The following is a 72,089-nucleotide window of genomic DNA, read 5'->3' on the forward strand; positions in this document are numbered from 1 at the left end:
GGTTGAAACAAGAGAGCAAAACAAATAAGAAAAGTGCATTTTCAGACAGAAAGCTTAAGTGTTTTTTGTTGTTGTTGTTGTTGGGATGTTGCTAAGTGGCTTACTATGGTGTGCCATGTGGTTGCCATGATGTTGCTTAGTGGTTGCTAGATTGTTGCTGGGTGGTTGCTAGGCAGTTGCTATAGGGTGAATAGGACATGAAGATGACTTCATGGTGGTGGAGTCGGTCTGAAGTCAATTTGGTTTAGCATCAACTTAGACAGAAGGGTGGTTTAGCTTGGCAAAAAGAAAAACACAGATGGTGGATTGAATGAGACATGCTGAAAGGTACAACAGAGTGAAGACAGGCTTCTAACGGCCTAGCTAAGGAACCCTAAGAACCCTAAGATTCCCTAAGACATTGTCCTAAGAGTAGCAGGACGGCAGCACCAATATTTAAGTCAAAATGTCAGCAAACCCCCTGCACATTTTATGTAACAGGAAAACTTAATTGCCAATATCTGGCATGTTTTCAGCCTAAAATTAAAGATTAAGTGTGCTTGCTTTTTTACTTGGGGTCATCTTTAGCTTGTAGGCTGGTTTTTAAATATACTTCTAACTAGATTCTGCTAACACTCTTGTCTTGAGGTTAACATAGAAGCTTGGTGCTCACTAGTTGACTGAGGTGCCGATTCAGGTGTAGTTTCAGGCCAGCTAGAAGTGTGAATTGCAGAGGAGGAGCCAAGTGCCTCCAGTCTTGATAAATTAGGTGTGGAGCCCGTGCACGTCTGTAGCGGTTTGTTAGACGTTATGACTCGTCACTAGAATATCTGCTGCAAAACTTTTTTTACTTAACTCTATTCTGTTGTACTTAAAGATGTGCTTTGCAATTCCTGTCCACACTTCTGACAGCAGCCGGAGGTGCAGACGCCGCAATTCCGGTAACCTCATTTACCCACCTTGTTCTAATACCAATGTGATAGTAACTGGGGGACTGTGGAATTGCCAGTCTACAGAGCAAAAGGCAGATTTCATTTCAGCTTTTGCTCCTGCTCGGTCTCCAAACTTCCTGGCACTGACAGACGTGGATCACCCCGGACAACTCTGCAACTCCAGCTGCCTTGAGAGCTAAGACTGGCTGAAAGGAAGTGACGGGAGTCACAACAGGACTCCAACCTCCACTCCTATCAGTCTCTTCTCTCCAGGTTTAGAACGGAAGTTGCTGCCGCTAATGCATATTACTACAGGGGGAAACTGGAATCATCTGCATCTGACCCACGCAAACTTTTCACCATCTTCTCCTCTCTCCTCAACCCTCTTACTCCCCCACCTCCCACTACCCTGTCTGCAGAAGATTTTGTCTCCTTCTTTGAAGAAAAGGTTGACAAGATCCGCCAATCTTTCCCCCCTGCCTCTACCCCCCTCTCTAGGCACTGCCCTCCTCCTCCCTCTTCTCTGACCTGCTTCTCTCCTCTTTCCACAGATGACCTCCTACATCTTCTCACCTCCAATAATCCTACCACCTGTCCACTAGACCCTGTTCCATCCCCTCTGTTCCAAACAATCGCTCCAAACCTCCTTCCTTTCATCTCCTTTGTCATAAACAGCTCTTTATTGTCAGGTCATGTACCATCGGCCTTCAAGTCTGCCAGAGTTGTGCCTATCCTAAAGAAACCAACTCTGGACAACTTGGACATCAGCAACTACAGACCTATTTCTCTTCTCTCTTTCCTCTCAAAGATTCTCGAACGTTCTGTCTACAACCAACTGTCTCCCTTTCTCTCTCTGAACAATCTTCAGAACCCTCACCAGTCTGGCTTCAAAGCTGCACACTCTACTGAAACTGTTCTCATTGCAGTTACAGAGAAGCTCCTTGCAGCTAAAGCTGCCAGACTGTCCTCGGTTCTGATCCTTCTTGACCTCTCTGCAGCTTTTGACACAGTGGACCACAAGATCCTCCTGTATATCCTTGCCAGCCTTGGAATTACTGGCTCTGCATGGTTACATCCTCTCATGGATTCTCTTACCACTGTTATGCTGATGACACTCAACTCATGCTCTTTTTCCCACTGTCTGACACAGGTTTCTGCCCGCATCTCAGCATGTCTCGCTGACGTCTCTTCTTGGATGGCGGCTCACCACCTCAAACTTAACCCCAGCAAGACAGTTGCTGTACATCCCGGGAACTGCTGGACCAAAAAACGATCTTGCCATCACCTTTGAGAACTCACTGGTCACTCCTTCTACAGAAGCTTGAAGCCTTGGTGTAGTCATGGATGATCAGTTATCGTTCTTAAGTCATGTTGCAAACGGAACTCGGTCCTGCAGATTTCTCCTATACAACATGCAGAGAATTCGACCCTTCCTCTCTAGAGAGGCCACCCAGGTGCGTGTTTAGTCTCTCGTCACTTTAAGACTTGACTACTGCAACTCTCTTCTGGCTGGTCTCCCTCTGCGCACCATCAAGCCCCTGCAACTCATCCAGAATGCAGCGGCACAGGTCGTCTTCAATGTCCCTAAATTCAGCCATGTCACTCCACTGCTGCGTTCTCTTCACTGGCTTCCTGTAGCTGCCCGCATCAGATTCAAAACCCTGACGCTGGCCTACAAAGCCAAGAGTGGACCAGCCCCTCCATACTTGATGGCAATGGTCAAAAGCCGATCCGCACCTAGAGCCCTTCAAACTTCAAGTACGGCTCGGCTCGACCCGCCATCCCTCAAAATCCACGGAAGACAAGCGTCCAGGCTTTTTTCTGTCCTGGCACCAAAGTGGTGGAACGAGCTTCCACTGGGTGTCCGAACGGCCGAGTCGCTCGCTGTCTTCAAACACAGACTGAAGACCCACCTCTTCAGAGAATACTTGGACGAATAGAGTACTATGGTCACCTTATTGTCTTGTATCTTTTGAATTATTAGTCTATTCTAACTAGCTAAGGTTTTTCTTTGGTAAATAGCAAAGCACTTTGTAAGTCGCTCTGGGTAAGAGCGTCTGCTAAATGCCATAAATGTAAATGTAAATTCCAAAATGAATGAGAAGGTCACACAAGAACTGAGGGACAAATCTTCTTGCGTCAACATTTTGTAATAATCAGAACTATTTCTATATTATTGAAAAAAGTCCCTGAAAAGTACCTGAAATAAAATAAAATACTGAAAAGTATTTTATTATATAACACTATCCTACCATATGTTTCATTGCTGGATTAGCTCTGGCAGTGAGCTGACAGCTACATTTATTTTTCCCTTTATGATTGACTGAAGCCTCGGAACAAATAATAAGCCATATACTATATACCACAAGTGGGCCAGCCCCTACAATGCCATGCGCACTGCCTCAATGCTGCTCACCTGGGCCTGATCAGGAAAAAGAACCTCAGGTGGAGCGTAAAGGTAGCTTAGTCCTTACAGGAGAGGAGGGGCAGAGGGGAGCAGAGTCTCTAAACAAGAGACTGGTGAGCGTTTGGCAGAGGTAAGAAGCCAGGAACAAGTTAACTTGGTCTGCATCACCCGGCTTGCTGCATAGCCGCAGACTCAGCCACCTGCTGCTGCTGTGTTTACCCCACTACAGCAGCAGTGTGACTGGATCCTCAAATGGCACAATGGGAGAGACAGCCCCTTCCAGAGTTGGGCTGGTGCGAATGGTGTCCAAGGCTAAGACACAGAGCATCCGGATGCACCTACTCTGGTCCGAGATTTTGCTACAGCTGCGTCTTCCCAGAGGATGAGAACGACATCCGGAGAGATCTCCAGCAGTGGGCCAGTACAGACTCTCCGCCCAGTGGGGAATCCCAAGTCGTTTGCCTCCAGAAAGACAATGATGCCAGGTTCCCACCTGCCTTCCCACTGTTTGCTCCTGATGCAGGGCCTAGTGGTGGGCTTACCCTGCTCTTCCCTCAACAGGGCCCGCTGCCCACCTCCCCTCCTTGAGTGTTTTTCCCCTTGTGTTTCCCCCTCCTTTCTCTTTTCTTTCTCTCTCTTTCCTATGTATTGAGACGCCCATTTTCAACTGGGTACCACCAGACCTGGCTCTCCACAACCCTGCTGCCTGCTGTCCTGCTCTGGGGCCTTACATTGATTCATCCCTACCTCACTGCATGACTATGCTTGTGACTGTTTATCTGCATGGACTTTAACATTTCATTCACGTCTTCTATGGTTTGATGGCACATTTGCTATATTCTCTTAATTTAGTATTGTTTAATTATTTTTATTCCTGTTTTCCTTTTTATTGTGCTATTCAGTTTCGAACAGTATTGTACAAAAGTGAGATATTATTATATTATATTATTATTTGAGGCACTATTTAGTACCCTTATTATTTACATTATACATGTTGGCATGCTTATCCCTAATTTTGTTTTGCCTGATTATTACTTTTATTCAAGAAATGTACAATTTAATGTGCACTAGTGAAATCTCTCTGCAATTCCTTGAAATACTACTAGATACTACTAGAAATCCTACCAGGTATAATCAAACCTCTTTTAACAACAGTAAACTCTTCCCTTAGCCTGAGGCATGTACCCTTTTGTAAGCTTTTAATTGAGCAGTTATTATTTTTGATCATTTGATCAAGAAACTAAATATTGATCCTAGTATACTGTCTACTTATATGCCTATACCTATTATATAGCATTCATATGCAAGATTTTAACTGTGGCCTAACAACTTTGCTCAGACTTGCATAAGAATGACATATATGATCAATTCCAATCTGGATTCAGACCTTGTCATAGCACATAACACAAATGATCTTGCCTCCAATAAAGTGTGTGTATCCTTGTTAGTACTATTTAACCTCGGTGTAGCTATTGATAATTCCTTCTAAAAAGATTAGAGAACATGGTTGGAATCACAACTGAATGTTATCAGTTTGTAAAGGTCAAATATGTCTTCAAATATCTTCAAATTATACAAAAGTAAGATATTATTCAAAGCTCTGTTTTAGTACCATTATTATTTACATTGTTGGCAAACATGGCATTAACTTCCATTGTTATGCAGATGACACAGAACTATACATATCAGTCAAACCGAAGTTTGTCATCAGGTTTTCTCAGGGGGTTCGTTTCATACCATTTTCTGCATTGCCCTCAGCGATGCAGACCGCTCAGGTCTTGGTAGAATTTCGGGATTCCGGAGGACATCGTATCTGATTGTGGGGGCCAATTCACATCTCGGGTCTGGGGGGAATTTTTGTGAACACCTGGGGGTGAGTGTAAGCCTCACCTCTGGGTATCACCCCCAGTCCAATGGCCAGTGTGCGCGCGCGCCAACCAGGAACTGGGGAAGTTCCTACGCGTATACTGTCACAAGTTTCCCAGTGACTGGTCCCATTATCTCGTCTGGGCAGAGATGGCGCAGAACTCTCTGCTGTGGGCGAGCACTGGCCTTTCCACATATCAGTATTATCTGGGCTATCAAACACCACTGGCCCCCTGCACTGCTGCAGAGACATCGATGCCCGCAGTTGACTCTTGAACGCGCTGCAGTGATGCGCGATCTACGGACGGGGATCAGGTTGGGCTTGCTCTGTATCTTGTTCAGGTAGCCGGTTTTCCGGTTATCGCCTTTGTATCGCCCAAGCTTGGCTTGTTGCTTTCTGTTCTCCCCGGTTTGAGTTTTGCCTTTATTCCCCAGTATCCCAAGCTAGGCTTGAGGTTTTCATTTCCCCCCTTCCCTTGTCCTTACCCCAGTACATCTCAGCTCATCCCCTGTTGCTGTGTTTTAATAAATATTGCTTAAATCCATCTCTGCAAGTGTTCACCCTGTCTCTGTCTCACTAGACACGCCATGACACTTTGTAACAATGTCAGTTGTAAAGAGGGCTATACAAATCAATTAGAATTTAACTGAATTGAAAAATCTTAGTTTCAGTTATCTAAAAATTAATGTTAAAATGGCTTGCCACAAAATGCAACAACTATATTAAGTGCCAGGGTGTTTTGTCAAATTGAGCATACTGTTATTCTTTATTTGAGTGTTACATGGCAAGTCAAATTAAATAACATTACACAATTTCTTATCACCTCTGTTTCCTTATCTTTACACTGATGCAGTGATTAAGGCTTTCTAACTATCCGGCCTGTACTTCTACTGGGAGCATTTTCAGATATGCATAGACACAGCTAACAAATTAGCACCTTTTGCACCAGTAGATAACTTAGAAAAGAAGATTTGAACCTAAACAAAGGAGTGGGAGACCAGTCCAACATATAGTTGTCCCACTAGTCAAACAGCTTTAGGTAAGGCAAACATTTAATTACTTTTATCATGTTGTCAGAATTAAATCTGTATATTTAAATCATTTCCAGTTCATGAAAAACCATTGCTGAATTTTTGTTGGTTTAAACCAATAAAAAAGGGCACTGTGGTTTCATTATCTTCTTGTCTATAGAAGTTTGAACGTTTTCCTCCATGTTGTCAAATTGGCAACCAAACTAGGACACCAAGTTTACCCTCTGATGCAAGCTGAGGAACAGGCTAGGGAGGAATATGTGCCTATTTAAGCCTATATAAGAGGCATTAGAACATTGTTTTATATGCTTATCTATGCCCGTCACCTGCAACTGTTGGCTTCTTTTTTGCAAAGAGGGATAGGGGCGGCTTTAGGCTCTGCATTGACTATCATGGTCTTAAGCAATTAAGTCATACTCCTATCCCTTGCCAGTGGTCTCTGTAGCATTAGAACAACTCCAGGGTGCTTCTGTTTTCACAACGTTGGATCTCAGAAGCGCTCTCAATTTGGTAAATAAAGGAGGGTGATGAGTGGAAGACAGTTCATTTCAATTCAGTTCAGTTCAATTTCATACCACCAGAGGTCACTATGACTACTTGGTAATGCCGTTTGGGTAGTACAAGCTTTTCTTACTTCAAGGCTAGATTATTGTAATGCACTATTTTCAAGGTGTTCCAGCAAGAACCTCAGTAAACTAATTCAAAATGCTGCAGCGAGGGTCCTAGAAAAACTAGAAAATTTGACTATATCAGTCCAGTTCTATCAGCACTGCATTGGCTCCCAGTTAAATTCCGTATTGACTAAAAAAGTCTTCTATTAACATACAAGGTCCTACATGGCCTCACGCCTGAGTACCTGCGAGATATTATTACATATTATAAACCATCAATATTACTTAGATTACAGGATGCTAGCTTCTTATTTGTTCCCAAAATTCAGAAAGCCTCAGCAGGGGGAAGAGCCTTTTCATACAAAGCCCTCCAACTCTGGAAATGTTAATGGACGTTCACTCATCCAGCCCGACATGCTGAAAGACTGACCGCTGGGGGTCCCATCTATCTGCGCCAGACCAGCTTCCACCTACCAGTCTGACCACCAGCTTGCTCAAGGGCCAAAAAGTGGCAGCTTGCCAAGCCTGGGTATCGAACCCACAACCCTGTCATCAGTTTTTCCTTGTCACTGTCGCCGTTGGCTTGCTCACTGGGGGTCTTAGATTTTACATGTCTTGTAATGTTGTTGATTTCTTGTCTTTTACTAAGTACTGATTGTGTAAAGCTGCTTTGTGACAAAAAACGCTAAACAAATAAATTTAATTTGATTTTGATTTGAATTACTGGAAACAGATTTTTTTGTGTCCTGTACGCTGTGTACTAGCTTAATAAGAAATAATTATGATAATACAGTTGTACATTGATCACACCCCGTCCTTGTGAGTTAGCTTATCTTGTAGTATTTTTCACTTCTTTCGAGCACCAGGGGGTGATAAAGAGGCAGTGAGAGAGTTGTGGTTTGGGTTAGACGGAGAGAGGGGGGTTGGGGAGGGTTGGAGGTTGTTTGTGTAAGATCTATTACGTATTATGGACAGTATATATATTGTTAGAGATATCATGGGTATGATATAACTACTATCACAAATAACAGACTATGTTATTTAAAAAAAAAAAAGAATAAAGAAAAATCCATCACTACAATGCTGCAGGGACTCACTTATGGATACCTACAGTTGTGCTTTTAAGTTGGTTGTACTTAGTTATTGACATAGTAATCATTGTCTTTAATTCCATAATGCCATATGTAGGCTGCAAACAGGAATGTGGTTATTGATGTATACAAATATCTTAAGACGACCACCCTCCTAACAAATGAACAGGCCTAAACCTAATCTTAACATACTTACACAATGGTTTTAATTTATTTCCCCAAATTGGAATTTATTTCCCCAAAACACAAAAAAATGTTTTCAATGTTGGCATTAACATGGTCATTGTCACAAATTTGCCAGAATTTGACGTAGTGACAGTGTAGTCTTGAATATTTCTTTTAAAAAACTGTTACTTGACATAGAGCAGTAGGTACCCCTGAGATGCTCTGACATGCCTTTAACATTATTATTGCAGATCGATTCAGTTGCCACATGGCCACCTTTCTGTTCTTCGTTAACTGCCTGCTTGGTTTATTATTGGTGGTCATGTGTAGCATAGCCAAAGTGCAGTCAGAAGGTCATTGTTTTCAATTACAGATCTATGCATCTATGATAGTCAGTATCAGATTGTTGATCATGACATCATGCCTGTCAGCAGGAAGAGGTAACCTTATGAAGTCTACTGGGCTGGAGAACTTTGTACTGTTTGCTGCTGTCACAACAGAGTTGGACCAAATATGTGACAATACCAGTAGAGTATTGGCTGGCATGCATTTGCAGTGAATGCAAATCCATGCAGTCCTTTTTGTTTTTTACCCAACCATTTTCCAAAACAACATGTAGGTGGTCACGTCTCTTTATTGCAGACTTCAGATTATAATATTATATTATTATATTCTAATCAGTCCACATATAGGTGTTCTGATACCCAGCAGTATTCCACATCCTCTTCCTCATCTGTTTGCATTCCATGAAGCACTACAGCAAGAGTAGCTTCTATTTGGATCTAACAAATAATCTGTTTGAGAAGGAGGACAGTTGTAACAATTTTCAAGAGTGTTCTTTAAAGATTGGTAGACTTAATTTCTGCTCCAGCCATCCAGGCAGTAAAGCTAATATCTCGATTTGCAGACTGGTTTCGCCATTAAACTGAGATTTCATCCACTAGTAATGTTTTGCCATCAAATCTATCTGCACAGAAACATGTCTTTTTAAATAGACAACCAGCCCCAGCACCACCCCCACCACCCTTCCTTTTTTTCTCCTCTCTCTCTGCAGAACGCTTGTTTTCAGTGCTTTGCTTTGCCTCTTTTTTTTCATCTCCCCTCCCTCTCGCTGTCCTTCTTTCTTCTTTTCCTTTCTTTCTGGCTGCTTTTCATTCCTGTTTTTCTTTTCATTGTCCCCCTACACCCCCCCCCCCCACCCCCCCACGTCTCTCTCTCTTTCTCCCACTCTTTGGGACCTCAATTTCTTCTCTTCCTCTATTCAGCTTTTCTTTATTCTCTTTTCTGAATAGTTGTGGTACTTAAAGGGAAAGGGGAAGAAGAAGGGGAGAGAGGTTAGTTTCAGTCACAGCACAAAACTTCCTCCTACTGCAGTCAGTAAGACGCTCTGCTGTGCAGTGCTGCTGCCTTCACAAGAAATGGCTAGGGCCACACAGGAAATTAAGAGTGGGAACCGCTTGTAGAGCCACACACTCAAAGCAGTAACTACATTTTGTTCAACATATAACATATAACATATGTTCTGTAGATGCTGTACCACACCACAGATGCGACGGCATAAACCTAGTGTTGAAGGCAACACTAAAGGAATAAACAGCCCAGAGCTGTGTTAAATGTGACCACTCTGTCTTGTGCACATGTAAATGAGCAGCGGCCGAAATGGGTGGAGGAAGTGGCTTGGACAGATGGAAAATGATAAAAAATGCAGAATTGATAGGGCAACAGATGAAACTTTTCTTTCTCTCTCTCTCTCTTTTTCTCTACTCCTTAAGTAAGAAACAAAAAAAAAACAGCATGATGGAATGGCAGGCTTGAAGGGGAGAGAAAGGTGAAAGACAGATGAAAGTGAAAAGAGATAAAAGCCGGAGTGAGGAGGGTGTGGGATAAAGCAGGAGGAAGGGAGGCAGAGATGAAAGCAAAATGAGAAAGATAAGAACAGAGTGAGAGAGACAGAGAGGGAAACGGAGGGAGAGATAGATAGTGTACAGCGCAGAGAGAGGGGTAACCATGGAAACAAGAAGAAGGTACAAAAGGAGAGAGAGAGACAAAGGGGTTTTGATTTAAAAGAATGAAACTTGGGAGAAAGAAAAAGTAATTCAGGTTGAAATTTGTTACTGCAAGGTGAGGGAGAAATACAAAAGAACAGAGAGTTGTATGGAGGGGACAGTGGCTCCTTCTAGACTATGTGGATCCCTCCTAATGAGACTCTGCACACAGCCAGGCACTATAGAGACCCCTAGTGTTAACAGGCCTCTCTACTCCAGTGTAGGGCCTTTGAACATGTTACTAACATTGCAGCCATATAGTGTAACTCTTAACTGTAAACTGACAAGAGCAACCTTCGTGGTAGCATAGGCCACCTCATGCCACTAGGCCATTTAACCACCATTATCTAGGATTAAGAGGCAGAGTGGCCGGAGGTAGGTGCTTTTTTGAGACTACAGTCGGCTGGGGGTTTGACCCTCTGACCCAGGACTACAGGGAGATTGATGAGGGGAGAGAAGTGGTACTATTGCACACTGCCAGAGCCACACAAACTGTGATGCCTGATACAATGAACTTGGGGCTTAGGAGATTCAGTTTTAAGTAGCTGCTGGGCAGCTAGCTCATTCAGATGCATGCACTATAGGCTATAGCTAAAAATTTACATTCATATTTGTCGATCTGTATGGAGTTGCAGGCAGACACTGGGTTCTTATTCTGTGGTTTTTGAGTCTCTTGTGGCTCTGTCTCTCTCCTTTTTCTCTCTCCTCCCTTCCCCCTCTGTTTTTCTCTCCTCTCTCGCTTTCTCTTTCTCTCTCACTCCCTTTTCTCTGTGTTTCTTTCTCTCTCGCTCACCCTCCCTCCCTCTTGATCTCTCTCCCTCTCTCCCTCTCTCTACTCTCTCATCTGCCCCCTCTCTCGCACGCTATCCTCTTTCTCTCTTCTCTCTTTCTCTCCCTCTTTCCATAGCTCTGTCTCTCCCTCCCTCATCCCCTCTCTGTTCCTTTTATATCCTCCTTGCTGAATGCTATTCTCCTCTCCTCCTTCAACTCTTTTCTCCTTTTTATTCAATCTTCTCTCTCCACACTCCTCTCTTAGCACAACCATTTCTTTCCCAATATTCAGTCTCTCCATTTTGTTTCCCCATGACAAATGAGAGAGATAATCTTTTATTTAGAATTTGGGGTGTGCCCATCTCTTTGCATCTTGTGTGAGTATGTATGTATGTTTTGCAGCAATGATCATTTCCAAGGAGCCTTGCTGAAAACACACAAACATAGAAATGATTGCAATTAAATCACAGGCTTCTGCAGGTGCCTCTCCACATGTTTCTGAGACGATCTGGAGAATCAGTGTAAAAGTGAAGAAAATTAGGACATCCAGGACGACAGCAAGACTTGAGTTGAGCCCACTAAAGACAGATGTGACAGCAGGCCATGCTCCCCCTGATTCCGACCCCCAGTGCTATAACTCAAACTACATGACAGGCCTGTTGTAAGGAAAGAAGACATTTATGTTTTGTAGTACTTAACATAGAGTGGTATTTTACACTATTCTTCCCTTCATCTGTTGCAGTGGAGCAACTGCAGGCTCAGTGAAAGTTTATAAAAAAGGATCATATTTGAAACCAACCAAATAGCAGGTAGCCTCTGATACGTATTTGAACATTTTGTAGAGAAGACAATCCCAGCACAGAGGATAAAATTACATTTAAGAAACATTGGATATTTTAGTTGTATTAAAGGGCCTATATCCTACATTTGTTGTCTTAAATAGTTTTTGACCACTATTTTTTGTCACCGGTTTTTGACCAGATTTGACCACTCATCAAGTGAGCACATGACAACCAAAAAAGTGGGATTTATCATTGTATTAGACCTAGTGATCAAACCTTACAAAAGAGTTGGCTTTTGAATGCTATCATTTTAAAAATGGCATGGAACACTTTAGAGTAATAGCATAAATATAAATTCTGTGCTGCAATACAAAGAAATGAAGTAAAAAAGAAAAATCGAAAATCCAAGTGTTAGCTGTTGGCTGTTTTTGTAGTTTTCTTTTTTTTTTATAATTTTATAATTAAAATTATTAAGGCCTTGTTGTTAAGAGATTCAAATACAGATGCAAAATAAAGTCATTAAAATCTACCAGTTTGGCAAAGCCAATGCTAAGGCACCAAGAGCACACCGATGACTTACCCGGGAGGTCACAGAAGAACCCAGATGGTCATCTAAAGAACTGCAGGCTTTACAGATCAGTGTACACAATTCCCCAATAAAAAAACACTACACAGAAGTATAATCCTTTGGAGAGTTGCAAGGCGCAAACCACTGCTGACCAAAATGAACTCAAAGGCTCTCACATTTGTTAATAAATCAATACTTTATAATAATAATAGAGATAATATTCTGTGAAGTGATGAGTCAAAGGTGTAACTTAGACATGGGTCCTGTTACATCTACTGTAAAGCTAACACCGCGTTCCACCAAAACAGTCAACATAGCCAAACATGGTGGTGGTTTGCTTCTGAGAACCTGGACAACTTGTCAGATGTTGAATTGGATTGAATTCTTCTCTCCATCAGAAAATCCTGATGGGAAATGTTGGGTCGTCATTCTGTAATCTAAAGCTCAAGTGCAGTTGGGACAATGACCTAAAGCACACAAGCAAGTCCACCTCTAAACGGCTTAAAAGAAACTTCATGTGGCCCAGGCCCTAATGAACATGGCTTGTGACTAACGCTGCAATAGCACTGAAAACACTTTAGTAATGAAAAAAAGTCTGGGGTCCATATTGTCACTGTCACACAAAAACCATGCTCATGTAAATTTTAAAAAACATTAGGAACAGTGTAAAAACTGTAAGGGCTGTTCCTGGGTCATATATAAAATAAAAAATATATTTAATTAGATTTGTTTACAAATAGTTAATATCTATTTATAAGAAAATTTATTTATTATGTTTGTACCAAACAATGTGAATTTTTGTATTAGGGGTGGGTGTTAGTTTCCAACCAAAAGTCTACAATAAGAACAAATTAAAAAGCTGATTTCTTCATTCATTGTTTCCTCACTGCAAACATTGTTATGTATGAAATACATAAACAAAAATGTTCAAAACCTTTTTCAAAACTTGGAATTCCATAAATGGAGTGAAGGCCCGCATTAAAATCTCAAGGTTAAGAAGGTCAAAGGTGTATATTTCTCTATGGAATAAAGGGTAAAACCATTTATACAGGTGTCATGTTGCTCCTCGTAGTAAACAAAAATGTTCAAACCCTACACTGTAATAGTGACTTGTCTGTTCAACCTAAAGAAAAAAAATACTGGTTTGAACTGGGTTTATTCAGCTATTTCCACTGTTGCTTCAGCATTAGGTGTATTATTACAGACGAACATCCTTGTTGGTTGAAATAGCAATGGATGTAGACTGCAGTGGGGTTCCAACCAGACCATCACTCAAAAGCCAGAACCGTGATGGTTTCTGTGCATGTTTGTTGTCGGGGCAATTTGCACTTGGGCCAAGTGAGTGCTGCATTGTTTTAGCCTTGTAGACAAGTGAAAGTGTATGTGTGTGTGTGTGTGCATTATCTCCGCTCTTATTCACTAGCAGCTCACAGTGTATGGTATGTGTTTGTGTGTGTGAGAGTAAGAGAGAGAGAGCATGGAAATCCTTGATCAGTGGTACTGAGTGTCAGTAACCTATCTAGCCCAGTTAAGGCCCACTTTCCCAAGTGTCTCTTTTTCTAAGCCTAGTGCAGAAACCTGTACATGTGCGCACACACACACACATACAATGCAGGCAGATATGTTCTCTCCTTCTTTCCCACTGCCCCCTCCTCCTCCTGTTGAGAGGTGTATGGAGACAGAGTACACACAGTAAAGGCAAAAGCACAGTCTTTCTCACTGCTGCAGAAAACTCTCACATACACAGAATACAGGTAATCTCTCTCTCTCTCTCTCTCTCTCTATCTCTCTCTCTTTCTGTAGAAGCTTGAAGAGAAGCTCACCACACACACATTTGCACAGCATAGTTTTCTGTTGCCCTCTCTGAAAATTTCCCTCTGCACTAACCTGTAGAAACAGCACAAGCTCTGAGAACACAGTTTGAGAGACTACTGAGCGTTCATTATTCTTTGAGTATGTTTCTGTGTGTGAGCGTGTATTTCAGGCTTGGTCTGCAGAAGCCCGCTGATACTTCTGGGCAAACAGGCAAGTGGACACATTTATGCTATTTTATTTATTATAATTCGTCTTTTTGTTTCTTCCTTCCTTTCTCTCTCCCTCTGTCTTTATGAAGATGTAGGCCTGGATTGCAGCCAGCATATTTTTCTTTTCCTCAACTTTTGTTGTGGATCCCCCTCTTCCCTTCTCCCCACAGGCAAAGGCTGTGTGTTGTTTTATGTACGCGTCCCCAGTCGTTTCTTCTTCCATGTGCTTTTCTTTGTCTTTTTTCCCCCTGCCTCTTATCTCTTTGTTTCTTCCCTTGCACTCTTTCTATTTTCTCTCCCATTCCCCCCAGCTCTCTCTCTCCCTCCAACTTCCTGCTATCTTTCCCCCTCACTCACACCCTCCCTCAATCTCTCTTTATCTCAGTCTGTCTCCCTCCCCTCTGTCTCTCCCTATCTTCCTTTCTCTCTCTGTCCTCTCTCTCTCCTATCTTTTCTCTCCCTCTACCTCCCTCCCTCCCTCTCTCACTCACGCACACATTCATCTCTCTCACTCTTTCACAGCCAGACACACACACACACACACACACACACACACACACACACACACACTCCATTCCTCCCTCTCTCTCTCTTTTCCTGATTCTCTCTCACACATTCTCTACTCTCCCTACCTATTTTTTTTTTCTTTCTTTCTCTTGCTTTCTTTTTCCCAAGGATTGCCCTTTCCTGCTTGGTAATGAAAAATGTCCTGCTTCTTAGACAGTGCACACCAGCAAAACATGCTCAGGTGTGTGTTTTTACTCCAAAATCGAGGGGGGGGGGGTCTTTGTTTAAGGTCTTTTGTGGGACAACTTGGGCTTGATCCTGCTGTTTAATGATCCATCAGTAAGTTCTATTATAACTCTCTACCTGCTCCATAATAGAGATGGACCACAGCACCTCTGTACACACCCAGCAACCACTGTCAGGTACACTCATTCGCGCACACAAACCAAACACATACCACATTCAGCTGTTCACACAAACCAGGCCTGAAACTGTTAATTTATTTCCTCTATATTTCTCACTTTCCTCTCTCTCTTTCTTTTTCTGTCTCTCCATTCTCCCTCCACCCCCCCCCCCCCTCCACACACACACACAACCCCCCCCTTCTCTTGCTGATGGACTCTTCTTTTTATTTTCACACTCCACCATCCCCCTTTTCATATATTTCTCTCGCTCCCTCACTCCCTTTCTCTTTCACTGCATTTTCTCCTTCAGCCTTTGCTTCCCTCTCTCTCTCTCTCTCTCTCTCTCTCTCTCAATACCCACCCTCTTCAGAGCACAGTCTTCTCTCTTTCTCTTTCTGTCTTTCTTTTCTTTGACCTCATCTTTTCTTATGCTCTCGCTCTCCCTCCCCCAGTTTCTCTCTTCCTCCTTTTTTTGCTGCATTCTCTCTTTCCCTCCCCCTCCACACCGCTCTCTCTCCTCCTCTCTTTCTCTCTCTTTCTGTTTCTCTCCCCCTCCCCTCCCCTCACTCTATACCTCTGTCTCACTCCCCCCTCCCTCTTCCTCTTATTCCCTTACAGTCTTTCTCTCTCTCTCTTGCGCTTTCTATCTCTCTCTCCCGTCAGTCTCCCTCCCTCCCTCCCTTTCCAAACTGCTTTTCTCCCTTTTTTATTTTCCGTTTCTTTCTTTTGTCACTCTCTCTTTTTTATGCACTATATCTCAGGCATTGTGTAACATCTTGCAGCTTAATTATTTAAAATCTGGAAATAAACAGACCTGGTGTAACTACCCATAGCCACTCTTGAGTGTGCAAACATTTCAACATACCATATGCATTATCTGACACTGATGGTGTACCAGTGATCACAGATGTGTGTGTGTGTTTGTGTATGTTTTGATGGCTTGAAGCATGTTTGTATGTGAAGATCATGCCTCTAAGGGGGAATGTGAGGTGTGTGTGTGTGTGTGTGTGTGTGTGCGTGTGTAAGTGCACATGTGTTTTGTGTGTGTAAAGAATAGAAGCAAGAGCTTTTAGAGATATGTGTTTGTTGAAGGACCATGCTGTATTGAGTGTGTGTGTGTGTGTGTGTACAAGCATGGGAAAGAGAAGTAATACAGAAGTATGTGTGTGTGTATGTATGTGTGTAAAAGAAAGAAAGAAAGCAAGACAGAAAGAAAGAGATGGAGGAGAAAAAAGGAGGGGGGGAAGGAAAGAGAAAGGAAGAAAAGGGTGTATGTGTGTCTGTGTGTGTGTCAGATAGAGAAAGAAAAAAATAGTGAGTGAGTGAGAAAGAAAGAAGGAGGGAGGGAGAGAGCGAGCTAGAGAGAAAGAGGCCGGCACAGTCAGTTCTGATAACAGCAACAGTAGGCGGAGAATGAGCCGAGGGACCGCCCCTTTCTCTCCCTCAGATATAAATAGGAGGTGTGTTCTTTTGCTCCACACTTCACTTGAAGGATGAGAGCCCTGAAACACCTTAAACATCACACCAGGAGCAATGTGGTGAGTACCATGCTTTAACACATCTCAGCGTCAACTACAATACACAGGCCTGCATCACTTTTGTTTTGAAAATTGCTTAATTGCTTGTTAGGGAAAGTTTTTGCTCTGTGACCGCTTCGCTTATGATTACGAGACGTGAAAGGAGTTTTGGAGTGTCGGAAGAATATCATTTATTGATAAGAGCAGTAGAACCTGGCCTTTAAAGCAATCAGCTGTCTATTTCCAGTACAGTAGGTCTCACTTATCTTTTTCTGTTTCACTCACTCACTCACTATATCTCTCTTTCCCTGTCTCTCTCTCTCTCTCACACTCACTCAAACATTCATTCATTATGTCTTTCTGTTTCAACTGCAATCTTATTTGCCTCTCTTCCTTTAGCACACACACTCGTGTCTTTAATTTCAGTTTTTGTTTTCTAAAACTATTTTTACATTCAGTTCACCTCTCATCGCCGAGCTGTGGCTGCTATCCTGTCTGACTGGCTCTCTTTCATTTGTCTTTCTGTCTTTCATTTTCTCTGCCTTTCATTTTGTCATGTTTTTTTTTCTCCGCTCCTTCTTTCCTACTCCCTCCCTTCCTCCCTCGCTCTCTCTCTCTCTCTCTCTCTCTCGCTCTCTCTCTCTCTCTCTCTCTCAGACACACACTCCCCGCAACCCCTCCCACTCCCTCTTTCTGTCTTCTCTCTCTTTATCTTTCTCTCTTGTGCTCTCTCTCTTGCTCTCTCACTCACTCAGTTTCTCAGTCTCTCATCCTCCGCTACCCCTCCCTTTCTCTGCTCTTTCCTCTCACTCTTTCTCTTTATCTCTCTTTATCTTTCTCTCACTCCCCTCCCTCCCTCCTCTCTCTCACTCACTCACCCCACCCCCTCCTTTCTTTTTTCCTCTTTCGCTCTCCTTCTTTCACATGCTCCCTCAATCACCCTTCCCTGCCTCACTCTTTCTCTCACTCTCTTTCAATCTCCCCCTCTCTCTCTCTCTCTCTCTCTCTCTCTCTCTCAATCTGTTCCTGTCTCTTTCTCCCTCACTTTGTCTGCTTTAAAAGCAGTAATTATGAATGACGTGGTTATCAGGGCACCCAGGTTCCCCCTCTTTCTTTCTTTCTTTCTGTGTGTGTGTGTGTGTGTGTGTGTGTGTGTGTGTGTGTGTGTGTGTTCTCTCTTTCACCATTTTACAGCTGTCAATCACTCTTTCCCGTTTATTCTTATGCAGACAACAACTGTTTGCATGTGTGCAAATCTGTAGTCGTCTGAGCTTGAGTATCCACACCTATCAAGGTAGTAGCTCATTAAAACATCTGAAGTGTTCAGTGAAACAGGTTTTCAAACATGTGTGAGAACCTCTCCAGGTATTTTGCAATTTGTGTGCCTTAATCACATATGTTTTGTGCTAATTTTCAGTGCCCTCAGAGCTAGGATCTTGGGTACGAATGAAATACCTTTCAGACTAAGGCAGAGCATTTGAGTTAATTAGCCTTTTTCCTCAGTCCAAGGTATTTAACTTAAAACCCACATTTAATTGTAACCTTGTTAGCTTTAGCTATGGTTGTTATTATGCTAACCCCTTTTTAGGTCAGCAATGGCACAGCTTAAGTTCACAGGAAATGCTGTGGACAGTCCACGGATGTGGACTTCCTGGTTAGACATGGGCTCCCTTTGTGCTCAGCGTTCTTTTAAAGGCTGTTGAGGAAGGAAGCATGCCGCTTTACATAGATCTTCTTTATCTCCTCCATCTAATGTGATCTCATTTTCTTGGCAAGTCTTATATTCTCACTAGAGATCTTTGGAAAACAGCATACAAGGAGTTTTGGGGGAATCTCTAATTGGGTTCATTTTTATTTGCTGGTTTTAAATGAGATCCTACTGTTTAAATGAGTGTTCCTACTGTTGCACACCTGCATATTTCTTCCTCAAACTTTTTTCTTTTTGTTGTTCCGGTGCTGTTACTGTGACTTGCATTGATATGGTTGCTAGAGTTTTACAGTAGTGACTTGCTTTGCTGTACATGCATGTTTGACCGGACTACTGTATTGCATCTCTTTCCCTTTGATTTAGTGTTGAAATATGGTTAATGACTATTTTCTGCTCTCTTGAAGGAGGAACAGGAACAAAACGTTCCTTTGGTCCACTGCTACTCTAAAGTGATGGAGCATGTAGTAGACGCTGGCACACAAACCGACCCTGTGGTTGTCTTGTCCTTGGCCCAGGCAGCCGTGCTGGGCCTCATATCTCAGAATGAGATCTTTGGAGCCACCATCGCCCCCAATGGCTTCTACATGGGGGAGGTGCGTGATGGTCCCCCTCCCCCCCCAGAGGCAATGGAGTATGAGTACACAGACCAGCTTATAGGTGCCAATGGAGACTACCTTCCTGAGCCTGATGGGGAGGATGAGCGGCCAGAGGGATCTCGTGGAGCTGAGCAGAAACGTCCAGGGCCCCAGGGAAGGACAAGGAGAGCCCGGAATGGAGAGCCAGTGGAAACAATAGAAAAGCCCCTAGAGATACATGTAAAGGGAGAGAAGCTTGAGTATTCCAGCCCCTGTTACCATTCGAATATTCATCATACTGATAGTGAATCGGAGGTGCTGGACCTTGCACCCCACAGGGTGCCATTAAAAGAGGAGCACAGTAACCAAGACTGCCAGGAGTATGTGAAGGAGCCAGGCAGCCAGCAGACTAATGCAGACTCAGATACAGACACTCAAGTTGATAAACGCAGCCCAATGAGCCGGGAGAAAGGCATTACAGGAAGAAGTCGGATTGAGGAACAAGGTCTAAAAGAGGAAGAGCAGGAGGGGGACAGGGGATTGAATCTCAAGACACCAGAAGAGGAGGTGAGCCCCATAATGAGGCGTTACTACGAGTCAAGTGTAGTTGCCTACGAAGCCGCTGAAATGGGTCTGCCAGCGGAATACGAGGAAGGTGGACAAGCTATGATGTGGGCAGACGGAGAGAATTCTGTGGGTCGCCGAATGCAGATCGACCGGCTGGACATCAATGTGCAGATCGATGAATCATACTGTGTGGATGTGGGAGAAGGCCTGAAGCGCTGGAAGTGCCGCATGTGTGAGAAGTCATACACTTCCAAATACAACCTGGTGACCCACATTTTAGGCCACAATGGCATCAAACCACATGAGTGCCTGCACTGTGGCAAACTCTTTAAGCAGCCCAGCCACCTGCAGACACACCTGCTCACACACCAGGGTACTCGGCCGCACAAGTGCACCGTCTGCAAGAAAGCCTTTACCCAGACCAGCCACCTCAAGCGCCACATGCTCCAGCACAGCGACATCAAGCCCTACAGCTGCCGCTTCTGTGGCCGTGGCTTCGCCTACCCTAGTGAGCTGCGCACCCATGAGGCCAAGCATGAAAATGGCCACTGCCATGTCTGCACACAATGTGGCATGGAGTTCCCCACACATGCCCATCTAAGGCGCCATCAGGTTAGCCACCAGGGGCCCACCACCTTTCAGTGCAGTGAGTGCCACAAGTCCTTTGCCTATCGCAGCCAGCTGCAGAACCATCTGATGAAGCACCAGAATATGAGGCCCTACGTCTGCTCTGAGTGCGGCATGGAGTTTGTGCAGGTTCACCACCTCAAGCAACACATGATCACGCACAAGGTACTAACACAGCAGGCCCTCGAACTCAAGGTACTTTTAACCTCTAACTGTGTTTTTGTCATCCTGTAACCTTCTGTATTTGAATAACTGGAACTATAGCCCTCACCTTTCAACTCTCCGATGCAGCAGAGTTCTAAGACTAAGAACACATGTGTAGCAACATGTGTAATGAGTGCAACCCTGTTGGGTTTAAATTGGCCATCAGTACATTCCTTGTGAACAATAATTGCTGTGTAAATTCTGATAACACTGTCTCTTGTTTTGGTCATGTGCATGCCACCAAAACATTTTACTCAAGACCTAAGACCCTGTGGTATCTGGCACCAATATGTTAGCATTACATTCTTTAACCACATTTATTTGCAACACAGATCCAGTGCATTCTACAGCTCAACAACCCATGTACCCAGCCATCCAAGTGATGTAAAAGAAAACAGACCAAGCAACCTTCATATTGATGTTATTCACTTCATCTATTCTAGTTTTAATGCTGTCCATTGATGTAAGCATTGATGTTAACAACCTCTGCTATACAAGGATCCACATTTATTTGTAATTGTAATGTGACACCACCATCAATTCTGCAATTACATAACCTGATTCATATACACGGATCAGCCATAACATTTAAACCACTGGCGTGAAGTGCAAAATCTTGATTATCTTGTGGACATTCCATTTTTTTAAGTTCACATTTTGAGAGCAGGAAAAATGGGTCAGAGTAAGGATCTAAGCGACTTACCATGTCTACACAATTCAAATTAAGGCAGAAAAATAATAAGAAGAATCCCAACAATTCCTAGAAGGCTCTGTGAATCCCTAAAGCACACACATGCATGCACTTTATACATATAATAGATAATTAGAAGCTGTATAAAACAACTGTTTCTTTTGAGTAGTTTAGACGAAATGCTCATTCTAGAGAAAGTTATATTTCACAGATTTAAATTGGTGTCAAGATTTTTATATTAGCATCAGAAAAGGTGGTATTGTGGCACCTCTAGATCTAAGTGCATTATTTAAGGTTACATGCATAGATTTCCGATTTGGTGTAGATGGTGTAGAGGTGTAGAAACGTTATGTAAAACAATGTAACCTGTTTAAGCTGTAGTGTGTGCACTTCAGGCTTAAGAACACTTGGTGGAGCTGCTGGGCTTTTAACTGTATGTGTAATAATTAATGCATGATTTCTACGGTCTGTGGGTGTGTTTGGCTCATATCTCATTTTTTTTGAATACTTCAATCTATAAGTTAAACAGGGTCTGCCTCCATTTCTCATTTAAATCAGTTGGTAATTATGTTTCCCCTCTTAGCAAGCCTGCACAATAAAACTGAGTCAACAGTATTTTTTTATCAATAAGTCCCAAGACTGCTTTTAACTACTTTATGCTGTTTGGTTGTGCCTTTTTGACAGGGTACAAAGGAGTACAAATGTGACGTGTGCGCTCGGGAATTCACCCTTTCAGCCAATCTGAAGCGACACATGCTAATTCACACCAGTGTGCGACCCTTTCAGTGTCATGTCTGCTTTAAGAGCTTTGTCCAGAAACAGACCCTCAAAACCCACATGATCGTCCATCTACCCGTCAAGCCCTTCAAGTGCAAGGTGAGACAGAAAAAACGGTCACTATAGAAGTTCAGATTCCAACTGTGTATGATTCCTGAATCAATGTATATACTTTATGGACAAAAGTACTGAGACACCTGCTCATTTGTTTCTTCCAAACTCAAGACCTTTTTATTGGCGTTAGATTTAGAAATCTAATGTTGGGGGCTCCAAAACTGAGTTTTTTATGTTTGGCGCAGGTATGCGGGAAGTCATTCAATAGAATGTACAATCTTCTCGGACACATGCACCTTCATGCCGGCAGCAAGCCCTTCAAGTGTCTCTACTGCACAAGCAAGTTTAATCTGAAAGGGAACCTTAGCCGACACATGAAGGTCAAGCATGGTATCCTGGACACCTCACCAGATGGACAAGGTAAGAATGCGTGCCCTTGTTTGTCTGATCCTGAGGCTTGCTACATTAGAATATTGCAATGCATTTGCAATTTGTCCTCCAGTTAGCAATTATAATCTAATAGCAACAGTAGTCAAGCAGACCATATTAATTTTGCATAATGTAATCATTTTTACACAAAGCAATTCAAAGTGAATTGGTTGATGTAGTAACATTATACATTTTAAATTAACTTGCCAATTTCTGTACAATGTTACGAATTCACTGGGCACCAATTTATTTACCATCCAAAATAATTAATTATTAATTAAATCTCCCTTGCTGGAACTTCAACCAATAAAGGTAGCTAGTTATCATGACTCCATATGACAGAGCATTCACACATGCTTATTTAATTATTATTTAAAGATGTGGTGCATGATCATGAGAAAACAAGTATGTTTGTCAGACTGAAGATGGCCTTAATTGCAAGTATTTCACTCTATAGCTGCAGAAAGTGGAAAAAAAAAAGCATTCTAAAGACCACCACAGAATTAAATGTTGTGCACTTTTTCAGACACCCTCCCTGACATGGAGGTCCAGGAAGATTATGAGGAAGAGAGCTTTGACTACAGCGAAAGGGAGAACCTGGCCAGTAACAATGCACAAGACCTGGCGAAACTGGCTGAGCTGGGCTACTACAACTACGCCAAAGCTGCTGCCCGCTACGCCACAGCGTAAGCAGCTTTAAGAGAGAAGTCATGGCGGACGCTGTAGATCTCAGATTCCAGATGGACCGATGAGGAAATGGCTGCCTAGTGACTATGCACTGGATCCATTTTGAGTCTTCTGTAAGAGGAAGCAAGAATCCACCCCACTCACCCCAAATTCCTTGCGAGAACCGGTCACTTAAGCGGAGTGTCACACATTTTAGAAGTCACACCATGAGTGATCAAAAAGGACGATCCCAAAAGAAAACCTGCATTTTGCTGAATAACATCCCAACACCAGATTCCACTTGTGTAACTGCAGAATTGAAGTTTAACTTTAATTGAAGTCTAGTTCAGTAGCACAGAGCAACAGTACAGAGGCACTTATCCATAAGGCCCTATCTCTTTCAAACATGTTGGAGCCAACTGTATTGTAAATAGCACATTGGTTATCTGTGGCAACTTAAAACATAAGGCCTATTTGGACATAATGAGGAAACAAGTCAGCTTTAGTTGTTTGGCTTTGACGGTCATTTAATTTATTTTAGCACACAAACACCTTTAAGAATTTTTCTCTACAAAGTCATAAATAAATTAAATAAAAAAAGAATTTGTCCAATGGCCTGACCTATTGGGGAAGCCTTAGTTGCTGCATTCTGGGCTTGCCTGGGGCAAGTCTGCATCACCTCTGGACAAAGTTTAGAATTGTACCATTAGGGTATAATGAAGCTTGTATTTATTGTGCAATGTTATTTTCTTGGCATGTTCAAGAATAACAGACTTTTGATGTTCCATATTGAGAAAGCCCTGCATTGTGTTAAATGGCTGTTTTTATATGTGGGGTAAAACCTTGGTAGCAATGGCCTACTTTTGTTTTGCATTCCCAAGAACTGAACTACTTTGAACACTGCTCTTTCATTTGGTCAGTGTTCCATACATGGCCCACTGTGTGAAAATTACCAGAAAGTATATGTCTTCATTGCTATGGCTGTTGGGCTCTAGGGCGGATGATGATGCCCTGAAAAATATTGTCTGCAAGAGTGAGCCATCCATCATTGCTGACCAGACCTCTGAAGTGATGAACAGTCTGCATATATGCGACAGGACCAGGGAACCAACCCACAGTGAGCATTCAAACCTATTGTGTTTCAACTTTAGCTTTAGCTGTCTGTTCAAGCAGCCAATGCCATGTTTTGTTAATACAGCACATGAAAAGTAAAAAAAAAAAAGAAGGATGAGCCTTGAGCTATCGTTATAAGAAGAGAAGGGCAAGTCATTGTTTAGTTTTGTATAAGCTTTTGTTCCTTTGTTGCACATAAGTGTATATGCTGTTGATAGTCATGTTAAATGTTGTGCTCTGGAATATACTGAATATTAATACATTTATTTGCCTTTCAAAACTGTGTCATGTTTATAAATAGTGCAAGGAGAGAGGTTCAAACTGATTTATTAGAGAGTTCTGGAAACGGCCCTATTATTTTTTTTACACCATGGTATAATACAGTATTTGACATACAGTACTTCGTCTTACAAAAATAAAACCTTGGAGTTGAGATGGATAATGGAGTGGACTGATGGCACCAACACTTAGCCAACAGATTATCCAACAGCACTGCTACAGACATAACTTCTAATTTATTTTAACTTATCCCTTCAGGTTTAATGCTTGTGGTTATCATGACCTTTAAGTTAAAAATGAGGTACAAAAAAGACAAGACTCTTTTCACCGGCCTCCTGTGTTCCTTCATTTACCCAGGGCCTTGTCAAGGTTGGTCTTGATTGCGTCCAGGAAGTCTGTGGTGTTGACATAGTGCTCATTGAGCTTGACACTGTGACAAGTGAGAGGTCACAAATTAGTGAAATATTAAAAGGGCAGTCACTCAAGATAACCCCACTTAAACAAAACAGTACAATACAGTCAAGTAAGAGTAAATTGTACTAAAAGCCTACAGACAAAAAAAAACAAAACAAATCAGTGGGCTGGACACAAATGGAAAGACGCAGCGCTTTTTATAGTAGCTGTAATCCTTTACGACAAAAATTCATTTAAAAATTAAAAAGATTTGGACAGTAATGTGAGGCAGGTACCAACAACATAGCAAAACAATGATAAGTATTTCAATTAAAACTATAATTGGAGATACATACAAAACTACGTCTGGAGACACTTATCTAAATGCAAGTACTTAACTAAAACAAAACCAAAAGCTAGCTGGCATATGTGCTACTGTGAACACTGTACATACCATAAAAAAAAAAAAAAAGAAATAAAAGGCATGCGTCACTTCTAGCCAGTCAGTAATTCAGAGGATTACTGTGGCAGTAGAAATAATCTAAAAACAGCCCAAACACACTGCAAAAAAAAAAACATCCCAAGAATGACTTTTTATGGATTGTATGAAAATGGTTAACTTACTTTGACAGCCCATGAATGCAGCCAGCTAAATCCTTGGTCATGACCCCACTCTCCACAGTGTCCACACATACACTCTCAAGGGTTTGAGAGAACCTGGGGGATTTTAGGACAATTAGAACAACAGTCATCCTTCTTCAAAGACATCCTTCTCCCATCCTTCTTGTTCCTGCACCCCCCCCCCCTTCTTGTTCCTGCACCCCCCCCCCTTGTAATTTTCTGTTCCCACCCAATAGCGAAGACTTAATTTATTACACATTGCTACTTGTGCTGTAAAGACTAACATGTGCTTTAAACTGCTGCAAACATTACTGGATGCCTGAACAGGTTTCATTCACAAAGATTTTAGTCTATACAATTATACCATTGACACCATTAAGCAATTAACAGTATTACGCCAATGCTCTTGTACAGACAAACTACACTATATTGCCAAAGGTACTCGCTTAACTGCCTTCACATGCGTATAACCTTGAGGGACAGTCCATTCCCATAATCCACAGGGTCTAGTATATCTGGCCACTCCTTGCAGCTATAACAGCTTCAACTTATTTTTGACCATTCTTCCAGAAGCGCAATTTGTGAGGTCAGACACTGATGTTGGACGAGAAGACCTGGCTCGCAGGTGTTTTATCGGGTTGAGGTCAGGACTCTGTGCAAGTTCTTCTACACCAAACTCTCTTACCCAGGTCTCTCTTTTGTTGGAAAAGGAAGGGGCCAAGCTGAGAGCTTGAAATTGACCAAAATCTCTTGAAGCATTAAGAGTTCTTTTCACTGGAACCCTACTTCTGAAAAACAACCCCACACCATAATCCCCACTCCACCAAACTCTACACGTCACAAGACGTCTCCACCGTTCTTGAGTCCAGAGGTGACGGACGTGCTTTACACCACTGCCTCCAACGCTTTGCATTGCGCTTGGTGATGTAAGGCTTCAATGCATCATGAACATTTTGTAGCAAGGAAATTTCACGACTGGACTTGGTGCACAGGTGGCATCCCATCATGGTACCACACTGGAATTCACAGCAACCCATTCTTTCACAAATGTTTGTAGCAGTCTGCATGCCTAGGTGCTTGGTTTCATACACCTGTGGCCATGGAATTGATTGCAACACATGAATTCAATGATTTGGATGGGTAAGTAAATTATTTTGGCAATATAGTGTAACAAACCAACTAACAAAATGTCTTTGCTGCCTACTCAGAACATGTACCCCTAGCAAATGAAAGTAGACTGGTCTAAAGATACCTTAAAACAAGACACTGCCAAAATACTGCCATTGATACTGAGATACAGTAGACAAATCCTAAACCAGGCACAATTGTTAACATACCACACAACCCACACACACCTAATCAGATCTGGATTTCCATCAAGCTTGCCTCGGTGTTCTAGCCCTCTGGTCCAGGCAAAGATGCTGGCAATGGGATTAGTGCTGGTTGACCTTCCCTAAAAGCAAATGTTGAAAAAAATTAGTTAAATGTAGAAACATGGTAAACTTTGTACCAAAGTGTAAAGAATATTACAAATGTTGCACACAACCTTGAAACAAAATGGGTCATTATTTGCAAAACCACTAGATGGCAGATGCAGCCCAAAATTGTAGCCATGAAACATCAGCATTATAAACCTTATAAATGCTCAGTTATCACACTGTGCTCTAGGACATTACTGTAAACTACATTTTATGAACAAAGCCGGCCCCCATTTACACTGTTCAACCTAGGTTATGCATTACAGGAACCAGGCGGCACTGACCTTCTGATGCTCACGGTAGTGCCTGGTGACTGTGCCATGTGCTGCCTCTGCCTCAATGGTCTTTCCATCAGGACACACAAGTACAGACGTCATTAGGCCCAGAGAACCAAAACCTGTTGAGAAGAACCCATTCAATGCGCTTATTCCTGTAGAACAAACTGTTAAATTAAAAAAAAAGTAGCAATATAAAATCTTTACACCCAGAATAAACCAAGGACAGGGTGGTCTCAATACATCACTGGTAAATTAGTCACTTGTTAACACTCAATAGCAGATTCCACAGTCCATGCTTTTATCTTTATACTGCACTGCAGAAATGGACAGCACATTTGAATGCAGACCCAGAATGGGATGAAGGACATACGATCTTACCTTGAGCCAAGATATCGGACTGCACATCTCCATCATAGTTCTTGCAAGCCCAAACAAAAGCACCTGAGGACTTCAGAACCTGAGCCACCATGTCATCAATGAGCCTGTGCTCATACCAGATTTTCAGCTTGTCAAACTCGGGCTTGTAGTTTCTGTTAATGGGCAAATGATTCACCACCAGCACAAAAACACAAAAAGGGGTTTAAGTCTCAAAAAAAACAACAACAAACAACAAAAAACGCCTTGTATTACCCCTAGATATCAGAAATGATCAGTTCTGAAACATTTTAGATTAAAACTAGAATAAAGATGCTTTATCTTATAACTATCAAAACAGTTTCAATGTTCACACCTGCATGGAAATTTAACAATGAAACAATGCTAACTTCTCAAAGATGTCCTGGAAGATGTCCTTGAAGCGTCCATCGTAAGCCTTCAAGATGGTGTTCTTGGTGCTCATGTAGAGAGGCCATTTCTTCTGAATGGCATACTGGAAGCAGCTGTGAGCAAAGCCAGTGATTGACTGGAAGAGTATAATTTATATAATAAAAAAAAAAAAAAAAAAAAAAAAAAAAAAAAAAGGTCATGGAAAACCCAGCATCGCAATAAAAACTTAACAAGAAGTGCAAATACAAATGTTAAGGGGGGGGTTGCCATTAAAAAACAAATACAAATTAAACATGTTCTGATGAGTTCACAAATACTCCACAGGGTTCTATAGTTCTTGTGATTTAGAAGTGCCAGTTCAGTTTTGGGGTTTAGTAAAACTTTGCTATAATGTTTGTTGTATGTTCTCTGCCATACGACCGCAGCAAATGCATCATAGGCACCTAGTAAAGATGCTCCATCAATACCAAGAATGTATTCTATTGTAGGAAATGGAACAGAAGCCACAGAATTTACAGTTTAAGTCATGTTCATAAATAATAGGTTATGTTTAAAAAGTGCCATGTGCCTATTGATGTGCATTTTAAATCTAGAGTACTACTTGGCAAAATGCTTACTGCAGAACCCTGCCTCGACTACTGCAGAAGTGTGTATACGTTTTACTGACAGGAGCTGTTTAAAAATAAAATTTATAAAAAATAAAAAATAAAAATAAAAAAAAAAAAAGGAAGAAGAAAGAGGCATCGGCCTGTGGAAAAGTATTGCCCAAATTAGTAACACTAATCTTCCTCTTGCCCACAACGTGGGCTCGGAAATAGGTATAATTATGACCTCAAACTGCATCTCAGGCGGATAATAATGCATGGGACCCTGTGCAACTCCCTAAAGCTTGTCAAATAATTTCAGTAACAAAGAAGACTGTATTCCTCCTGGGATGTGTGCTCACACTGTTATTTCAGTAACTAAAATACACATGCACACTTTTTCCTGACCTCATCAGTGTTGTACATTCCCATTCCGCAGCCACCGCCTGGGAAATCAAACACTTCCCACTCCTGGCCTTTGCTCCCATCAGCTGGGGAGAAGCTGATCTTAAATTTGCCTGGTTTGTTAATGACAAAGTCTGTCGCTCTGTACTGTAGAACAGCAGACAAAATTACATAATTATGCATCAAGTTAAAGAAAGACAGACATTATAATTCAGCAATCATAATTTCTGGTTTAGTACTCAAGACTCAAAAATAGCAGACCTGGTCACCAAATGCATGTCTGCCAATTGTAATGGGCTGTGTCCAACCAGGAACTAATCTGGGAATGTTCTTGCAGATGATTGGTTCACGGAAGACTGTGCCACCCAGGATGTTCCTGATGGTACCGTTGGGGCTCTTCCACATTTTCTTCAGTTTAAATTCTGATTGAGGACAGAAATTATTCAAGGCAAGGAACACACATATTCTTGTCCTCATTACCATGAGAATGAATCTATAATAAGAATGCTTTTAGTTTGTTCAACAAAACAGTCATTATTATTCTGGATACTTATAAAACCTACACTGAAAGCTTACCTTCAACCCTAGCCTCGTCTGGAGTGATGGTGGCGCATTTTACAGCAACACTGTACTTCTTGGTGGCCAAGGCAGAGTCTATGGTGACCTGGTCATCAGTCTGGTCACGGTAAGGTAGACCCAAGTCATAGTACTTCAATTCCACATCAACATTGCTTAGGATAAGCTGGGTAGCGCAGATACATGTTAGGGAGAACATGAAATGGTAAAACAATGTTGCACCTTAACAGCATTCTGGTATATTTCACAAAGTTAGCCTACATATGTGTTCTGAACATTTAGCTGCTATAGGCTATGTTACACAGAAGCGTTGCGCCACTGAGAAGTCTTTGGTTCGCCTTCCGGATGATACGCTGTACAACACAGAGGTTTGCCACAGACTTGGACAATCAGAGGTATTAAAACTAAAAGCTCCCTTGAGCACTTCTTGAGCATTTTTGTTGGTGACACCTTAAAAATGAAATGACCTAATATTTACATGTTGATTCACACAGGATTAATGCAAGTCATTTTTACAGCTTGTTTTACAAAAAGTAAAAGGCACCAGAATCTTTACTGATACATAAAGGCACTTAAAATAATGGTAGAAACAGGACTAAAATCCCAGAGAAACGCTGGTTATAATCACACCTTCCCATATAAAACTAATTATGTACAAATATGGCTTTAAAAAGTGATACATTTATCTGTTACACATCTTTGGAATTTTAACACTAAAGACATTTTAAAAGGTTTCAAAAAAGGTTACTTTTTCACGATCACACTTCAAAATTTAAGGGTACATCTCATCTGCAGAAATAACTGATTTAATGTAGACTTTTTAGACTGAAATGTAGACTGAAAGCATTATTTTATTGCTTACATAAAAAGCATGCTCACGTTGACTATGATCTCTGGTTGAGAATTTTAGTCCATGACACGTCATGTTTCGAGTCTGTTTACCATCTGCTGATTCTCAAGGGGAGTCACTCAGTCGACTATAGCCCTAGCCCTCTTTATTACACCAATAATCTTTCAGTCCTGACATACTGACATTTTATTCATCAGCAACACTGCATTCAACCATGTCCTATAAACCCTTCATTGTAGGTTTCATACATAATTTTCCAAATGTTTGATGCTTCCTTGCCCCCTGTATGTGCTTTCGCTATACACTGTCTGGTGCCTGCTTGCTCTTTCTCTGCTGCAGATATAAAAATAGACCACTCAGTCCACCGCCCCTCCCCTGCAGTTTGGAGTGACTTTCCCCCTCCCCCACATGAATTCTCTGACTCAATTTTAAAACACCTTCTCTTTGATGAACTCCCAGATGATCCTGGTCATCTCATCTCCGTCCATCTCCACCACTGGTTGAGCCACCTTAATGCGTTTATCTGCATCTATAGGGAGGAGAGGGGAAAGGAATTTAATTATTGCTGTATTATTTGGATCACACAATGGCACAGCAGTCCAACAAGTCCCATTTAGCAGTCACAAGACCATAAAACGGTACTGCAAAACACCTGCATTTACTTCCAGCACATTAATTTGGGCAAACTGCCCCCTTCTGCAGATACTATATGCTACACATGAAACACTACATTGCATTACTATAGCTATATAGCAGAAGTACTGAACATTTAACAAGATATGCTACTTTTAAATCCAGAAAATATTTAAAAGATGTGAGTGTTCACTCTGAACACCTAGTCAATATTGGTTATATAGGAACGACAAATACATTGACACCGCCTCTCATTTCAGCCCAAGATTGACTGCTCACTTTTTGGATGGTTGTGGGCCACTTAATTTTTTCTTTACACACACAAGAAAAAACTACACTCAATTTAATGTTGTATTTGCATCTTACAAAGCTCAGCACCAAATAGATTTAGCTAAAGTTAGTTTATCACAGATAAAGTTATTTTATCAAAGATTGGTTTTTTTAAAACCAATTTAAAACTGGGAATTACAGAAAGCCACAGCAAGAGATTAGGTTGCTACCAGGATGTTAAAACTAAAAGGAAGTTGTGTCTTCTTCAGGCCTCAAAAGCACCATAACCGACTGATTTTACTCTGCTCCCAACACACTACTTGTGTAAGCTGAAAGGTTAGAATGAGTGCCTAATTCTCCTACCAAGGTGTGGGTCTTGTTACAGTCTTGCTTAACTTAAAGAGAAGGTGCAAAAAAGACTTGAGGTAAAAGCCTAAAAGATAAAAACACTGCATGACTGCCTTTTACAAGGAAGCTACACTGCAACACTGCCTGTGTGAATTTACAACAGACATCTGAAACACATCTCAGCTGTAAACAATGAGAGCACATTTAAAGCAACACTATGTGAGAATTGGCATTTCTTGCTCATGGCTCCCCCTACAGTCAAGAAGTGTGTTTTGATTTTTGAAATTTGAAAAAAGAAAGAAAAAAAACAACAAAAAAACAAAAACATTAAAAGTGAGCATGTGGACCGACTGGGCAGAGTAATTACAGGATTTATTCACATAGTTCTCAAGTTTTGCCCTGCCTGCCTCACCAAAGTTACATAGTGCAGTTAGCAGTGTGTCGAGCCCAGAGTAGCAACGACAGACACGCACTTTTTCTATTACACATCAGAGGAGAACCACAATGTTTTTGAAGGGGTTCTGTTTATTCATTTTACATAGTGTTGATTTAAATTATTACAATTGCTGGCATGAGTATTAATACTTTGTAGTGTTCACCAGTAAGAAGGCCAAAACATGTATTACACTCACCCCTTTTAATACATATATTTAGCAGAAAACCATGCAGGATAGGGTATAATAATAATAATAATAGCAAAAACAATGCTACGCCCATTTGCATTTTGCAAAGTATTGTATGCATTTACAACACAAATGGTCTTTCAGATCATCAAATGTGAAATTCAAAAGAAAAGGAGAATAGCTAAAACAGATAAAAACAGAACTCCTCAAAAGATCACATTAAATGAGTCAAGTAAAAAAAACTATTCTGCATGAGCTTTGAAATGTTCAAAGCTTTGCCATGAAAATTATTTGCTATCAAAATGCTCTAACGAAGAAGGCAAGGAATGTTTTTATTTATTTACCCACCTTTTTTAATCTAGGTACCATTCTAATTTATTATTGCCACACTACAGAAGTCCGGCATATCATTTGCCCTTCTAAATGTGGACTTGAGCAAGGCTAATCTCCTTGGCCATGCAGGCAGCCATTTTCAGTTTAATGCAGCAAAGGACAGCCAAGCAGGCTCATCTTTCATACAGTGCTCCCCCTCAGCATAACTGTGCCATGTGTCTTGAATTATGGGTAGGGTCTTTCATACAAAAACATTGGGGAATGGGGCATACAAAGATGGATTGGAGATCAAAGGGGGTGTATTTTGATCAGAAGCAGTGGATACAGCAGGAAGGGGACATGGCGAGGTGGATAAACAGCCATGATTATGTAAGCATGCTTCAGTCTCCTCTTCACAGCACCAATGAATTCAGTGCATTCAGCTACACAGGGAATTAATTCCTGGAGTTCTGCACGTAAGCGGTCTATGCTGGGCTTTCAGGCATGAGCCAACTTGTAGCTAAGAGCACAGTGAACTGCTGAAGACTTGTCCGTTTCTCCCTTAAGCAGATTTTTAGATAGCCAGTCAATAAGGAATTAGTATAACTACACACAAACCTGCTTGCAAACTCCTGAGACAAATTCGATACATGTTCATAGCCAGATCATGACTGAAAATTAATTAATGCAACTACTCCCACACTGCTCATTTACTCTTGAACGAAACATTTTGTGTGTGGTGGGGCCTCACATTGTCAAAGCACATAATTTTAAATACTTTTTAAGCTTAACACACAGTATACCAAACCAACACTTAACTTTTGCTGAATGAAAACAGGAATACAGAACAATGTAGGCCAATATTCCACTGCACGATATAAATGACACCCACAGTAACTGAAATAAAACCTTGGAAAAGGTGGAAAAAAGTGAAGAGCAACTAGTTTATGAAATGTCAAAGCTAGGAGTAGCACACCACACTTACTTTGCAAACCAAGATCTCACTCATTCTACAATTTAAGAGAAGCAGTTTTTGGCACATATTATTCTACTATAACAAGTACAGTCTTTAAATCAATCCAGTGTTAAATTTTGACAATTTCAAAAAAGGCATAAACCAAAGTCTTTATAGCATAATATCCACCTCTCACTGCTAGAAGTAAAACTGCTTGGCAAGGTCAACCCCAGTCTTGTGACTGGAATAAGAGAGTGCTTGCATCACCGCCAAACTTTATGATGGCAAAAGAGAGCAAATAATATGGTAGGAAATGTGTCACTTTACAAGTACTCTTTCAACCTAAAAGCTAGGTCTAAAATGCCTGTTCACCTTGCTTTGATCACCCATTGGTACTGACAGTCCAAATGTTAGATAGACTCTTAACAATACTATGACATGATGACAGGCCAAAAACTGGTTTAGTCACTAGACTAATTCACCTTCTTACATAGAGAGACAACTGATATCTAAATCAGTATCTAAATCTATATCTGCTGTGTTGTAATTGAAAACTATTGTGAATGAAGTTCACAGACATGGATTGAATTTGTGCTGCCCTTCAACTGTCCTAGTTGGCCACACACACACAGTCAAAAAGGGGTTTTACCCTTGAGTACTAATACTAGCATAAGCAGTTTATTTTTTTCCCCCAAAAGCAACAATTAATAACTTATCTAACTTATCTACCTTATATTAGGAATGGTAGTTAAAAGTATATGTATCCTACTATATAACTAGGTCTCAGAAAGCCCAACATCCTCATCGGCTGACCTTGAGATTAGGTTTGACAACTCTCGCAAAACCAAAAAGTAAACAGCTGCAAACACGGAGTTGCCTTTAAATAAACCGATGAGCATCTTGGACAGTGATTTTATTTATACGAAAACCGTCGCTCCTTTGTAAAGAAAGAATGCAGTATCTACTTAGCAGCGATGGCCAACCCAGTCCCTGTATTCCATTTTCTCAAATTCAAGGCAAAAAAAGAAAAAAACAAAACAAAAAGTCACAATGCGTTCCTTAAAAAACGAACACCAAGGAAATTAAGGTAATGTAAGGTTTCTGAAGGACAATTCTGAACGCAGGCTTTTTATTCATTTCACGCCCGCTATCGGTCGAATGAAACGGAGGCTTTTGTATCAGCAGCTTTTAGGCAGACAAAGAGGCGCTAACGTTAACCTAGCGAGCCGGGCTAGCCTACTTTTGCGACCGACGATTTCTAGGTCATGTCAGGGGTAATTCAGTTCTATGCCTCGTTCAGTTACGTGTAAAAAAACTAAACACAAGTAACGTTTCGCTTCACTAACTTAGCTAATGTTATACTTAGGCTAAGCACAGTAAGAAAGAAGGAAAGCGAGACAGCACTGAGGTCAGCAAAAGGCACCGAGAAAAGCGCCGATGCCTTCCGTTCATTCATATCGCAAGCTGACATCTCATACGCAGAGAAGCTCAAACTCTGACAAGAATTTCAATTTCACACCAAAAGGAAACTCACAACGTTTGACTACGTAGCCGATCTTTTTCTGATAGGTGTATTGCTTAAAAACTCACAGTTTCTTTGCTGCAAACTCTGGCAAGTTGGTGGAGCGAGGATTGCTGGGTTTTTGGACAGAGCAGCCGCTGACCTAGCGAGGGAGTTGAAAACCTTGAGGTAACCTGCCATGTTTCGCCGACGTTTGCTTACAGCCGCTGACGACTCTCACTCCAATCGAAAGAAGGGCCGAATGGATTACCGCGCACAGCGATAAACCTCCGCTTGCAGGCTACGTCACAGCCAAGGCATTAGGTGGAGCTACAAAGCATCGCTGACTTTTTTTTTCTCTACTGTGGCCAATCAGCGTAGTGGTCTCTCCTATAACGTAGTTGCGTAGTGTCTTTTGACAACGACTTACTTGGTAGTGATGAGAAGTTCGATTCAGTTTACCGAACCGACTCTCGAAAGGCCAGTTTCAATGAATCAGACGTCCAACTCAGCAAATCATACATTTACACGTCAGATCAGCAATATTCGTCATCTCTTCCAACATGCGAGTCTAATGTTGCTATTTAGACAGCAATGTAGTCCTCATTTCACTTGCAGTTTACAGGCTGTAGATAGCGTTGTGAGATTATACTCTAGACTCGTAATTCGCCAAGCACAACCAAATATCACAAAGAGGAAGTCAGTTATATGGCATTAGAGAGAGAATATAGGATATTCAAAATGGTGGTTTATAACATGTTGCAACGTGACATTCTATGAGTCTCTATTGAGATATTATGAGATACAAATCGCGAAAAAAATATTTTTTCGGTGTTTCAACCGGTTCTATCAAAATGTTCGACTATCGATATTGCGAATCTGTTAAACAGAATAATTTAATTTTTTTGAGTCGTAAATTTCTTTTTTTTTTTTTATTTGCAGCATTTCTTTCTCGTCGTTTTGCTTTGTTTATTTACACTTTGGAAATCTCAAATGCTATTTCGCAATGTATGTGGCTGCTTCGTTTACTTTTAGGTCAAAATGTCTAGTGTACAAAACGAGAGAGGGGACTGTAAGCAGTGGGAGTTAAAAATAAAGCTGCATTCCGTTGTTTTGTAGCTGAGCAGAGAGTTAAATTTAACCGACCTGAGATGCCATTCTCAGAGAAGGAATAGCATATGCGCAGTCACATGACAGTAGCCGAGAACAGCCAGGCAGCGTCGCTAGCCTTAAAATTGCCAACTGGTCGACCATTCTCTGACCTTAAAAAATATTTAGCGTTTATTGAGTACTCACGAACAGCGAATCCTGCAGCGAGCTTTCCAAGCTTGGTTTGTGAAGGTAGCAATCACAGTAGATCCTAGACTCGTTCTTAACACGTTGCCTCTTAACTTACCTTTTTTCTTTGTTTTTTTTTTATTGTCGATATATCCTGTTTAACACATAAATTAAAGCATGTTTCACAAAGCAGGATATCTCACTTAGACTTAAGGCCAAACGTGAAGACTGTCTAATAAGAACGTTCCTCTGCTTTTCTCCTATTGGGCAGGTTAGACTCCAGCCTGATTTGTAAAAACCCCTTTGGGTGATGCTCAAACACATTTACATATACATATTACCAATGACTACCATAACAAATTAAATAGCAGCTAGCTTCACATTTTGACACCAAGGACAGAAATAGCCATGAGGACACCAAGGGAGAAATAGCCATCATCCACCATTATGTTAATAACACTGACAAAGGGTAAAGATTGTTTTTCAAGAGGAATGTGATGTGTGACTTGCTGCTTCAGTGAGATTGCTGATGTATTATGTAGGTAATGAAACTAGCAGTAAATCGTGAAGGAATGTCAGCACTATATAATTTCCCAAGGAGCTAGGGAACACCCTTTAAAGCCTGACATTAGGAGAACTATAATGACGTTTGCTTTACAAACCCTATTCTGGGCAGCAGGTCTGTGCTCAGCAGTGATCCATTCACCTGTGACACTGGCACAAAGGTCTCACAGTTCTCTGTGTTCTCACACTGCTGCCAAAAGCTTGTTTGCACAGGGCATCAGTATGGTGACTGTGGATCAATAGCATTTCCAGTAACATAATCAATTAGTAATTAGTTTAAATGTCTGTAGATAAGTGTTCCTTACCAAAATGTCATTTGGCCATTTTGTATCTACAAAACATACAAAAAAAATTGTGGAACTGTGTCCTGAGCAGCAAATTGAAACTATTTGGCAGACAATAATATGGAATAATGGAAATATCAACACCACTTATTTGACTCCATTTAGGCCTGGAAGATTTCAAAACCTAAAGTTTTTTTCAAATTACTACATTATCAAAACACTGAGATGTAAACATACAGTCAATCGATATGAGGTGGTGAATTATGGCCAAAACCTTGTCCCAAAACAGTGTTACAGACGTGTCTCATGTCTTATTATAACTTGCTGATGGAACTTGATGGAAGCTTTTAGAGGCATTAAATGCTTTAAGTATTTTATCTAGAATGGTATTTCACTTCAAATCACTATGACTTTATATATTAACTATTATATGCATTTTGTTTAATTACCCCTTTAAGACAATGTATTTATTAATGCAGCATGTCCGCTGATGCCAGTCTGTCACCTCATGAAAGTAATGAATTTCCCTTTCCCATTGGACACCTTCTTGATATCTGTACTTCTACTGAGATTTTGACAAATGAAGTCAAAGTTTGGCAATAAAAAAATGTACATGTATATATAATTTGTACTAATATGTTCTTGACTGACATGGTCTTTAAAGGTATGTGCTATGACTAAACTGCTTAGGGAGCCAAAAGAAAACCAATACTTTATTAAATAATCAAGCTAACAGTTTTCACTAGCAGTGGGTAAAGCTGTGTGTGTATTTGCAATGTTTATATAGGATAATTCTGTAGTTGTATACATGAGTTTGCTTCATTCAGGTCAGTTGTATAAGTTGTCATTCAACACCAATTGAAATACAATTTCAGCATATACAGTGTATTAAAATGTATACTGTAAAATGTTTATTTCACCTAATTTAACTCATGTTAGAGTTATCTTTTGGCCTATACAAAGTAAACAGTGAAGCACTTTTGTAAATTGCTCTGGATAAGAGTGTCTGCTAAATGCCATAAATGGAAATGGAAATGTAAACTCATCAGCCAGTTATGTTGTTCTGTGAATTAGCAAAGAATTTAAAACAGTAGAAAATCCACTATTTGGATCCTACTGCTTTTAAGAATGCAATATGGTTATTCTTTACTTTGCAGTGCCACCCTGTGGTGATTTCTAATTCAGGCACTGTTACCTAACAAGGCTCTTTCAGGCGCACTTGTTTTCATTGTTGATAATGGTTATATTAATTCTGATGTTAAACATAATTAATGTGCATAATGGACAAGACCATGAAGATTATGTTATTTTCAAAACATTTGCTTAGATATGCCTTTTTATAGCCCACATTTTATCATTTTTACTAAAACAACAACCTCTATTGCGGAGTGGCTATCTAAGCAGTATAATCCTGTATGGCATTCATAGAAATTATTCTTATATATTTCAATGGGTGAAAAGCCTGGGTGCTGGCTTCTTAGATAGGACACTGGAGAGCCAGCCTGCTGTGCACTGCAGCTTTCACCAGGGGTCAGTATGATGATTCTGGCAGAGATTATGTCCGATTCTGTAGACCAGGGATGAACTTGAAGATAAACCTGAAGACTGACATTAAGATCTTCTTTTTACTAATTTCGAAAAGTACTGACCCCTCTCCCAACCGTATGTGGTGCTATGTTTGCCATATCATGACACCTCGATAACGACCAAAGGACCAATTACATATATACATATAGGCATGTAATTTCCTAAACACAAAAAAAACAACATATGGCAAATATAAATTAAAATAATAAATATAATGCTTAAAATGAATACAAATAAAATAATTATTCATGAGCAATGCCGTTATTAGATTTTGTTTATATTTATTATTTAGAGATTTTTTCAAACAAATTATTTGGCACTTTATTTTTTACAAATCTTGCTAGGGTGTTTTTTCTTTAGCATATTTTAAGATGGAGATGTTTGCTGGACCTTGCAATAATGAACTGAATGATTCAATGACTCAGATTTGCAAATAAATGTTATGGCAATGTAATCCCAACAAACAAGGAACATTCCTTAACATTTGCTGAGGTTCTGTTCTGTTAAAGTCCTCATGATGCATGATGTTAAATGCAAAATAAAAAATAAACTGCTTTTTCATTTCTGTTCATTGGTTCATTCATCATTAACTAGAAACTGCAAATATGAAGATACAGTACGTACAGAGATGGGAAGTTAGTACTGCTGTATCATAATATTTATCAAAACAGTTAAATGTGTTCTACAGCCTCTACTTTTCAGTGTAGTTTTCAGTGGTCTGAGAAAACAGGTTTTCAAATCTGAAACATGTTTTCTTAAAGACAAATAAATAACTGAAAACCAACACAATTAAACAGGAGCACAGGGGATGTCAGTTTTTATTTTGTCATAAATACTATGACTATATAAAAAATAAACTATATAAAAAAGAAAAAATACAGAAATATACTATTAGTGCTAATCACATTCAGAGCTAAGAACTACATATTACCAAACTTCTGTGAGCTGAATATAAAACTTAGTATTTTAATTGAGTTAGTTTTAGTTTTAAAAAAAAGCAGAGATGCCATTTGTATGATTTTACAGACAATGCTGCAGTTCTACCAAAAAAACATTACCCTCAGTGTCATAGTTGTGGTTTAAACATTTTTAAATCACACATCTTTTTGAAGATATACTTTTACTTTTTTACAAAACAATTACAAGAATATTTGTACCTAAGTATGGGACTTCTGCCACTTATGAATACTTTTACAGGGACACACACTAAATGTCAAAATATCCCCTTTCATTCGCACCCAATTCCTGACATAGATATGCAAATGCACAGACACAACCTGTGTAATCCCTGTAGAGAAGTATTGCCCATAGAATATAAACAGATAAACATGAACCTCTTGGTTTCATGCCTAATGCAAGGAATGGGCTAGAAGGGAATAAAGCACTCCAACATTGAGCTGTGGAGCGCTGGAACTGGGTTCTCTGGAATGGTGGTGATATATCTAATCCTTTTGTTTTGGATTGGGTTGAAGAGGGGTGGTGATTACCCAGCACCCTGATTTCACCAACACTAAATGCAATCAAGTCCTCAGAGAAGTTCTCCACAATCTAGTACAAAAGCTTTCCACGAATAATAGAGACAGTTACTCCAACAAAGGGATACTTTTTTAGTTCCCTTGTATTCAGAAGAAACAATGAATGAGCAGGTGTCCCAATCCCAAAACAATCTAATGACTTTTTCCAATGGAATGTTTCATCCATCTGGCACCCACTATCAGGCCTCACTCAAAATCTAAAAATTCATAATGACTTGCCACGAGCATGTTAATCCAAACATTTCTTTTAATAAGTTGACCTGTTTTTTTCTTATGTCACTTCCTTTCCCTAGAAATATAATATCCCAATTTTAATTCAGATTGCAGTTCATTCAGGTTGAATTCTTGGGTGGAATGAAAGCAATTTTTGAGAGGGATTTCCAGATCAATTGTACAGATAAAGAGTGAGAGGAGATTGTTAAAAGAGTCCATTTATTCATTTCACATATATCTGTATTGTCATCCATCAAGGACCACATTTCTTAAACATTGCTGCATAGGTCTTGTGAATGACACATACTTTTTAAGATATTAAAGAAAAACTAGGACAAGTTTTCCCATAGACACCATTGTGACATCATCAGGTTTAAATTGGCTTGAACTGGTTCTTCACTGTCACTGTGCTAATATCAAGCCTCCCCTTCTCTCTGTCCCTCTAAGATAACTGTATTACTAGAGACACTCCAGAACCTCTGTCTGTCTGTCTTTATCTGTTCATCTACAACTATCTTTCTGTTTATCTATCTGTCCATATATCCCTCTACAGCTTTCTATCTGTCTGTCTGTCTATATGTCTAGCCCTCTACAACTCTTTGTTTGTCTGTGTCCACAACCAGCTGCTCACCACAAGATTTCAGACAGAGGAGTGAAAAAAATGATCAGAAGAGTTGTCCAAGAGCCAAGCACCATCTGTGGAGAGCTACAGACCCTAAATCAGCAGGTACAATTGTTTCAAAGAAAACAATAAGCAATGTACTCAACCACTATGGCCTACTTACCATGCAAGACTCCATTGCTGAAGAAAAAGCATGTTGAATATTTAGACAAGCCTGTGAAATACTGGTTGACATAACACTCTTTGGATGCCATTATACAACATGTTTGGAGGTCAAAACCCAAAAACTCCAAAACACCAAAAACACCAGTGTGGAGCTGTTTTTCAGTATTTGGCATGTTCATATAATTATATAATATATAATATAATCATCAACAAATGCACCGAGACATTCTCCTGCTGCCATATACCAGGATAATGAAGATGAAATGAGGGCGGACATTTTAGCAAGACAATGATACCAAACAGACAGCCAAGGAAACTGGATTCAGAGAAAGAAAATAAAGCTGCTAGATTGGCCCAGCTAATCACCTTGTGTAAATCCAATTAAAAATCTATGGAAAGAACTAAAGCTCAGAGTTCATTGAAGGCCCCCACAGAACCTTCAGGATTTGAAGAGTGTGAATGGGCCAAAACCACACCTGAAAATGCATGTGACTAGTTTCTTCAAACAGGAGGCATCTTGATGATGTCATCATCAACAAAGCATCATAGCATTCAGCCAAACTAAAGCCACACTCTTACAGCCTTCAACACTGAAGTAAACCAGAAACTTACTGTAGTACGGGAGGAATGACTACACTCTGATGGTGAATGTGGTGGGAAAGACACCCAGTATGCAAATGGACCCAGGAGCCAAAGGAAACGTTTTCCTCATTAAAGCTTTACTGTCCAAACCCAAGGCACACCCTAGTTTCAACAAGGTCACCCTATTTAACTGAAACAATGAGACTACATGAAATCCTGTTTTCCTCAGCTTCCACAATATGATCTCCACTCCTATCAGAAGCAGGGGACTAAATGCTGCTACTGCACATGTTCACATCACATTCTTTGTTACTACTTAATTATTTTAAGATATCTGCACTCAAAACAAGTAAATAAATAAAATAAAATTAATTGGAACTTACAAACAGTTAATAAGAAGTGCATTTTGTTGGTAGCTAAGTAAAGTTTCCAAAGTATTTGTTTAAATTTAATGATGGTATTGGTGTGCTCACCTCACTTGTTTTTATATATGAAACACTTGTATGTGGCATGTTGCTGTCAATTTTGTTTAGCCTTTCTTTTGGGCAATTTTGTTTAAAGAGTTAATTGAAAACTCCATGTACATGTATTTTGTACATTCTTGTCCTTGAACTACAGCAAAAGGAATTGTGACAGTCCTTAAGTCTAAGCATTTGAAATACAACAATGTTATTCAAACTTTTGACTGTTTCAAACATAAGCTGTTTGGGAAGTACATTGACTGCTGAGTTTGATCATGTGGACAGCTACTGCTATTGGTTAGAACTAGACTGGTCTCATTGATCGCTGTTAAACGAAGGTAATGTCGTTGGTGTGCAAGACTTAACAATCTGAATGTAACGTCCCTGCTCAGGTTAAACTCTAGGCACCAGTAGTTTGCACGTAAAGTTGACCACCTTACTTTGCCGCAGGGTCTGAAGCTTTGAAGAGGGTCCCGTAGGTCGGCTCTAGGCGGGAGGTCCAGGCGAGACTAGGCTTCGAGGTGTCCAAACGCCCACATCCCGCGCACTTTCGGCGCAGCTTGTGGCCGGTAGAAGAGGGCAATGAAGAATGATGTCGCACTTCCGAGCAGACACTCACTGCTTCATGCTTTGGTTCAGGTGGAGCAACACGGCTGCTATGGATGCTCAAATCTTCCTTAGGCAGGACGTCACAATTTCATGTAGACTTGCTCAAAGGTTCAGTTGGCCGGTTGAAACTTCAAGAAATCTAACAAAGTCTCCACGAAGCTAACGTGGTGACTAAAATGAACAAAAAACAAAACTAAACAAACAAAAATAAAATAAAATAAAATAAAATACTTATTTCTCGAGTAAAGTTTCGGTGGCTTAAGTTTGTAGATAACCGTTATCCTTTTTAGATAATGCGTCTCCTCTTCTCCTTCTGGAGCTCTGTTCTTTAAGCCAACTCGAACTTTAACTCGGGCCTCTCAGTCTTGTCTCCTCCTTTCTTCTTACTGGCTGCATTTCTGTTAGGTTCTCTTCCATACTTTATTCTATCTCTTCTCTTTTTTTCTTTACCTAAATTTGGTAATTTGGGGTGTCTATTTATCTCTCTGGTTGGGGTCGTCCATAGCATAGAAAATGGGCATGTTTGAGTGAGAGGGGAGCTCGTATCTTTCCGTATCAAACATTCTAAATTTGTATGTGGGTCATTAACTTACACTCTTAAATGACTCACTTTAATACATCTGAATATGCAATGATAGATTCTCAACTTCGGACAGAGCTTACATTTACTTGGTATGTTATTTTGTATTACACACTGAGGTGAAGTAATGAATATATGGTCTCTTTTTTACCGGGGAAAGGAAAGTTTTCTTTTCCCGCCGATTTAGACAAATGAACAGGCGTCTTCATTTGGTCAAACATAAACAAGCTAGAAATTACACCAAAAGAGAATGAAACAATGTGATGCTAAATGGACTTTAGAACAAGCACCATTCACATGAGTTTGGTTCGCTATGTGTGTGTGTATGTATGCGTGTGTGTTTGTGTGTGTGTGTGCGTGTCCCACACCGACCCAAAGGTTGCTACTTTCAAAATTAGGTAAAGCAAATAGTTATTTGTTTGTTAGTTGACTAGTAAGACTTCACGAGTACAAAACCAATAAGAGTAACATACTGTAATAAACAAATAAGTGTACACACTAATAAGAGTAGTACACAGTATTGTGGTGGAGCCACCAAAACTAAGAAAAAGAATCTAGAATAAGAAATAAATCAGCTATTTATATAAAGAGGTTATTTTCCTCCCCTAATAGCTAGAACAGTTACATGAATGCTAAACCCATGAGTATGAGGCACATACAATATAGTAAATATAGGTGCAACATGTAGAAATTACAATGCAAAAACACAATGCAAAAACACAAATTATACAGAGAAGGATAAAAATGCATTATTATCATGGCAACCATCTAGTACAGTGACGTGGCTACTTTAATAAACTATAGAAACGTGTTAAGAAAGTTCTGAGATTCTTTTTGGTGAGAGGCAGTTTTCCTTGGCTCCACGAAGGCACTCTTGGGCATAAGATATGTTGGTTACTTTGGGGTCTTAAAAGGTTACCGTTCGTCAAGAAGCAGATGGTCTCTATCAGTATAAGGGATCTCTGGTGCCTGGTACAGAGATAGACGTAATTTGTTCTGGGATTTCACTTTCTGCATTTCAAAAGAGGAACGTTTCTGAGGGCTCTGCAATTTCGGGTAACTAAAGAAATATATTTAAACTATTATACATCCAGACCAGAATGGCTTTATGCCAGGACAATATATACATTTTAATCTATGGTGCCTGTTCAATGTCTTATATATTTTGAAGATTCAGTAATACTATCATTTAGGGTCACTAAGTGCCTCCAGAGGGGGGTGAGAGTTGTGTTGTTAGAGGGAGAGTAGCATGTCTGGGTTGATTCACAAGTAACCCAAGACGTTTTAATGATCTTGGTCCGAAGTACTCTATTACAGTATGTTAATATTTGTATATTTTTGTTTTCTTTTCTGGATGTATGTTTAAAGCCTCACGTTAACTTGTCATGGTTCCTTATTTTACTTTTTAAAGATGGTGGCTATGTCATATTATGACAAATAGAAAGACACCTGCACCCAGTGGGGGGTATCTCTTGGAATGTCAAACCAGTCTTAAGAGAGTTTTTGCACATCTCAAACACTTATCTCTTTAAATAATGCTTTTGAACCTTGTTGACATATGGAGGCTTACATTTCACACAGGCAACAACTACTCCTGCTGCTCCTATGTGCATAAATATATCTCCCAAATTTACTATTTCCTCTAAAATTGTATCATTAGGAACTGCAACAGTGTATCTTAATTTCAGACCTGCACCTGCATCACTTACATTAAATTTTCCGGTTAATAAAGGCAATCGCTGATGGACCCTAAATAATGCAACTCTAAAAGACAAGAATTTCTGTAATTATCTGGACCAAAACATCTAATTCGCAAAACACACAATAGTACAGGTGAGGTAGATGATTAAATTTTATGGGAAGTGAATAAAACTTTTATTTGTGGGCAGATTTCTACCAGTAGAGAAGATGCAGCACAATTAAAAAATACAGAAAAAGTAATTATAGAACTTGAGGAAGAGTACAAAGAAGCCCCAAAACCAGAAATATTAAATAAAACACTTTCACCAAAACATGAGTAAAACACTATTAGCATGTTTAAAATTAAGCAGAAACATTTTGAATAAACCCGCATTCATTGCTGGCAAGGCAGTTGCGTCACATACAAGCATCTCGAGCTATACATAAAATTAATTCAAGCAATGGCAATCTTATTACAGATCCAGTGAAAATTAATCAATGTTTTGCAGATTATTATGCTGACTTATATGCCTCCAAATGCTGAGCTGAACCTTATGTAAATTATATTTTTTAGCTTATTGAAACCATTAAGAAATTTCCAAATAACAAAGCCCCTGGTCTGGATGGATTTGCCATAAAATTTTACAAAAAATACCACTTACTTAATTTAGTCCTCTTCTCCTACGTATTATTAATCATTCACTGATTTAAATTTTATCGCCCCTCCCCCCATCTTTGTACAATGCCTATATCACCTTAATCCTGAAGAAGGTTACAATGAAAAAGAGGCCTCATCATATAGACCAATCTCTTTACTCATGAGCAAAATTGTGGCCAACTGAATAAAGAAATATATTTAAACTGTTATACATCCAGACCAGAATGGCTTTATGCCAGGACGATATATACATTTTAACCTATGGTGCCTGTCCAATGTCCTATATATTTAGAAGATTCAGTGATACTATCATTAGATGCTAAGAATGCTTTTAACCAAGTAGAGAGACAGTACATGATGCAAGTACTACACAAATTTGGTTTTGGCCCTATATTTATAAAATGGATAAAGATTCTTTATTCCCAACCCACAGCATCAGTAATAACCAGTAATGATGTCTCCCTTTTTTCTCCACAGAGGAACTAGACAGGGCTATAATCTTTCCCCATGTCTGTTCTCTCTTTGTATTGAGCCTCTAGGTACAGACAATAAAAAGGCAGATTTTTATTGCCACTTTACATAAAATGTATCTGCATGCAGATGATGTGGTATGCTGCTGTGGTATGCTGGTGCAAGCTTCGTTGGAGCCCACTAGTTCTCCCAGCCCAGTTATCATGTCCCATAGTCCGTATCCAGTGGGCAAGCTGGATACGCATTCAGGCAATCCAGAGCTTTGTAAGGGGTTCCTACTTCAGTGCTCGGTGTTCTTTAGCAATCAACCGGCCGGCACCCTAGCCGTGGGCAGTGGGTGGAACCAGGCCGATCTGGTGGCCCTGTTCCGCAACGGGTTGAGCACCTGTTTACAGAGAGGGTTAGCACGCTGAGGGGAGTCCCTTGAGCTGGATGAGACCTAGTGGAAGGCTCCACATTGCCCAAGGCTTGGATTTACCCCCTTTTGGGGGAAGAGGAGCAGACGATGAACGAGTACATAACAGAAGCCCTAGCTCAGGGGTATATCACCCCTTCTAAGTTGGGGTTCTTTTTTATGGAGCTACGTCCATGCATTTTCTATCGTGTGCTAAATGTGATTACTAAACGCTACCTGCACCCCATGCTCTTGGTCGTGTGCCGCTCGGCTGTTCACCAAACTCGATCTGAGGAGCAACCGGGTGCGCATCAGGAAGGGGGACGAGTGGAAGACGGCTTTTCTGACCACTAGGGGGCATTACCTGTATAGGGTCATGCCGTACAGGTTGGCCTACACCCCCTTCGTCTTCCAGGCCTTCATTAATGACCTCAAGGACCACCTCGGACACTTTGTGGTATATGGGGACTGTTCTTTGTCTGGTCTACCGCCCACCAGCACATCCAGACCTTCCTGCGGGCTAAAAAAATCAGGCGGACCGCAAGAAATCAGGTCTGGCTGGCGACGCACGATCTGTGGACGGGGGTCCCCCCTCATAAGCTTTTAGTGACGTTTACCGGACCTTATTTGATTTCCTTATTTCATCAATGACATCACTTCTAAGTTACAGTTTCCACCCCACTCATGTATTCATTCTGTTTTTCATGTTTCACAGCTCAAGCCAGCGGTGCCAGGCCCCCTGGATAGGGCCACCTGGTGAGGAAGTAGAGGGGACCTCCACTTACACGGTCAGGCAGGTGCTGGATTCCAGGAGGCATGGGTGTCAGATGCAGTACCTCCTGGACTGAGGTGGGGTATGGTCCTGAGAAGCGTTCCTGGGTGCCGGCTGATCATGTTTTGGATCCTGCTCTCGTTCCAGAGTTTCATCTTAGAAACCCAAGTAGGCCAGCCCCCAGGCCCCGTGGTCGCCCCAGGAAGGTTCGCCCCTCCGCTCGTGCTGCCAGCACTCCTGACCAGCCAGGTCCTCCAGGTTCTGGTTCCGTTCCACGGGTTCCTGGTTTTGGTTTACCTGATTTTAGATCTTATTACTGGGCAGCCATTTTAAACATCCTCTCTTTTTGGCTAAAATATCCATCAGATCAAGAACTTGAAATTCCTACATGGCTGTTCGTTGAACGTTCTATGTGTCAAACTACATCTCTATTAAGTTTTCTGAACAGTCCGATTCAAACACAGAAATCTTTATACAGCGACAATTTCATAATTTATAACACCCAAATTAATAGACCAATAAAAACATACTTGAAATTGCCCATTATGTACATAAATAATCAAATATCCGTATCTCCCAGCAGCTGGGATGCTGTCTTCTTGCAATGGAAAAACGAGGTCTAAAAACTATTGGAGGATCTTTACATTGACAACTGTTTTGATTTTTTCCAACAACTGCTAAATAAATATTTACTTCTTCAAACTTTGTCATGGATTTACAAATTCGGCATTTTACCAGAACACATTTGTTCACTTGGTATAGAAATGACTCGTGAACAACACTTTCTGGCATCGAGGGCAGGAGAAAGTGGAAAGACAGCTTTCAAAACCTCTAAAAGTGAGATGCAGTGATGCTAAAGAATGGCCAGGTCCATATGAATGAATGGCCACATAATCGCCAACACATTCACTTAAGGGAGAGAAGGGGAGGAGGGGAGTCTACTTGAATATACTTGCAGTCATTTTTATACATTTACTTGAATTATAAGTAAGGTTGTTTGTTGACTTTCATTGTTTATACAGCTTGATTGTCTAGGTTAAGCCTTCAGCTGTCAGTAGATTGATTATTTAACAAAGATGATTGATTTATTCACGTTTAAGTGCCCATTGCCAATTTAAGTAATGTCATGTTCAGCAAGCTAGCTAGCTATAGCACTAGGTTAGCTAACCTATCTAGCAATGTACATTAGCATATATGTTAAATAACAATATACGATAACTTATACATTACAGGCTGAAATGTGGTGCTCACTTACAGCGGGGTTGAAACCCATGCTGCCGTGCTACTGAGTGAGCTACCATGATCACGTGACCAACTCTGCTCAAGTGCAGAGTCTTTAATCTTAGAGCAGGTAAAATGGAAATGAGAAATAAACCACTCGGCACTCGAACCCAGGCCGCCACATCACGAGACTGCCGCTCTGCCGCTTCACCAAAGCAGCAGTTATCAAAGCAGCCAACAAAAGAAACGTAAAGCAAAAACGCACAAACGCAAACGCAAACACGCACACACACACAGAAACACACACTGCACAGACACAGGGAGACAGACCCGGGAGAAACACATGAAGGGGATTGACACACACTCAGCCTTCAACTCGAGAACTACACAGACACACACGACCAGAGTCAAAAGATCCAACAGTGGGGCAACTGGATCTGTGTGCCTATATAGTAGGGAATTGGGCTCAATTACTGGGGTGACTCGGGGCCTCCCCCTGCCACCAGGGGGAGGCCTTGCCCTAGAGCCACCCCTTACAGGACCCCCCCCGAGGGGCGGCACCCGAAGTCCCCAACCCAGCAGCATGGTCCCGACGAAACGCTCGGGTTCTGCCAGGTTCTCCGACAACGCCTGACCATCTGTTCCGCCAACCGGACCCCGGCTCCTGCCTCCTGTCCTGGGAACATGGGCAGAGCATACCCATACTGGCACTCAAACTGGACATTCCCAGGGACAAATGCCAGAGGGTGTTATGTGCGTACTCCGCCCAAATCAGTTGGTCAGACCAGGTAGAAGGTGAGGAGGAGGCCAGATAGCGAAGGGTATGCTCCAGGTCTTGATTGACCCTCTCTGTCTGGCCATTAGACTTGGTGTGGAAGCCAGATGTGAGGCTGGCCTCCGCCCCCAACAGTCGGCAAAACGCACCACCCAATGTCAGAGGGGGGAACGCCGTCTTCCACTCATCACCCTCTTTGACCCTGACCAGGTTGTAGGCACTGCGCAGGTCTAGCTTGGTGAAGATGGAGGCCTGCTGCAGTGCCTCAAAGGCTGAGGTCATGAGGGGTAACGGGTAGCGGTCTTTGACCGTTTGACAACGAAAACAGCCTGGGCCTGGTGTCAGTACCCACGGTAACCCTAGGAGTCTTAAGGCATGAGGACCGACAGACTGGCCCCCATGCCAAGACAGACTGGGATAGCCAGTCCACATGGGGGTTATGACGCTGGAGCCAAGGGAACCCCAGCACCAACTGCAAGTCAGGAGCACTGATAATGAAGAACACTATCTGCTCGGTGTGAGGAACGACTCGCAGTGTGAGAGGGTAGGTTTGGTGGGACACCACTCCGGGCTCCAGTGACCGACCATCTATGGCTGCTATGGGCATGGGCTCCCTCAAGGGGACCAGTGGCAGAGCCAACTTCCTGGCGAGGCCGGCATCTAAAAAGTTCCCTGCCGCTCCGGAGTCCAAAAAGGCAGGCAGGCGGACCTCAGACAACCCTGACACTAGCGTGGAATTGAGGAACACCCCCTGGGCCCCGTTGGCATTTCCCGAGAGTTTGGGGCACGCAGAACGGAGGCTCTTCTAAACCCCGAAAAGAGCCTGAGACAGCAGGCGGGCCATGAGGAGCTCGAGAGGCCTTGCCAACCCGTTGGGCCAACTCAATGAGCCGATCGAGGAAGGCGGGAGCGTCACGGTAGGCCAGCTTATCCTTGAGCTCCTCACTTAGGCCATGGTGGAAAGCCGAGATGAGAGCGCTGGCATTCCACCCGTTCTCCGCCGATAGCGTGCGGAATTCGATGGCATAATCAGCCACCAACCTTTTTCCCTAACGCAGGTGCAGGAGGCAGGACCCCGCCTCGTCTCCGCGGACAGGGAGGTCGAAGGTTTGTGACAGCGCCGCTGTAAACCGGGGTGGCCCAGGCTGCTGCTCGAATGCCAGCGAACATTGGAGGAGGAACCCTCTACAGCCTCCAGGTTCACCAGTGTAGCGCTCTGGGGTCAGTAGAGAGGGTTTAGCACGAGGCACCACGGCTGCTTCAGCAGCTACGACTGCTCCGGCCCAAGTGCAGAGTCTTTAATCTTAGAGCAGGCAAAATGGAAATGAGAAATAAACCACTCTGCACTCGAACCCAGGCCGCCGCGTCACGAGACTGACAGAGACTGTCAGAGCTTCACCAAAGCGGCAGTTATCAAAGCGGCCAACAAAAGAAACGTAAAGGGGTGGATTTAATAAATAAGGAGACGTCGCGTCTAATGCAAAATAAAGGCGGGAAAACAAACAAACAAAGGACGCCAGGGGAGAGCTGGCTACCTCTTTAACACTAGAGGGAACTACAACTAAGGGCAAAAAGGATCTCCCAAAAGAAACGAGAAAACTGCCTTCCTCTGTAAAACAAGTGTATGTGTGCAAACACGCGCACACACACACACACACACACACACAGGCACACGCACCAGGGAAGACAGACACTCCTGCCTTCCTCTGCTACACGAGTGTATGTGTGCTACACGCACACACGCACAGAAACACACACTGCACAGACACAGGGAGACAGACTCGGGAGAAACACATGAAGGGGAGTGACACACACTCAGCCTTCAACTCGAGAACTACGCAGACACACATGACCAGAGTCAAAAGATCCAGCAGTGGGGCAACTGGATCTGTGTGCCTATATAGCCTACCGCCCAGGTGTAGGGAATTGGGCTGGTGGCAGGGGGAGGCCTTGCCCTAGAGCCACCCCTTACACAGGCAGTGAGTAAGTTTGGGATTACTTTGTTGTCAACTACATAATATAAACTGTGAAATGAAGTGTAAAATTGTAATAATTGTAATTGTAATTATTAATTTAACAGACCCACAACCAGTGAAGTTGAAGCTTCTTATTCAAATTCTCCTTAAATAGCGTGGCCTGAGGCGCCAGAATGAAACTGTCGCACCACTTAAGATGGAATGGACAATTCGAATAAGCCTCATCAGCCTCATCAGCTTTAGACTCATTCCCAGTCACAGCATGTTACCCAGCAAAAGCTAATTTAGTCATAGGTTAGTGTGTGTTGTTGGCTAGTTTTTAGTATTTTATTTAATTTATTCAATATTGCTCTTTGAGTGTAACTTGGACCTTGAGATCTCTATTTTGACAAACACACAAGATCAGGAGTGCACACAAACACCGTACACACACGAGCAGAATAGGTAATCATAGAATAGGATGCACACTCACACAAACACCTCCTAAAGAATATTGACATGTTGGGCATTCAAAGTCATCAAATGTAATCAAATTACTCTCTATATGAGAGTGTGCACACACCGTATTGAGACTGTGTCTGTGCCCCGAATTAAACCCAAACATAGAACATCTAAATCAGCTCGTGTTAATAATTTAATCAGTGTTAAATTATCTCAATCAAACGAAAACAGCAGCACCTCAGACCTAAAGCTCGGTCTACTTAACATTAGATCACTAACCTCGAAAGGAGTGATCGTAAATGAAATGATATGTGATCAGAAACTAGACGTTTTCTGCCTCACTGAAACCTGGATTAGACCTGATCAATATATAGCACTAAATGAAGCCACCCCCACAGGTTATAAATATGTACATAGCCCTAGATTATCAGGCAGAGGAGGTGGAGTATGTATAATCTACCAGAATACACTAGAGATTATTCAAAAATACTGTAACACCTTCACTTCTTTTGAGATTCTCTACATTAATATATCAAATCCAGCCACAAATAAAAATACATTCACATTGATTAATATTTATAGGCCTCCAGGGCCCTATTCTGAATTTTTAAAAGAATTTAGTAATTTTGCTGCAGACTTGGCAGTGTGCAGCGACAAAGTTATAATAGTAGGAGACTTTAATATTCACTTCGAAAAAGCAGACGATCCATTAACAAAGGCGTTTGTATCAATTTTAGATTCTGTTGGCATTACACAAAACGTAACTGGACCCACACATTACTGTAATCATACCCTAGATTTAGTCCTGACCCTGGGTGTTAGCATTAATCAGCTAAATATTCTACCTCAGAGCTCAGTAATATCAGATCATTATCTAATCTTCTTTGAGCTACATCTTAGGCAAAATGTAAATTCATCCCCCAAACACTGTCTAAAGCGCACAATAACCACAATGACAGCTGTACAGTTTACTAAAAACCTCCCACCCCTATCCACCTTAGCTTACACTCCGTCAGACCAAACGGAGCTAGTTAAATCAACAAACGGTCTAGAAAATATCCTTCGATCAACCTTAGACAAAGTAGCACCGTTTAAAAATAAAATGTTGAGGCAAAAAAGGCTCGCACCATGGTACAGTGATCATACTCGTACCTTAAAACAAACAGTGCGGAAACTAGAGCGTAAATGGCGGACGACCAAACTAGAGGTGTTCCACTCCGCGTGGAAGGACAGCCTTAATAAATATAGAAAGGCACTCATTAAAGCTCGCTCAGTGTATTTGGCCTCGCTAATCGAGAAAAACAAAAACAATTCCAGAGTTCTTTTTACTGAGATCTCTAAACTTACTAAAAGCCAGGCAGATACTCAACCCCAGATTCCAACATCTTTAACCAGTCATGTTTTTATGGACTATTTTAATAATAAAATAGAAAATATTAGACAACAAATCCAACCCTGCTTATTAAATCAATCATGGTCATCACCTGATGTAGCTGCTTTAGAACATAACTTAGTTGTAGAACAAAGGCTGGAAGCCTTCTACCCACTTCCACAGCCCGAACTAGAAAAAATTTCCTCTAATTGTACAACCTGTACACTCGACCCAATTTCCTCTAAATTGCTAAAAGAAATACTCCCAATTATAATCAGACCTCTTTTAACAATTGTAAATTCATCCCTTTGCCTTGGGCATGTACCCTAAACCCTTAAAATAGCAGTTATAAAACCTTTAATCAAGAAACCAAATCTTGATCCTAGCGTATTATCTAATTATAGACCCATCTCCAACTTAACATTCGTATCTAAGATATTAGAAAAAGCTGTGGCCCAACAACTCTGCTTATACCTGAGTAAAAATTACATGTATGAGAAATTCCAATCTGGATTTAGACCAAATCACAGCACAGAGACAGCCCTAGTGAAGATTACAAATGATCTCCTTCTTGCCTCTGATCAAGGCTACGTATCTTTATTAGTCCTACTAGACCTTAGTGCAGCCTTTGATACAATAGATCATACTATATTACTAGAAAGATTAGAGAAAATGGTTGAAATCACAGGGACACCTCTATCATGGTTCCAATCTAACGGGACGGTATCAATTCGTAAAGATAAAAGATTTATCTTCAAATTACACAGTAAGATAGAGTTCCGCAAGGCTCAATTTTAGGACCGCTATTATTTACATTATACATGTTACCACTGGGCTCAGTTATAAGCAGACATGGCGTTAATTTCCATTTTTATGCAGATGACACACAGCTCTATATTTCAGCCAAACCTGACGATAAATGTAGACTACAGAAAATGGAGGACTGTGTAAAGGATATAAAACTCTGGATATCACATAACTTCCTTCTTCTTAACAGTGACAAAACCGAGGTTCTCCTTTTAGGTCCAAAAGACACTAGACATAAACTATCTGACTTAATGTTAGACTTGGCCGATGCTTCCATCATTCCTAGTTTAGCAGCTAAAAATCTTGGTGTCACATTTGACTCAGATTTATCATTTGAACAACATATAGCCAATATTAGTAGGACAGCCTTTATGCAGCTTAGGAACATCTCCAAACTAAGAAACTCCTTATCACTACAAGACGCAGAAAAGCTAGTACACGCTTTTATTACCTCAAGGCTAGATTGCTGTAATGCACTACTGTCAGGTTGTTCCAGCAGGAACCTCAATAAACTTCAGCTGGTGCAAAATGCTGCAGCCAGGGTCCTCAGGGTGCTGGCCTCTTACTTGTGCCGAAAATTCAGAAAACCTCAGCAGGGGGGAAGAGCCTTTTCTTATAAAGCCCCCCAACTCTGGAATAACCAGATAATGTTCGGGACTCAGACACAGTCTCAATCTTTAAATCTAAGCTGAAAACTCATATGTTTAGTTTAGTTTTTGGTAATGTTTCTTAGATAAAGGTTGAAGGTCCAGGGGTTCGCGGACCCAGGGAATTGTAGTACACTGAGATGCTGGAGCTGTCGTCTCCCTGCCTACACGCGATTACTCAGGTTTGTTGACGGTGGAGCAGATAGATGCTGGTGTTTTCAGGGTGCACCCGTGTCCGTGTTACCTTCTGGCTCTCTCCTTTTAATTAGGCTGTTATAATCAGACCTGCCGGAGTCGTCAGACACACTCTGATGCGGATGCTCAACATTCTCCGCCCTCCATAAAATTCCTCTCAGAACTAACTTTCTCTTTCTCTTTTTACCTTCTCCGAGTAAATGGCCACCCAGCCCGACCTGCTGGAAGACTGCCTGCTGAGGTCCCCTCTACCTGCGTCAAACCAGCTGCCACCTACCAGTCCGGCCAGCGGGCCCCCCCACCCGCCACCACCCATGGCGGACCGGCGGCTCTCCCGCCTGCCGCTGCTGCCTGTTTGGTGGCCGTGTTGAAATCTAGATGGACTCGTGGCTGTCTGCCACTATTATTATCACCACTATTAACTTTCTGTTGTATCTGGTTTAGTAATTTTTTATCATTAATGTTTAAATAATTCTGACCAAAGGAGGATGGGTCCCCTTTGTGAGTCTTGGGTCCTCCCAAGGTTTCTTCCTCCAGCTTTGAGGGAGTTTTTCCTTGCCACTGTCGCCGTTTGGCTTGCTCACGGGGGTCTTTGATCCTTCATGTTATTTCTTCTTTCTTCTCTGTCTCTGTCCTTTATTAAGTACTAATTATGTAAAGCTGCTTTGTGACGACAACAGTTGTAAAAAGCGTTATACAAATAAATCTGACTTGACTTGACTTGACAGAAGCACACTCACACCCAAACAAACACATTAAGGCCCGAGTGCAACTCATGTTGATGTCTAATATACACAGACATGCATGGACATATTCATATTGATACACACACAAACACACACACACACACACACACACACACACACTCACATTTATGCATGCACACATGCTCATGAGTTGGGAGGTACAAACACACATACACACACACAGTATGGACATGGGCAGATCTTACAATAGAATTCACACTAATTCAACACTTCCTATACAACATTAACATGTTTGGCTTTCAAAGTCATTAAATGTCATCATCAAATCAATAAATAGTCTTAGTATAAGAGTGTTCACACACTCACTCACACAAAGGCCAAGTTGTCTAACTTTAACGTGTTGCCATGTAACACGCACATGCATGCAAGCACAATCATGTTAATGCATACATAAACATACACACATGCTAAAGTATTGGCAGGAATGCACACACACACACACACACACTGTATGGACATTGTCTGAATTATGGAGGAACACCTACCAAACTCCAAAAGTACTGGATGGAGCACCAACATTGCAGGGAACACAGTTCCAGTGCTCCACAGCTCAAAGCTGGGGGGCTTTATACCCCTCTAGCATGGGCAAAGTATGATATCTTAGAATAGGATACACACTCACACAAACACTTCCTAAATGGTAATAACATGATTGGCATTTAAAGTTCAAGTTCATTCAAATTAGTCTCTATTTAAGAGTGTACACCCAGGTGCTCAAACTTACCATGTTGATGTCTAACATGCACATGCATGCAAGAACATAATCATATATATATATATATATATATATATATATATATATATATATATATATATATGTATATATATGTATATGTTTTTATAAATACACACACACACACACACAAGCATTCAAGTATGCTCAAGCATGAGCAGGAATGGACACACACTGCATGGACATTTAGAATATTAACAGGTTTGGCATTCAAAGTCATCAAATTTCATCATGCATGCCACTCTAACATTTTCAAAATGTAAAATAAACCAGATGTTCATGGAGTTATCAATTAACCAATAGTCATTTCATAAGCATTTCATAACTTAAGCTGTTCTTAAGCTGCTTATGATGTGGTGGTGTACCAGCTCAAACTATTAAGAATGAATACATTTATTATCTTACCTGAGTGTGTATCCACATTCCTTAACAGCTTGGCTGAAGAAAGTCAGTGTGGTGTTAGAGTGGTTGTTATCTGCAGCTGTCACATGATCTGCAAGTTATATACAGTTGTCATATCAACAAGTCATTAGAATGTGCACTGGGCAGGACACTGAGTATGCCAGAATTCTCAGACAGAATTTCACACAATGCATTGATGATTTTACACAATCCCACTGTACTTGGAGTTCCTGGGCTTCCAGAGCCCTATTTACTAATCTATATCTGCCATTTGGCATAATTCTTTTGATCCATGGTCAGCTAGTTCTGCTTCAGTATAGGTACTGTACAGTCCCCTGATAGAAAGGTTGTTTAACCCATTTTGAACTAGTTGCAGTTTACTGAGGTTCCTACTGAAACATCCTGACAATAGTGTGAGTGCATCATGCAGGGATAAGGCATTTCTTAGCTTATCAATGTTCTAGAAATGTAGAAAGCTGTTCTAGTAAGATTAGCTTATACGTTGGTCAAATGGTAGATCTAAATCAATTTTGATGCCAAGATATTTCAAGGTATTTCTTATATATATATTCTTAGATATAATTGTTAAGTTAGAATTGTTTGGTTATACTGGTCAGCTGATGAAGTTGGTAAATTTGCCCAACTAAACCAGCTTAATCCATTTTAGCTGGACATGCTATATTTTTCAGCAGGGACAGTGTCAACATTTGTTGTCTCAAAGTCCTATCCAATTTAAGATGAGCTAATTTAGCTAGTATGGCTACTATTCTACTAATTGTTTGTTTGCTTGCTTGCCACATGTGTGAAAGGACCACTGCATTCTGTATTTGAGCATTTTTTCCTGAAATTTACCATTTCATTTTTGCTGCAGATTTTAAATCCTACGTTTTGATAAATTTATTATAAAAATGTGCGGCACTGTGTTTAAAGCAGGTTTTCATGTGGCATTAGTAACATATACTCAAAAACAATGCATATCATGTGTAAACATCCCTGTTTACCAGTTTTGTATTTGAGTTAGAGAAGAAAGTGACAATGAAAAAACATTGCAGACATTTATTAAAAATATACCATACTACATACAAAAATACTATGCATCATATTATGTAAACATCTGCCACACAACCAATGGTGTTATGTTGTAGTTTTTAAGTATGTGAAAACCATCATGTTTTTATCCATGTAATCACAATAACTTAATATATTATAATATACTATTATGCATCACTTATGAATATATAGTATTTCCAATAGAGAGAATATTTCCAGAAAAATATATTTTTTTCCACAAAAAGTTAATGGTTCTCAAGCTTGGTTCTCAAGCTTTTCTTCTTTCTTTTTCACACACCTGAATCAGCATGCAAAGGGCTTGATTATTAGTTGATGAATTGATTGGACAACAGGAAGGACCAATCACTGTGGGAGTGACCCAGCAAAAGGCCTTGAGAGCCACTGCCATACATAAAAAGGCATGTTCTGCTACAGACTTGGATAAATATATCTTTTCAATGTACAGCTTGCAAAAAATTCAAACTTGTATACCAAATTCGTTTTTGATGTGTGTTGTACAATACGTGACTCCAGAAAAAATCAACAAATAATATATAATTTTGTGTATATATATATATATATATATATATATATATATATATATATATAGTTCATCTTTGTTTATAATTTAATTAAAAAATGTAAACTGATGTATATTTAGTATTCATTACCTGTGAAGTAACATATTTCAAGCTTTTATATTTTCCTATTTTGTTTGCTTGTAATAATTATACAATATATGACTTTTTAAATTAAATTATGAACATACATATACATATACATATATAGAAATACTATGCCCTATGGAGTAACTTCAGCCTAGGGTTGTGTTTCATACACTGTGTGAATAGCTCAAGTGGGTTTGAAGCTAGCGTAGGGCATAAACATCAAGGCACTATTTGCTAATTACTTACAACATTCAGTACTTCACACTGGAACTATGAAAGGCCTTGAAAAATAACAAAAATAACTGCGAAGACAAAATGTTCCTTAAGTCAACTTAACTTCAAGGGCAAGTCATCCTTGCATTAAGGAGTAAGTCATGATGTTGCAGTGTTGCATGTAGAATTATTGCATATATATATATATATATATATATATATATATATATTCCTGATACTATTTTGAGTTTAATTTGTTTTTAGAACTCTGCCTTAAAGGACATAATGTTGGTGAGTCTGCTTTCACAATCGCTGCCTTAAATAAATCTCATGTCTAAACTTTGAAATCTTGACACACAAATGAAATAAAACTAAACTACAAGCAATTGTAACTCTTTCTTAGCACCATTACAAGGGACTTATGCCACAGGTCTGATCACTGTTTTTTCTTGATGTGGGAGTTGCTACATATGCACATGCTGATTCCCATCACTGATTGTTGAGCTCCTCAAAGTCTGAAAGCTGCTTCATCTGTTCCACTTGCATAGAGTGCCTTCTAACAAGATTCTGTTTTGTCATCCTGAGATTGCCTCTCTTTGGTGAGTTTGGTGCAACAGCAGCTATAGACCGTAATCCTGCTGCGAGTGGGGATGAGGGCTTGCTCCTGGCACCTATGTCAGGTATTGGAGGGTTTAGATTGACATTGAGGGGGGGCAGGTGACCAGGACGTGTATGGGAGATAAAGTCCAGCAGCAAAGTGCCCGACCCACGACGTTCCTGTAGCCCTGGCGCTCTGCATCTGGCCGTGCTTGGAGAATAAGTGCTGCCATTGCTCCCCAGGGACTCACGTGAGCCTGTAAGCATAGCTAGTGGTTGTGTGTTGAGTTTCCTCCTTTCCAGGGGAACCTTGGGGGAGTCCAGCATTTCAGAGTTTGAGTACAGCTGGGAATCTGAGTCATACTGCTCATTTCCCAGTCTCCTCCGATGCACTGTGTCTCTGAGGCTGATAGACCCAGTGGTTCCTACAGAACTGTCTTGCTCAGCTGAGACAGTGTTTCTACGTGCCAGTGGCTGATGTTGTCCTAGAGATCTTTCATAAGGGACCTTGGATGATGGAGGAAGGGATAAAGTAGAGGGGGGGTTGGTGAACTGCTCCCTCACTAATGGGAACAGGATTTCTTTGCCATCCACACTATTGTGCCGAGACAGAGGTGCTCTCTTGGAAAGAGTCAGTCTATTGACACCAGTGACAACATCCTCATCACTATTGGCCCTCTTACTCTCCTCCTTGGTGGCAGCCAGTACAGATGGTGCAATTAGTCCCCAGGGCTCAGACTGCAAGCGCTTTAGCTGTGGAAGGCGAGCTCGCTTGGGGTTTCCAGGTTTCCGGGTTGGAGAAGTAGGGCCATTAGGAAGCTTGGTTGCTGTACAAGAAGCTGACTTCCACTTGCTTTGAAAAGTGAAGTCAGTGTATTTTTCTTCTTCCTTGCTGGGGAACGGAAAGGTGTGAAAATCGATGTCTGAAGGGGAGGCACATGGGACAGGAGAGCATCGCTCATCCAGTTCTGGAGAGGGAGGAACATTCAAGTACTGCTTGGTGGTTTTGGTGCCAGAGGGAGACTTGTCTGTGGTTATAATAATGACATCCTTGCCCATGGCCTTACAGGCATCCAGGAGCACTTTAAGGGTTTCCTGATCATCTGCATTGACTGCATAAACCAAGGCAGACGATCCACTGCGGTCTTCCAGGCTGGGATCTGCCCCATTGGTGAGCAGTAGGGACACCACCTCATGTCCAGCCCTCTGACTACAGGCATGCATGAGGGCTGTCCTCCCTGCCTTGTCCTGCATGTTTGGGTCAGCTTTGTTGTCCAGAAGGTACTTTATCAACTTGGCTTTACTGACACTCTGTAGGTCAGAGTGTTTGGACATACAGGCCACCATGAGGGGTGTTTCCCCATGGTCATTACTTTCATTGATGTAAGCCCCCCCCTCCAATAGGAGACGAGTGAGCCGTAGACGCTGCAACCAAACTGCCTTCAGCAAGGAGTTTCCATCTGTTCGCAGCTCCAAAATGTCTGTCATTGTCCCAGACTGCCTCCTTTTCAGCCTCAGTCCTGCAAGGTAACCACAGACTTAAGCTTCCCACATATCATCACCCACTTAATCTTAAATCTTTTATCACTATATAATCCAACTTAAGTGCTTTCTACAAAAATTAGATGCTTGTGGAAAACATCCGTTTATGCCCCTAAAGGACCACCAGGTGGCAGCCTTAATGCACAGAAATTAATGATAAAGAGAAATAACATTACTGTTCAGGTGTACATGGAGCTAATTGAGACGTCTGACTTTATATTAGATTTTAAAGTCAAGCACTGTTATGTCTTTTTTGCATGAATCTACTAAATTAGAGCTTAGTCTGCCATTTAAAAGCAATTATTTTTATTAATTTTCTTTTATTAATGTGCATCCTGTGTTGACTGTGAGACATGAAGACTGCAACTGTAGATGTTGTCGTACATTTCTTCTACCACTGTGCTGAAATACACATTCTAGAATTCACATATACCATGATGATTATAGTGGGAATTTAAATTAATTAATAATTAAAACCATTAAAAAGGTCTAGATCAGTAGGTCTGTTGCATGCAGTGGATGCTATTCGAATATGTCAATACTGTAATGGGGGAAGCGTTTGGTGTTTGTGTAGCTGTCGCTAACCTTGGTGCTGATCGCCTTCAAAGTGGAAAAACGCGCTCTCCATAATGGCAGGACAGCTTTGATTCCTTACATTACATTTATTTGACAGAATGTCTTTAGTTTAAACACAGTGACAAACGTATACATCGTTGTATCTTTTTTTCACACATAACTGCGTTTCAACCACTATGTCACCAATCATCAAGTTCTCCACGACGCGAGTCTACAGAAACCACACTCTAACGTTATTTGTAAAAACATGGAAGAAAAGGGGGGGGGGGGTATAGCTGCCCAATTTCCCGCCAAATAATCCCAGGATATGTCTTCATTTATGACTTGTGTGCATGGTGCTGGTGTCTGGTCCGGTGTCGCCTTACCTGAATGGGAGAGGGGAGTGTCATGTTGAAATTAATCCAAAAGCAGTGTCTCTAATGCGCCTCTATGCTCTGTAGAAACTGCAAGTAAGTGTGTTCATCACAGAGCCCGCGGTTGAGCGTAGCCCCGGTAGAGCTGTCCTATATTAGATCCATGTAAGCACCATGGTGCACCAGCTGCGCCGCGCTGAAGATCAGTCCAATAGCTACATTCTTCTTTGCACTCAAGAATCACACTGGGACGCTGAGATGATAAATAACCTCTCTGTCTCTCTCTCTCTCTTTACTTGTTGAATGGAACGTGGATCTGATTGACGTCATGTACAAATATAAATCGAATCTACAAAGAGTCTCGGTCATTTATTTTATTTGACGAAAGCACACAAACAGAAATATTTTCTCTTGACGCCTGAATTAAAAGTTCCTTCCCCATCATACGTAATAAGTAAACTGAATTCAGAAGGCACGTTTCAGGTTTTCACTTTTCATTTGGTAAAGAAGGGATATGAACATTTTTGTCTAAAAGACAAAACACTTATCAGTCTGAGAATACTCATTGCAAATCTGACATTTTGCAATATATAGATTTCAAAAATATAAACTATATTAGAACAGGGGCTACCTGGTCCCTGTGTAATGCAATCCCTGCAATGTTGTAGGTTATTAGAGTATGACTAAAGGAAATGGGCTGGGCCCTATATGTAAACTTGTTGCTAGCTGTATGATCTTGTCATCATCCTGTATTATTTCACCTTAAAAACGAAATATTCAATGAAAGGTGATGATGGAAATCTGATTGGATCATAAACAGCCACAGCAACACAGAGAAATGAGAGATGACAACGGAAGTGGGCTGAATTTTAAGCCTATATCAAATTTGTTACATATGGAAATAATGTGTAGTCAACTTATTTGCATATGACATCATTTTAGATTATACAAAATATATAGATAGAACCAATTAAATATACATATTGCATAGGTTCTATCTATATATTCCATATATATATATATATATATATATATATATATATATATATATATATATATAACACACAAGCAATATGTTCACTAAAATAGCCTAAATAACAAAATAAGTAGTGATGGTACATGCAATGTGTTTGTTTAACCATTTCAAAGCTCTTCTCATGGCAGCCAAGTATTTTGTAGTTAAACTCCAATATCTGGTTTATTTAATCAATCCTTCATTATGTTAAATCAGTTGAGTTGCTAATGAAACTAAACATATCTGTTGGTGTTCAGGAGAAACCTGGAACCAGACTCTCACAAAATATCAGCTTTTTCAAATAAGGAAATTCTAAATAGTATTACTGTTTTTTTTTCCTTGCATTTATTCTAATGATATATGATTTTTACACTTATTGACAAAATAAATGATTAAATTGCTTGAAAAATGTTTGAGAGGTTTCTCACATGCACAGACTGTTTCAGGCCACAGCATCTCAATAGGATTAAGATCTGTTCTTTGAATTCCAAGGCCAGTCAGTCAGGGCATTTCTACTGAGCCATTCCTTGGTGGGTTTACTGGAATGTTTCGGGTCATTGTTATGTTGCATGATCTCCCTTTGCTTCATCATCAGTTTTTGGAGATTATCTCCTTATTTCCTTATCTCCTAAGTAATCTCTGATACGAAAAAGAATTCAAACAGTGGAGTCTATAATAGAGAGCTGGAACCCAGTGGAAATTTGCTATGTGTACATGCATATTTGAATACCCCTGCTCTAGGGATTTCAACATTTTATTTACAGCTGTACAGTCCCAGCTTTATGATGAACATGTGCTCCTGAGATTTTCATGCAATGGGCTGAAACTTAGGTACACCATCTGATCATCATGCATATCAGATTTACATCCCTTTTAAGACCAGTTGCATAGAATTAGTATGGGAGCAAAGCACTTTGTCTTATTAAGGTGGTCTAAATGGATGGATATGTGTGATTCGTGACCTGGACTAGAAGGATCAGTAAACACAGGCTACCATTGAATGTGCCTTGAATACAAACATGAAAGACATGCTGTTGGAATTCTGTCTTAACTCACAGGCAAGCCTCACTTAACTGCCTAAGCAGGTTTCAACAGGTCTATCAATGCTATAGAACATTCCTTGCTGAACAATATTGTATGAAGTACAGAGTTTAGATGGGGTTGCCACAAGCATGAAAATAGAGGCATCCACATGCCTTTGACTGTGCTTATGCAAATAATTATGTGGCCATAATCTGTGCCAGCCATTGCTGCCATATACAGGCTAATAGGGACACTTCTATTTTTAGGTTGCTATGAGACAGCAGAGAGGCATATTCTGATGAGCAGCTATGGTGGGAGTGCAGGTACTCATGAAAAATAGAATCTTTTCCATTCTTGCTCTCACAATAAAGCTTGTTGGCAAAAGAATAATTTACTGCACCAATGACCTATTTTCTACCATCATGTTTTCAATACAGGTCAAGCATCAAAGTGTATCTCTCCTTGTCACACCATACAAAATATTAAATTACTGCCAGCAATTTCTTCACTAAGTTAATTCTTGTTTACAAACAGTGGATTACTGCATTATTCAATAACAAAACTTAATTTTATTACTAAATGTTGTTCATTTCTGTTTGTAATTTGTTCCCTTAAAGCCCTGTATTAGGACACTGTAGACCATAAAATTAAGCAATACTTTGTGCACTCTATACATATCTGTTGTTTCAAAATGATATCATGATTTTTTTCTTAGTAGATTTAAACAGATCTGATTTTTAAAATTACTCTAGGTATTAAACTTGGTATCTTGAGTGCTTTGAGCAAACCCTACTAAAAACCAGCATGGTCAGCTTAAGCCCATGTTTTTATGGGTGTTTGATGGTTTAGCAAGTCTACAAGCATGATCAACAGGGGATAATAGGGACCTCAGTTCTCTTCTTGTGATCTTCTGGCCTGGTACTGCTGTTGACATTGGTAATACATAAGAGTCTAAATAAATAATGAAGGTGCCTAAAATGCAGCTTCATCCTCGCCCCTGGGAGCAGTTTCCATTTACAGAAATCTTACATCGCACCTGATGCACTGACTCTGTCTAAATATAACTCTCTCTCTATCTCTCCATCTTTTCTCTTTGTCACTCTCTCACTTAAGCACGCACTCTTTCCCACTCTCTTTCTCACTCACTCACTCCCTCTCCTCTCTCTCCACAATATGATTTTACCTGTCAGGCACAGAAACAGGTGTTTATAAATCTGGATTACTTCCATAGAAATGTGAAAGCCCTCCATCAAAATGTGGGATCATTTTCTGGCTGCTGGAGGGCAAGTTGTTTTCTACATACAGTTCTGTGCAAAAGTCAAAGACCACCCAGAAAACATATTTAACATCAAAATGTGAGGTCTCAACAACTAAATATAATTTCAGTGCATAATTTCTGTTTAAGTGTTTTCTTTCCCCCTATACCTTTATTACAGCTTTTATTATTTTTCAGATATTTTGAGGTCTGGACTTTGGGGAGATCAGTCGCATTGTTCTGAGAACAACAGCTTCTTTGTTTTTCCTGGCACATTTCTTTTTCTTAGTAGTGACTTTTTGATTTATTCCACATCCTTATTGACCTAGTGTTGAGTTGTCTTCATAGTAGAAGGATGAACAAAAACATCTACAGATTATTTAACATCTGAAGAGAATAGAGGTCCTTATCCCTTAAAGATCAAAGTGCTATGTATCTTATGGAAACCATTATGATGCATGGAACCAGCTGAAGTTTATTGAGGTTCCTGCTGGAACAACCTGACAAAAGTGCATTACGGTAATCTAGCCTCTATATCCTTTACACAGTCCTACATTTTCTGTAATCAAAATTTAGCATCAGGTTTGGCTGATATATAGAGCTGTGTGTCATCTGCATAAAAATGGAAATTAACGCCATGTCTGCTTATAACTGAGCCCAGTGGTAACATGTATAATGTAAATAATAGCGGTCCTAAAATTTATCCTTGCGAAACTCCATATCTTACTTCTGTGTAATTTGAAGATAAATCTTTTATCTTTACAAACTGATAGCATTCTATTAGATATGATTTAAACCCATTTTTAATAAATTTGCGTTTAAAAATGACAAATTTTCCCTAGAAATGCATTGACGGAATGTTGAGATTTGAATTCTAACTGAAAGCGTGATGTCACACACCACACAGACTCACGCCCAATGTCTCCCATGCTCACAGCCTAATGCTCAGCAGCAGCAGCACACGCAGTCAATTCTTTAGAAGGAACTGTGCTTTAGGTGGAATTGTACTTAAGTAGCATTGAATTTTAAGGTGGAACTCCGCTTAAGTAATTGGTCACCCAGCCCGACCTGCTGGAAGACTGCCCGCTGAGGACCAGCTGCCACTTACCAGTCCGACCAGCAGCGACCACCCATGTCAAACCAGCGGCACACCCTCCTACCACTCCTACCTGCCTAATGACCATGTTAAAACCTAAATAGATTCTTAACTATCTGCCACTATTAGTTTTACCACCATTAACTATCATTACTCTCATTACTCTTACCATCACTGCCATGACTATATTAAGTTATACTACACCATAATTATTATATCATGATTATGATCAGCACTATAGATGGTTTGGTAACTTTTATGAATCATTTATAAATAGTTCTGACCAGTGGAGGATGGGTCCCCCTTGTGATTCTTGGTTCCTCCCAAGGTTTCTTCCTCCAGCTCTGAGGGAGTTTTTCCTTGCTACTGTCGCCGTTGGTTTGCTAATTACTGATTATGTAAAGCTGCTTTGTGACAACAACAGTTAAAAAAGGGTCATGGCCTGTGTGGCCAGACAAGACGGGATGGACACTCGCAGAGATGAAACTAAGCAAGATTTTATTGAAACAAAATAAAGAGAAATATAAATAAAGAGAGAGAAACAAAAGAGGGTGCAATGAAAACAATGAGCAGCACTCTAAGGGATAAAACTGAAACTCAAACAGAACATGACAAAACAAATGGCGAACACAACAAACCTGGGATTGGGAGGAGCAGGGAGTGACAGGGGATGAACAGGAGATATAAACTAGGGAAGGGGACAAATGAAAACCTCAAGCCTAGCTTGGGATACAGGGGAGCATGAACTGGGAACGACGTAACACGCTTGCCTCTAGAACCAGACTAGAAGGTAACTCAAACCAGATCAACATACCAGCCAACATGAACACGCCATGGACACGTGTCTGTCAGAACTCTTGGCCATCTCTGCCCAGACCAGATACTGGGACCAGTCACTGGGGAACTTGTGACAGTACATTCTCAGGAACTTCCCCAATTCCTGGTTGGCGTGCTCACTCTGGCAGTTGGACTGGGGTGATACCCAGAGGTGAGGCTTACACGCACCCCCAGGTGTTCACAAAACGCCCCCCAGACCCGAGACATAAACTGGCCCCCACGATCAAACACGATATCTTCCAGAATCCCCAAATGTCTCCCAAAAAGGTCTACCAAGTTGGGTCTTACTAAAGACATCCTACAAGTCTACATACTCTGGGGGCAGGACGATCTGAACCTCAGCCAAGGCAAACCTAAGATCAGTGTGTGATCTGAGACCGGGAGAACTGGGCGGCCTCCTCCTTGTGGAGGAAGCTGGCGGCCAGCTTTACCTTTGTGGTGACTCGGTCCACAATGTTCGCTTGCAAGAAGCTGCCCTCGGCACCGCAGTCGATCAATGCTGAAACGATACAAGACTGGTTTTGGAATGTGGCAACATGATCAACCTTGGTACCAATCTCTGGACGGGTACACTCACTGCATTAGCGCGAGGAGAATACTCCCCGCCCTCTCCGATGATCAGGCGGAAACCTTAGTAAATAACCTACTTATAGGTAGGGATTGTATCCACTCCATGCAGGAGGGTGCTGCCTTACTTTCATGTAGCATAGCCCATAGTCTTTTAGTTAGTCAACAAGTCAAGTCAAGTCAAATTTATTTGTATAACGTTTTTTACAACCGTTGTTGTCACAAAGCAGCTTTACATAATTAGTAATTAGTAAAAGACAGACACAAAAAAAAAAAAATAACGACCTGAAGGATCAAAGACCCCCAGTGAGCAAGCCAACGGCGACAGTGGCAAGGAAAAACTCCCTCAGAGCTGGAGGAAGAAACCTTGGGAGGAACCAAGACTCACAAGGGGGACCCATCCTCCTCTGGTCAGAACTATTTAAACATTATTGATAAAAATTACCAAACCATCTATTCAGTTAGAAGTCCATTTAGGTTTTCTTCCAGCAGGTCGGGCTGGGTGGCCATTTACTCAGAGAAGGTAAAAAGAGAGAGTCAGGTGGAAACCTCCACACGGGCGCCTCCCACAGTCCCTTCGCTGATGTCCTGCCTCCCCGCAGTAGAAGCAGAGTCCCTCACAACTTCTTCTTCTATGCTCCTTGCATGGAGACGGGATACCATAAAGGCAATCTTCGCCTGGTCAGTGCCGGACGGCCGATCACTAAAGAATACAGACAAAAAGCGCAATACAGTTCACTTCACTTGATTTTGCTGCAGGCTAAGCAGTGTGCAGTGATAAATATTAATATTACATTAATATTACCACTATTAACCATTATTACTCTCATTACTCTTACCATCACTGCCATGACTATATTAAGTTATACTACACCATGATTATTATATTATAATTAAGAACATGTTGCACACGTAAGCAGTACAACAATTGGTTTGGTTTTGTTAATAATTTATAAATATTCATGACCAGAGAAAAATGGGTCCCACTTGTGAGTCTTGGTTCCTCCAAGGTTTCTTCCTCCAGCTCTCAGGGAGTTTTTCCTTAACACTGCCACTTGTTTTATGTTGTTGATTTCTTGTCTTTCACTAACTACTGACTGTGTAAAGCTGCTTTGTGACAACAACAGTTGTAAAAAGCTCTATACAAATAAATTTGATTTGATAAAGTAATAATAGTAGGAGATTTTAATATTAATTTTGAAAATACAGACAATCCATTCACATCAATCTTAGATTCAGTCTGCATTACCTGGATTTAGTTTTGAGGGGTGTGAGCATTAATAAACTAAATTTTCTTCCTCAAAGCTCAATAGTCTCAGACCATTACCTAATTTCTTCTTATCTTAGCCAAAATGCTACCCACTTCCACAGCCAGAACTACAGCCAGAACTACTACTAACAGAAGTACTCCCAGTTATAATCAGACCTCTTTTATTGATATTAAATTTGTCCTGTAGCTTTTTGAGAATTTCCCCACTGCGGGACTAATAAAGGACTATCTTATCTTATCTTATCTTATCTCTTAGCTTAGGACATGTTCCCAAAGCTCTTAAATTAGGGTTCAATATCCTGGCTCTGCAAGCTCCTTCTCTGCTCCCCGGGCGCTGAAGTTGGTTACCCACCGCTCTGGTGTGTGTGCTTACTGCCCCTAGTTCACTAGTGTGTGTGTGTGTGTGTGTGTTCACCACCATGGATGGGTCAAATGCAGAGGACCCATTTCGCTGTACATGGTACAGTGACAAATAACTTTTAGCTTTAGTGTACTGCTAATTACAGACCTATATCCCACCTAGCATTTATATCTAAGATCTTAGAAAAAGCTCAGCAAGAGAACAATCTTTTTCTGGTCTCTGTTTATAGTGGAGGAAATAAGTATTTGATCCTCCACTGATTTCTAAAGTTTGTAAATAATTAAACAGTCTATGATTTTTATGGTAGCTTCATTTTAAAAGTGAGAGATGGAATATCAAAAAGAAAATCTAGAAAATGAAATAATATTTAAATAAAAAATAATTTGCATTTCATTGCGGGAACTAAGTATTTGATCCCCTAAAAACCATGACTAATGTTGGCTCCCACAGACCACTGACACACCCTAATCTCAGTGAAGTCGTTGCCTGCATGAGAGACACCTGTCCCAAATTGTCACCTGTGTAAAAGGCCACCTGCCAAGAGACTCAGTGACACTCCAACATCTCCACCATGGGCAAGACTAAAGAGCTGTCTAAAGATGTCAGGGACAAAATTGTTGACCTACACAAGGCTGGAATGGGCTACAAAGCCATAAGTAAGAAGCTGGATGAGAAGGTGGCAACTCTTGGTGCAATTATTCGGAAGTGGAAAAAATACAACATTACTGTCAATCGACCTAGGCCTGGAGCTCCATGCAAGATATCACCTCGTGGAGTCTCATTGATCATGAGAAAGGTTAAAAATCAGCCAAGAACTACACAGGAGGAGCTGGTTAATGATCTTAAGGCGGCTGGGACAACAGTCTCCAAAAAAAACATTGGTAATACACTGAGACGTAATGGTTTAAAATTCTGCAGTGCACACAAGGTTCCTCTGCTCAAGAAGGCTCATGTCCAGGCCTGCCATATTAATGAACATATTAATGACTCCGAGAGAGACTGGGAGAAGGTGCTGTGGTCAGATGAGACCAAAATTTAGCTATTTGGCCTCAACTCAACGTGTTTAGAGGAAGAAAAATACAGAATATGACCCTAAGAACACCATCCCCACCGTCAAGCATGGTGGAAGCGTGGTGAAAGTATTATGTTTTGGGGGTGTTTTCTTTTAAGGGCACAGGCCAACTTCACCGCATCGACGGGAAGATGAAAGGGGCCATGTATCGCAAAATCCTGGGTGACAACCTCCTTGCCTCTGCCAGGGCACTGAAAATGGGTCGTGGATGGGTCTTCCAGCACAACAATGGCTCAAAACATACAGCCAAGGAAACATAGCATATCAAGGTCATGGAATGGCCTAGCCAGTCTCCTGACCTCAATCCTATAGAAAATCTATGGAGAGAACTAAAGCTTCACGTTTTCAAATGCACGCCTAAAGACTTTAAGGATTTGGAGATGATCTGCAGAGAGAAGTGGGCCAAAATTACTCCTGAAGTGTGTGCAAACCTCATAAAAAAACTACAAGAAACGTCTGACTGCTGTGCCTGCCAACAAGAGTTTTGCCACCAACTAGGGGGTCAAATACTAAGTATTAGTTCATTTTTATTTCTCATTTCATGTAATTTTCTCAGTTTTCCTTTTGATATTCTATGTAAAGTAAAGCTGGCATAAAATTATGAGACGTTTTATTTATTTTTTTGTATTAAAACTTTTAAAGTCAGTGGGGGGTCAAATACTTATTTCCTCCACTGTATACTTTCATTCTATTAGTACTACTCAACCTGTTGTTTTTGATATAATAGACCACACCATCCTCCTAGAAATGTTAGAAAACATGATTGGAAACACAGTGTCAGAGGCACTTATACAAATACAAAAGCCTAATGTGGATCGGGATGCTTAAGCACCAGGGCTGAGGTAAAGGCTTAAACGACTTCTGTCCAGGTGACTTTTCTCAGCGCACCCTTCAGGAGAGAAGTGATGCGCACAGCAAGAGTGCTAAAGTCCCTAATAAAACATCTCAGAAAAAGAAAAAGGCCTGGGCGCTTGTCTTCCATGGCTTTTGAGGGATGGAGGGTCGAGCTGAGCCGAACTTGAAGCTCGAAGGGCTCTTGGTGCGGATCAGTTTTTGACCATCAAGTACAGAGGGGCTGATCCGTTCTTGGCTTTGTGTGCCAATATTAAGGATTTGAATCTGATGTGGGCAGCTACGGGAAGCCAGTGAAGAGAACGCAGCAGTGGAGTGACATGGCTGAATTTAGAAACATTGAAGACAACCCGAGCCGCTGCATTCTGGATTAGTTGCAGGGGCCTGATGGTGCACAGAAGAGGCAGAAGAGAGTTGCAGTAGTCAAGTCGACGAGAGACTGAAGGAGCACCTGGACGGCCTCTCTAGAGAGGAAGGATTGAATTCTCTGGATGTTGTACAGGCGAAATCTGCATGACCGAGTTACGTTTGCAACATGGCTTGAGAACGATAACCGATCATCCATTACTACACCAAGGCTTCGAGCTTCTGAAGAAGGAGTGACCAGTGAGTTCTCAAAGGAGATGTCAAGATCGTTTTTAAGTTCCCGGGATGTACAGCAGCTGTCTTGCTGGCCAAAAGTTTGAGGTGGTGATCCGCCATCCAAGAAGAGACATCAGCGAGACATGCTGAGATGCGGGTAGAAACCTGTGTGTCAGACAGTGGGAAAGAAAGGATGAACTGAGTGTCATCGGCATAACAGTGGTAAGTGAATCCATGAGAGGATATCACTTTACCAAAAGAGCTAGTATAGAGTTAGAAAAGAAGAGGAACAAGAACCTAGTCTTGTGGAACGCCAGCAGAGAGACTACAAGGAGCGGACGTGTCCCCCTGCCATGTTACCTGATATGAGCGTCCCTGCAGGTACG

At 41.0% G+C, this 72,089-nt stretch overlaps 3 protein-coding genes across 4 annotated transcripts; 1 reads left to right on the forward strand and 2 right to left on the reverse strand.

Annotated features, from left to right (window-relative positions):
- The first annotated feature begins 16,641 nt into the window (after positions 1–16,641).
- znf710a (zinc finger protein 710a) lies at positions 16,642–24,378 on the forward strand. 2 transcript variants are annotated; one of them, XM_072695893.1, is made up of 5 exons: positions 16,642–16,722; positions 18,814–20,373; positions 21,758–21,949; positions 22,150–22,324; positions 22,860–24,378. In XM_072695893.1, exons 1-5 carry the CDS (start codon positions 16,678–16,680, stop codon positions 23,021–23,023), a joined length of 2,136 nt encoding a protein of 711 aa, XP_072551994.1. In that variant the 5' UTR covers positions 16,642–16,677; the 3' UTR covers positions 23,024–24,378. The 2 variants fall into 2 exon arrangements, with proteins under 2 accessions (XP_072551994.1, XP_072551995.1); XM_072695894.1 differs by having other exon boundaries at positions 18,814–20,343.
- Positions 24,379–24,423: 45 nt separating this feature from the next.
- On the reverse strand, positions 24,424–35,257 carry idh2 (isocitrate dehydrogenase (NADP(+)) 2). The gene is made up of 11 exons (XM_072695895.1): positions 35,073–35,257; positions 30,779–30,870; positions 29,492–29,657; positions 29,177–29,337; positions 28,919–29,062; positions 27,926–28,062; positions 27,540–27,691; positions 27,168–27,280; positions 26,761–26,858; positions 25,409–25,501; positions 24,424–24,821 (listed from the first exon to the last, which is right to left on the reverse strand). Exons 1-11 carry the CDS (start codon positions 35,182–35,184, stop codon positions 24,737–24,739), a joined length of 1,353 nt encoding a protein of 450 aa, XP_072551996.1. The 5' UTR covers positions 35,185–35,257; the 3' UTR covers positions 24,424–24,736.
- Positions 35,258–58,542: 23,285 nt separating this feature from the next.
- On the reverse strand, positions 58,543–61,999 carry ankrd34c (ankyrin repeat domain 34C). Its single transcript, XM_072695357.1, has 2 exons — positions 61,786–61,999; positions 58,543–60,822 (listed from the first exon to the last, which is right to left on the reverse strand). The coding sequence occupies exon 2, from the start codon at positions 60,788–60,790 to the stop codon at positions 59,195–59,197; it is 1,596 nt and encodes a 531-aa protein (XP_072551458.1). The 5' UTR covers positions 60,791–60,822; positions 61,786–61,999; the 3' UTR covers positions 58,543–59,194.
- Between the last annotated feature and the right edge of the window lie 10,090 nt (positions 62,000–72,089).

The sequence above is a fragment of the Salminus brasiliensis genome, chromosome 13, assembly GCF_030463535.1.
Source record: "Salminus brasiliensis chromosome 13, fSalBra1.hap2, whole genome shotgun sequence".
In the NCBI taxonomy this organism is placed as follows: domain Eukaryota; kingdom Metazoa; phylum Chordata; class Actinopteri; order Characiformes; family Bryconidae; genus Salminus; species Salminus brasiliensis.

What these genes read in the sequence shown, in the direction of transcription:
- znf710a (XM_072695893.1), top strand. Translation starts at nt 16,678, where the DNA reads ATGAGAGCCCTGAAACACCTTAAACATCACACCAGGAGCAATGTG. An exon ending in AGCAGGCCCTCGAACTCAAG is followed by an intron (nt 20,374 to 21,757) that starts GTACTTTTAACC and finishes CCTTTTTGACAG; the next exon opens with GGTACAAAGGAGTACAAATG. An exon ending in CACCTCACCAGATGGACAAG is followed by an intron (nt 22,325 to 22,859) that starts GTAAGAATGCGT and finishes GCACTTTTTCAG; the next exon opens with ACACCCTCCCTGACATGGAG.
- idh2 (XM_072695895.1), bottom strand. Translation starts at nt 35,184, where the DNA reads ATGGCAGGTTACCTCAAGGTTTTCAACTCCCTCGCTAGGTCAGCGGCT. An exon ending in AGACGAGGCTAGGGTTGAAG is followed by an intron (nt 29,338 to 29,491) that starts GTAAGCTTTCAG and finishes GTCCTCAATCAG; the next exon opens with AATTTAAACTGAAGAAAATG. An exon ending in ACTACCGTGAGCATCAGAAG is followed by an intron (nt 26,859 to 27,167) that starts GTCAGTGCCGCC and finishes ATTTGCTTTTAG; the next exon opens with GGAAGGTCAACCAGCACTAA.
- ankrd34c (XM_072695357.1), bottom strand. Translation starts at nt 60,790, where the DNA reads ATGACAGACATTTTGGAGCTGCGAACAGATGGAAACTCCTTGCTGAAG.